This window comes from Carcharodon carcharias, chromosome 4, assembly GCF_017639515.1.
Source record: "Carcharodon carcharias isolate sCarCar2 chromosome 4, sCarCar2.pri, whole genome shotgun sequence".
Taxonomy (NCBI): domain Eukaryota; kingdom Metazoa; phylum Chordata; class Chondrichthyes; order Lamniformes; family Lamnidae; genus Carcharodon; species Carcharodon carcharias.
In genome coordinates, this window is record NC_054470.1 from 167,660,124 (window position 1) to 167,732,212 (window position 72,089).

The 72,089-nt window shown below is 44.9% G+C and overlaps 1 non-coding gene across 1 annotated transcript; it reads left to right on the forward strand.

Annotated features, from left to right (window-relative positions):
* Window positions 1-25,006: 25,006 nt before the first annotated feature.
* On the forward strand, window positions 25,007-25,256 carry LOC121277537. The gene has a single exon (XR_005942908.1). It is a non-coding gene; the product is annotated as a small nucleolar RNA SNORA53 (small nucleolar RNA).
* Window positions 25,257-72,089: the final 46,833 nt, after the last annotated feature.

Here is a 72,089-nt window from a genome sequence, read left to right on the forward strand (position 1 = left end):
TTGCTTGTGAACACATTTGCACACCTATCTAATGTTGGGTGAGTTGGCAAATAATACAATGCAGACGCAGAGACAATATAAGATGAAGCACATGCTGTTTATTTACACAAGCATCCGAGTACTAACACAATGTGTGCTTCTCCAACCAGACCCTATTCTAAACCGGTGATTAACATTGTAGCCCACGCCACATAGCAATTGGGTAATACAGTTACATGGTCAATCTGCTCACATTCTCTTAAAAGTGTATAGCACCTCAGATTACCACATCCCTCCCCCTTTACCCGAAAGTACAATTTACAACCTTTACAATATAACAACGATTTACATAAATAAGATACTTACAAATTCAGTCTCCCCGGAGGCTTCTTCAAAGGTATTGAACGTTGTAGTTCTACGACTTAGGATGGCTTGTTCAAGGCCTCCCTCTTAGGAGTCATCTGTCCACTAGGCTTTCCAGTAGGAAGCTGTAAGTTTGTCTCCTCAACTTTCTCAGGCTCAACGGATCCTACAGCTACTTGCAAACCAAGGAGAGTACTTCTACATGTGGGCTAGATTCCAATGGGAATGTTTTCAACAACAAAAACAGAAAATGCTGGAAAAACTCAGCAGGCCTAACAGCATCTGTGGAGATAAAAACAAAGTTAACGTTTCAACCCTTCTTCAGGAGACGAGCTGTACACATTTCTCCAGGTGTGGTCTCTCCAAGGCCCTGTACACTGCAGTAAAACTTCCCTACTTTTATATTAAAATTCCCTCGCAATAAACACAAACATTCCATTTGCCTTCCTAATCACTTACTGTACCTGTAAACTAAGTTTTTGTGTTTCATGTACCAGGACACCCAGATACCACCAAGTGTCATCGGCAAATTTAGTTCCCATATATTCGATCTCTTAATCCAAGTTGTTGGGCTGAATTCTCCCATCCGGACTAAGTCCCATGGTGGGGGTGGGGACGGAGACTGTGTCCCACTGCGGAAGCCGACGGGAAAACCTGGGGACTCTTGTGTCCCTGTAGTCATTAATTATGCAGTCAGTGACTTCCCTACATCTAGCACGGTGGGTGGGTTGGGTGGCATGCACCGCTGTCATATCCAGGCAGCATGTTTAAAAGGCACCCAGAATCCTTGTTGTCAACACTATTTTGAGATGTCAGGAAAGGAAGGTGAAGGCCCAGCACCCAAGTTCAGTGACGCTTCCTTGTGTGTCAAGGCCAGAAGGGGTGTACTCTATCCAGCTGATGGGAGGAGGAGGCCAAGCAGGGAAGCAAATCCTGCATGGGCCCAGGTGGCCAATGCTGTTAGTGCCCCGCTGTCCAGTGCAGGTCAGCCATTCAGTGCTGGAAAAGGATGAGCGACATCATCTGCTCTGCCAGGGTAAGTGAATCTTCAGCTGCTTGCGCTAACCACAATGAATGCAATGAATGCCAGATAGTGGCAACAGCATAGTCATGCCTCATAACCCCACTGCAGTGCATTCACTCTGTGGTGGACTGACCACTGTGCCTCCTTCACCCTTCTACATATACAGAGATCAATGCTGTATGGAAGTTCGGGGTGGGGGAGGTGGAGTGGAGCAATGGGCTCAAGCGCAGATGGCACCAGCAACCTTCGAAGTGCCTCTCTGAGCCGTATCCATGCATGTGGATTTGCTCAGTGCACTGGTGGGTGCTGGCCCACAACCCTTCTGGACAACTTGCAGAGCCTTAATGCCCTGCCATACAATCCAATGGGTTATCTCCAACAGTGGAAGTATGAGAAATGAACATAAAATTGCTATGTACAAATTCCTCTCAAAACCATTGTTAATCTTTCAGCAAGAGATGTTAAGGCACAACCAGCAAGAACGGGAAAAGACAGGAGAGGGGTACCCACATCTGAGGCCTTTCATGAAGCTTAAAGAGAGGGCAGCCCAGGTGGCAGGTGTGGAGCAGGACCAGGCAACTGGCGATGGGGTCCTTGGACTTGGGTCTCCAGCCACTAAGGATTCATGCATGGAATTTGGAGGCCAAGTGTACCTCCATGTTGGAGACAGCTAAGGTCGCTCTCCCCCCTCTCAATTGCAGGTGCCACCAGGAAGAGGCCAAGGCCCAAGGCAGAGGACTCCCTATCAGGCCTCGGCAGAAACCCTTGCCCAGAGAGGAGCTAGGAGAGAAGATCGGAGGAGAGATGCTGACCTGTAGGGGCATCACAGTAGACACATGCGCCCTCCAACAACCCAGAAACACACACCTTGGTGGGGATGAGCTCTTATGTAGGAAGGGTCTCACACTCTGGCAGTGACCGTACAGACACATGTCCACAGCAGGAGGAGGCAGGTTCAGCTGAGCTTACTGGCACTTGGAGGAATGCAGGGGAAGAGGCACCTGCGAGGTCTAAGTCCAATGCCAGCCCTCTGGAATCGGCCTTCCAACTCACGGAGGAGAGCCAGCAAGAGCCTGAGCAACATCAGGCAGAGGCATTGGGGGTCCTCAACAGAGTGGCACGTGAGTCAGAGGAGTCCGTCTGCCTGCTGGCTAATGAAGTGGCATCAACCTGTGCACCCATCGAGGTCTCCATGGGGAGGTTTGCAAACATCATGGAGATCCCAGTCCAGCACATCCTGCCGGAGTTGCGCACTCCACCACGGTAGCCATGGGGGAGCTCCTGCAGTGGCTATGTGAGAGGGGATGGGGCACCTCGACCTACCTCCAGGTGCCCCTTCCCCTCAAGGAGCCAGGCTGGGGCTCTCAGGCAACCTAAGGGAGGAGAAGCGGCAGCTGGGCACCCCTGCGACATCCACTCAGGAATCTTAGAGGTTGTCCAGCCCTTCCGAATCCCGTCTACCTTTGACCCTTTCAACCTTGTCCTCTGTCACCACAGATGAAGCAGCTGGGCCACAAGATGATAGCCAAAGGAAACTGGGACCCTCCAAGCCTCAGCTCCCCAGAGGATGGCCGCCAAAGTCATCCAAGGCAACAGGGCCACCTGGCCAGCAGGCTGTCTCCAGCCCTACTGTGGTTGCCGGGGAATCACATAGGAGAAGCAGGAACCAAGGAAAATCAAAAAATATTGATCACAACTGGTTGCATGGGTGAACAATTGATTGTCACAATTGAAAATTATGTAATTATGATCACTTTCACTTCAATAATGTCTACTATCTTCCTTCAGCATGACCTTTAATGCTTAACAAACACGCCACACCCCAAACTCTCCTGCAGACAGCCGATCCCCCGATTGAATCTGCAGGGATTCAGTAATGTGTGGCAAGGCCTTTGCAAGCCATGTGCAAGCACTCTCCTGTGCACATTCAGCCTTCATTTATCAAAGTCTCATGTCCCAGGTTCCTAGCATGGTCAATAATGCCTTCTGGGGTTCCCTTTCAGTTGTCCAGCTGAAATGACCTGCATCTCCACCCACCCACTGACCCAACTCCCATGCAGTATCTCGGCCCATCCAACATGAGGCTCTGCTTAGTTCTGACCAGACCAGCATGGTGGTTGTAGCATTCTTCTTGCGCTCCCTCCGCCAGTTACTTATGCCCTTCCTTTCATTATCATTGACCCCTCCTGGATTCGACCTCCCCATTGTTACCCTTCAAACCAAACCCTTTCCCTTTGACCATGTCCAGGTCAACATACACGTCCCCTTCTTCCCTGAGAATCCCACCCCAGCTGCCACTGATCTGCCTGCCCTCCTGCTGCTCACACCCTGAGTCCATGTATCTATGTGTCCCTAGCAATGTCTCTCGCCACCTCTTCACACAATGATGTCATACCCTCACCCTACCGGCTCCCTCTACCCCCTGTAACCCTCATCATTCCCAGACACCTGGACAGCCCCTGTGGCCCTTCACAGCTTTTTTTTAAATTCGTTCATGGGCATCATTGCATTTATTGCCCTCGCTCAAAGGGCATTTTTTTAAAGAGTTGACCACATTGCTGTGGGTCTGGAGTCACATGTAGGCCACACCAGGTAAGGACGGCATCATCAAACTTTTAACTCCAGATTTTTATTGAATTCAAATTTCACCATCTGCTCATGGTGGGATTCGAACCCAGGTCCCGGAGCATTATCCCGGGTCTCTGGAATACCAGTCCAGTGACAATACCACAACGCCACTGCCCCCCTACCCCATCTGGCAAACAACACGGCTTTCCCACCCACCCCCTCCATTCCCTCTGCCACCTTGCTACACTCCTGTAATACTCTTTCCAAATACCTCAACTGCCAATACACTGCTCTACATATTCACCCCACCACCACTACCTCAACAGTCCTCTCCTAACCTCCTTTAACACCAACACCCCACTCCACAGATCCTCACCACCCAACAGTACCTCCTGCTGCCTTCCACCTGCAGATCAAGGACCCAATCTCATTGTCAAGTCCCTGGAAGAAGGTTTGAAGGTTGAGCAAGGTTGCTGTGTGGAGAACTCCCACCTCCTGGAAGCAGCTTCGTAGAAGACCCACGTGGATGAAGCCCCACCCGCTCTGTGCTGCATGTGGTGCTCCAGGATCCAGGGATGGAGGCCTCCATCTTCTTCTCGAGTGTCCTCGAACTACCAAAGGCCTTGTTAAGGTAAGTCCTGACTTTTGCATGCCATGTTGGTCCTGACGTGTTCTGGGCTAGCGTGTTTTCCTGCTGGCGTCATGGAGAATCGGGCGTGGGGGCGAGATTCAGGTAAGGCCTTCATCTGCATCCCATTAGCGGGATGCAAATCGGTTTCATACTGGCCTCTAATGGGAATCTCGATCCATCATGGCGGGCAGTATCAGAAAATCCCACCGTTAGGAAACCGATTTTTTGGACCTCCCGTGGAATTCTCCCACCACCTGCCATTGAACCTGCCAATGGGACCATGGGAGAATTCCACCCATTGATGTTGATTGCAAATAACTGAGGCCCAGCACTGATTCCTATGGCACTCCTCTAGCTACAGCGCGAGTTCAATGAACAGAGCACAGCTGTAAATAACGAGAATTCAGTGAGCAGAGCGGGGCTATAAAGAGGGAGAGTTCACTGAGCAGAGCGGCGCTGTAAAGAGTGGTATTTCACTGAGCAGAGTGGGGTCATTCAAAAAGGAAATAGTGAGAGCCCAGGGCCAACATGTTCCCATAAAAGTGAAGGGTAGGACCAACAAGCCTGGGAATCCTGGATGTCTAGGGATATAGAGAATTGAATAAAGGCAAAAAAAGGAGGCTTATAGCAGATACAGAGGGCTGAAAACAGCAGAAACCCCAGAGAAGTGTAGAAAGAGTAGAGGGTACTTAAAAAAGTAATTAGGAGTGCAAAGAGGGGTCATGAAAAAACACTGGCGGGCAAGATAAAGGAAAATCCCAAGGCATTTTATAAATATATTAAGGGCAAGAGGATAACCAGGGAAAGAATAGGGTCCATTAGGGACCAAAGTGGTAATCTGTACGTGGAGTTGGAGGACGTGGGTGAGGTTTTGATTGATTACTTTTCATCTGTGTTCACGATATAGAATGAAGATGTAGGTGCAGAATTCAGGCAGGGGGACTGTGATATGTGTGAACAAATTAGCATTAAAAGGGAGGAGGTATTAACAGTTTTAGCAGGCTTAAAAGTGGATAAATCCCCAGGCCCAGATGAGATGTATCCCAGGCTGCTATGTGAGGCAAGGGAGGAGATTGTAGGGGCCCTGACAGTAGTTTAAAAATTCTCTCTGGCCACAGGAGAGGTGCCAGAGGACAGCGAATGTGGTACCATTATTCAAGAAGGGTTGTAGGGATAAATCAGGTCAGGCCAGTGAGTCTAACATCAGTGGTAGGGAACCTAGTGGAAAAAGTTCTGAGGGACAGGTTTAATCTCCACTTGAAGAGACAGGGATTAATCAGGGATTGTCGGCATAGTTTTTTTGTCAGAGGGAAATTATGTCTAAAGAATTTGGTTGAATTTTTCGAGGAGGTGACTAGTTGTGTGGATGGGGGTAGTGCAGTTGATGTAGTCTACGTGGACTGACTTCAGTAAGGCTTTTGACAAGGTCCTGCATGGGAGAATGGTCAAGAAGGTAAGAGCCCATGGGATCCAGGGCAATTTGGCAAATTGGATCCAAATTTGGCTTAGTGGCAAGAGGCAGAGGGTGATGGTTGAAGGCTGTTTTTGCGATTGGAAGCATGTGAGGAGTGGTGTACCACAGGGATCAGTGCTGGGACCTTTCCTGTTTGTAGTGTACATTAATGATTTAGATGTGAATGTAGGAGGTATGATCAGTAAGTTCGCAGATGACGTGAAAATTGGTGGTATCGTAAATAGTGAGGAGGAAAGCCTTAGATTACAGGACGATATAGATGGGCTGGTAAGATGGGCACAGCAGTGGCAAATGGAATTTAATCCTGAGAAGTGTGAAGTGATGCATTTTAACAAAGGAATACACAATGAATGGTAGGACCCGAGGAAGTGCAGAGGATCAGAGGGATCTTGGTGTACATGTCCATCGATCCCTGAAGGCAGCAGCAGAGGTAGATAAGGTGGTTAAGAAGGCATATGAGATACTTGCCTTTATTACCGAAGCATATAATATAAGAGCAGGGAAGTTATGTTGGAGCTGTATAAAACGCTTGTTAGGTCACAGCTGGAGTACTGTTCTCAGTTCTGGTCGCCACACTGTAGGAAGGATGTGATTACACTGGAGAGAGCGCAGAGGAGATTCACCAGGATGTTGCCCGGGCTGGAGCATTGCAGCTATGAAGAGAGACGGGATAGGCTAGGGTTGTTTTCCTTGGAGCAGAGAAGGCTGGGGGGGGCGGGGTTCTGATAAGCTATACAAAATTATGAGGGGCATAGAAAGGGTAGATAGGAAACAACTTTTCCCCTTAGCGGAAGTGTCAATAACCAGGAGGCATAGATTTAAGGTAAGGGGCAGGAGGCTTAGAGGGGACTTGAGGAAAAATGTTTTCACCCAGAAGGTAGTTGGAATCTGGAACATACTGCCTAACAGGTGGTAGAGGCAGGAACCCTCACAACATTTAAGATGTATTTAGATGAGCAGTTGAAATGCCGTAACATACAGGGCTACGGGACAAGTGCTAGAAAATGGGATTAGAATAGATAGGTGCTTGATGGCATGGTCACAATGAGCCAAAGGACTTGTTTTTGTGCTGTATAACTTTATGACTCTAACCTGAAAATGACTCATTGATACCAACTCTCTGCTTCCTGTTAGCTAACCAATTGTTTATCCATGCTGATAATACACTATGAGCTCTTATTTTGTGTAGTAACCTTTGATGTGGCACCACATCACACGCCTTTTGTAAATTCAAGTATATCATACCTACAGGTTCCCCTTCATCCACCTTACCTGTTACTTCCTAAAAGAGCTCTAATAACTTTGTTAATCACGATTTCCCTTTCGCAAAACCATGTTGACTCTGCCTGATTCCATTTGGATTCTCTAAGAACACTGCTATAACTTCCATAATAATGGATTCTAGTAATTTCCCTATGGCATATGTTAGGCCAACTAGCCTATTGTTCCCTGCTTTCTGTCTCCCTGCATTCTAGAATAAAGGTGTTACAAATGCTGTTTTCCAAGCTGCTGGGACCCTTCCAGAACCTGAGTTTCATGAACGGGTCAAAGGTCACTACGTTTGGACCTAAAAAGTGCCTGATCTACCTCAAATTACCCTGGAAAGGCCAAGTATTTCAAAACTTTGAACAGACTAAGCAAGCTGCTTCATGCTGCCACTAGGCAGTGGCTATGTGAGTGGTAATTTCCACTAATAGGATGCAGCCATCAGTCCAAAAAGATATTCTACCTATAACACAATTATTTAAAAATTCTTTCATGGGATGTGAGTGTCACTGGCAAGGCCAGCATTTGTTGCCCATCCCTAATTGCCCTTGAACTGAATGGCTTGTGAGACCATTTCAGAGGACAGTTAAGAGTCAACCACGTTGCTGTGGATCTGGAGTCACCTGTAGGCCAGACCAAGTAAGGATGGCAGATTTGCTTCCCTAAAGGATAGATTTTTTTTATGACAATCAATGATAATTTCATGGTCACCATGACTGAGATTAGCTTTCACTTTCAGATTTATTAACTGAATTCAAATTCCATCAGCTGCCATGGTGGGATTTGAACCCATACTCTCAGATATTAGTCTCGGTCTCTGGATTATTAGTCCAGCGACAATACCACTGTGCCACCATCTCCCTAATTGAGAAACATCATATATGCATTTCAGTGTCGATGCAATGCCAGGAGGTGATGGCGTAATGGTATTGTCACCAGACTAGTAATCCAGAGACCCAGGGTAATGCTCTAGGGATCCGCATTCAAACCACACCAAGGCAGCCGGTGGAATTAGAATTCAATAAAAACCTGGAATTAAAAGTCTAATGATGACCATGAAACCATTGTCGATTGTCATTGAACCATCTGGTTCACTAATGCCCCTTAGGGAAGGAAATCTACACCTGACTCCAGACCCACAGCAATGTGGTTGACTCTTGACTCTTAATTTCCCTCTGTAATGGTCTAGTTAAAAAGTCTAAAAGGAATGAAACTAGATGGACCACCTGGCATCAACCTAGGCACTGGAAATGGCAAACTCAGCCATGTCGGCCCTGCCAAGTCCTCCTTGTTAACATCTAGGGGCTTGTGCCAAAATTGGGAGATCTTTCTCACAGGCTAGTCAAACAACAGCCTGACATAGTCATACTCACGGAACCATACCTTACAGATAATGTCAAGAACACCACCATCACCGCCCATGTCCTGTCCTACCGGCAGGATAGACCCAGCAGAGGTGGCGGTACAGTGGTATACGGTTGGGAGTGAGTTGCCCTGGGAGTTCACAACATTGACTCTGAACCCCATTAAGTCTCATGGCATCAGGTCAAACATGGGTAAGGCAACCTCCTGCTGCTTATCACATACTGCCCTCCCTCAGTTGATGAATCAGTGCTCCTCCATGTTGAAACCATTTGGAGGAAGCACTGAGGGTGGCAAGGGTGCAGAACTTACTCTGGGTGGGGTCTTCAATGTCCATCACCAAGAGTGGCTCAGTAGCACTGGTAAAGACCGAGCTGGCCGAGTCCTAAAGGACATGGATACTAGACTGGGTTTGTGGCAGGTGGTGAGGCAACCAACAAGAGGGAAAAACATACTTGACCTCATTTTTAACCCTAACCTTCCTTTGAAAAAAACCTTTTTCAAAGTACTGAAATATTTATTTGGTGCCTTGCATGTCCTTAGATGCCCAAAGCAATTCACAGGCAATGAAGTACTTTTGAAGGGTAGTCACTGTGCAATGTAGAGAAACACAGTAGCCAATATGTGCACAGCAAGGTCCCATAAACAGCAATGAGATAGATGACCTGGCTGAAGAATAAATGTTGGCCAGGACATCAAAAAAAATCTCCTGCTCCCCTTTGAGCCATGCATTAATGTCTGTTACGTGTTTGCCTAAGAGAAGTGCGATGCTTTAGGTTAACGTCTCACCCAAAAGATGGCATCTGCAGCACTGTAGCACACCTGCTGTACTGCACTAAAATAGCAGCCTATATTATGTGCTGAAGTCTTGGCATGGAATATGAACCCATGAACTTCTGACTTGAGGGGAGAAAGCAACTGGGCTAATGCTTCCAGTTGATTCCTTTCAGTTTTTTTTCTTTAGACTGTGTTCATAAATAATGACAACTAGAAATGATAGTCTGAGAGAAGCTGTATCCATTAACATTTCAAGTATGCTGTCCCATCTCCTAATTCAATGATGGAATATGTCTGTCTATCATTTTGTCCTTAATAAACCTACTAGCCTACATTTGAAACCTGACTGCTAGGAATTATAAAAGCCAATGACAGAAAAGCATACTTTTATCACTGGCTCTTTGTTCCCTTTCTTCTCCTTCCAAATTATCTGCTTTTTGCTGCTATTTCTTAAATGAATATATCCTCCCTGCTAGCCTGCTGATTTACTTCTATGTCGTCGACTCATCGTCGCCTGTACCCCAATTCCAGGATGACATTTACTCAGGGGTGTGAGTTTCTGTCATGTGCTGAACTGGCCGATTCTCAAACCACAGATCTTTGGGCACGTGGAGCAGGACGTCCCACGAGGTAGTGGAATCCGGAGGGCAGAATTTGCTTCCTTTTTTTTTGAACCTTCTCTGCTGCCGTTCTGCCTCACCCTTAAGATGCTGTGACTCAAAAGGGCACATCTGTAGCTTGATGGAAAAATTATTGCCATTTTGAACAATTAGTAGAAAGTTCCTCCCAGTCATTAATATCAATACTGCTGCGCTTCAGGGAGAAATTCAGTGTGGCTTTAAAGTGTTTTCTTTGTCCTCGCCTGGGAAACTGGCCATCTGAGAGTTGAGAAAACGGAACGTGGCGGGGGAGACGCTTTTCAGCCATCCAGACAAAATATCCTGTCTATTGTCGTTGATTTTGCAGCAGTTTTGCATGAACGCATGTGGAGCTGGCTTCAAGGGCAGAGGCTTCGTTGATGGATTTCTCTAGTGCTCTTGTGTGCTGCTGATATATAGTCCAGGAGTCACTGTAGTACAGGAGTGTGGTGATGACAAATGTTCTGTGCAGTAATGTACCATCTATGTCAAAAAGCTCTTACAGATACATCTGTTTAATTTGCTCTCAATAAACGTGAATCATGACCGATTCTCAACCCACGGTCTTGCTACTTTTGAGTATATAAAAGCATTTTTCTAGTTCTCATATTTGTGTTAAGTATCTTAACTTCGCTACAAGACACCCACAGAAATGCCTCTTTTTGAAGCTAAAGAACCCTAGTGTATTGAAACATTAGTCACAAATCTTCCCTGAAACATCAGTATGAATGCTCCTGGATTCCCTTTAACTCTGTAAAATTTTGAATCTTTGTACAGGTTGACAACTACAGATTAAGTATTTGAATATAAATAGAGATCTTTTGTGTAATACTTGTCAAATTTTGCTGCAGCAGCACAGCATTTAGTTTGGTAAGTTTGTAATTTTTTCAAAAAATCAAATTTCTAACTTAGTTATATTAGGATGATGGTTTATTAATTAGAGAAGTATAATGAAAGACTTAAGCTGTAAGTATTAATGTTGACATCAACAGCATTTGTAACATATTTTTCCCTTTTCTCCATTGAATTCAGAAGGAGGAATTAAAGCAGGATTTAAGGAAGCCATTAATGAGCTGATTTCTAAGGTAAATTCACAGGCTTTCATCCTAAGTGGTCTCAGTGGCTCACTGTACATGTGGCCCAAAACCCATGCCAGCACACATCCTTCAGAACTACAAGAGGACTCTCACTGCAAAGCCATCTTAAAATATGTCACGTAAGTAGCAGAAAGGAATTTGTTAAATAACTCAACATCACATTGATGCTTATTTTAGGTGCCAGAACAGTTGCTACTAGGATTTCAATAAGGTTTGTCATGTAAATAATAAATTTCCATATGTACTTCATTTGAATATCTAATCTTTCAAGTATTGATTTTTTCTTCCAAATTGGTGTTGTGTCTGGAGAGACATTGAGCACAATAATATTCTAAGTGGTATAATAGTAAAATGATGTGCAGTTGGTTGCAGATATATTTACAGGTGGTGCTAGAGATAGGAGTAATTTAAGCTGATGAATTATAAGTATCACACAAAAAGGTGTCGCACAACATCACTTTTATTGACTTGTGGTTTTTCTTTTAAAATATTGTTACCAATATATCGCTAAATCACTAATTAGTTTGCAGACATTTTTGCTGTTTTGCCATCTTGACCATTAATGTCCTTTATTAAAAAGGGTATTTATTTAGGCTTTAATTGTTCATTTATATTGTTCATTTATAGTCAAAATAATCTGTACTTTGTGAATATGGTTTCACATTTTTCCCCCAGACATGAAAACAAATAACTTTTAGAAATCTGTTTGTATTGACATTTTGTGTATTCTTTTGAAAAGTGTTGCTTTTATAAGATTCAAGCCAGTTGTTTTTTGATATGCTTGTTTAAGGACATCTTTATGTGGAACTTCATTCATTTCAAGCATTGGACACTCTGACACAATTAAGGTGGCTGTCTGTGCCAATTTGTGTTTTTTATTCTTTCATGGGAAGAGGGCATTGCTGGCTAGGCCAGCATTTATTGCCCATCCCTAATTGCTTTTGAGAAGGTGGTGGTGAGCCACTTGCTTGAACTGTTGCAATCCATGTGATGTAGGTACACCCACAGTGCTGTTACGAAGGGAGTTCTAGGATTTTGACCCAGTGACAGTGAAGGAATGATGATATAGTTCCAAGTCAGAATAGTGTGTGGCTTGGAGGGGAACTTGTAGGTGGTGGTGATCCCATGTAGCTGCTCCCTTTGCCCCTCTCAGTGGTAGAGGTTGTGAGTTTGGAAGGTGTTGATGGAGGAGCCTTGGTGAATTACTGCTGAGCATCTTGTACATGGTACACACTGCCTCCACTGTGCATCGGTGGTGGAGGGAGTGAATGCTGAAGGTGGTAGATGGGGTGCCAATCAAGCTGTCTGCTTTGTCTGGATGGTGTCAAGCTTCTTGAGTGTTCTTGGAGCTGCATTCATCCAGGCAAGTGGAGAGTATTCCATCACGTTCCTGACTTGTTCTTTGTAGATAGTGGACAGCTTTAGGGAGTCAGGAGGTGAGTTAATCACTACAGAATTCCCAACCTTTGATCTGCCACCTGCTCTTGTAGCCACAGTATTTATCAGGCTGGTCCAGTTCAGTTTCTGGCCAATGGTAACCCCTAGGCTGTTTGGTGTCACCAAAATTCAACAAATGCATGTAGTAACATCAAAACACTTTCTCTCAGTTTAAAATAGAATTGCCACATTGCTGTTTTATTTTGTTTTCGTAAGTCAAAGCAGGTTTAGAAAATTGTTATCCGGGTGTTGCAATATGCATTAGAGCATATAGAAGCAAACAGTCACTGTGCTGCTGCTTTCAGTTGGCAGCAATTTGAAAAACTGGTGAGGCAGCCACCATGGCTGCTTAACAACCACAACTTGTGTTTATATTGTGCCTTAAATGTAGAAAAACACGCCATTGCATTTCATTAGGAACGTTGTCAAATAAAATTTGACAATAAGACACATAAGGACAGGTGACCAAAAACATACCATTGCACTTTATAGGAACATATGTCAAATAAAAGCTTGGTCAAACAGGTAGGTTGAGTGTCTTAGTGGAGGAGGGAGAAGTGGAGAGGAGAAGGGCTTTAGAGCGGAAAATTTTCAATGTCTTTTCAATCTATTCATAACCATTATCCACTGAATGAAGAAATTCCTTATTGATCCATAGTCTTCTTAGATTATCTCCTTCTTCATGCAGGGGATTTGACTTTGTATGTCACCAATCTGTTATACAGCTAATGTAGCTAGATAAAATATTCGACATTAAACATGAAAATTACAGGCTAATTAATCACACCACGGATGAGATCTTGTACCCTCCCCTGTGACAAGTTTGATGGCAGTGGAACATTTAATCAGCCAGAAGATGGGTGGGTGGGGATCCCACCACCTTCCCACCTCCATCCAATTAAGGATGGATGCCCTTCCCACCCAGCTAACAAGGATGTCACAGAGTGGCTGAAGGACATTCTTCTGGGGGAGTGTGAACAGCCAGAGGCCGTGGTCCACATTGGTACCAATGACTTAGGAAGAGGGATGTGGCCCTGCAATCAGAATTTAGGGAGCTAGGTAGAAAATTAGCAAGCAGATCTCAAATGTAGTAATCACCAGATTGCTCCTAGCCACTATGGCGTGCCAGTGAGTACATAAATAGGAGGATAAGGCATATGAATGCGTGGCTGGAAAGGTGGTGCAGGAGGGAGGGCTTTAAATTCCTGGGACTGGCTCTGGGGGAGATGGCACCTGTATAAGCCAGATGGGTTGCACCTGAACAGAGAAGGGACTGAGTTCCTTGCAGGCCATTTTGCTAGTGCTGTTGGGAGGGCTTTAAGCCAACCTAGCAGGGGTGTGGGAACCAAGAGAAAATATTAGAGAGGAATACCAGAGTGCACAAAATACTGGGAGGGACAGATAGCATGAGTATAGAGAATAATAAGTTAATAGGTGAAGTCAGGCTGAGGGAAAATATAACAAAATCTAATTCAGGGTTACTATGCATATATGTGAATGCACAGAGTACAGTAAATAAGATTGGGGAGTTACAGGCGCAGATTGCCATGTGGAAATGTGATGTTGTGGCGATAACAGAGACCTGGCTCAAAGAAGGGCAGAACTTCGCATTAAATATATCCCGGTTACAAGGTGTTCAGAAAAGATAGGAAATGAAGGGAAGGGGGAGAGGTGGTGGTATTGGTTAGGTAGAGCATTGCTGAAGAAAGAGGATGCCCCAAAGGGTTCAAGGACAGAATCAATTTGGCTAGAGCTAAGGAACAAAAAGGGTGCAATTATATTGCTCACTGTAGTCTATAGACTGCCAACCAGTGGGAGGGACATAGAAGAACAAATCTGCTAGGAAATTACAGAGAGTTGCAAGCATTATAGAGTAGTTAGAATGGATGACTTTAATTATCCGCACGTAGACTGGGAGAGTGGTAGTGTAAAGGGTGGAGAGGGGGAAAATGTTCCTAGATTGTGTTCAGGAAAATTTTCTACAACATATTTGTGCCCAATCCAACAAGAAAAGACAAACTTGGACCTGGTTCTTGAAAATGAGATGGGCCAAGTTGATCAAGTGTCAGTGGGGGAACATTTAAGAGACAGGGATCATTGTATTGTACATTTTAGGATGATGATAGAAAATGACGATAGGCAACTCAGATTAAGAATAATTAACTGGATGATAGCTGATTTTCATGGGGAAAGAATGGAGCTGAGCCAGATAGACTGGAATGAAAGATTCGTGGGAAAAATCGGTAACTGAACAATGGGCTACATTCAAAACAGAATTGGCTCAGGCACAGTCAAGGTATATTCTGTCAAAAGGGAAAGGTAAGGCAAACAAATCCAGAGTTCCCTGGATGAAAAAGGGGATAGAAATTAAGTTAGAAAGAAAATTTGTGTTTATGACAGGTGTCAGGTGGAAAATACAACTGAGAACCAAGAAGGATACAGAAGGACCCAAGGGGTGGTGAGAAAGCAAATTAGAGAAGTGAAGAGTGATTATGAGAAAAGACTGGCAGCCAGCATAAAGGGGAATCCCAAAGTCTTCTATAGGCATATAAATAATAAAAGGGTGGTAAACGGAGGAGTTGGGCCAATTTTGGACTTAAAAGGGAATTTACACATGGACGAAGGGGCCATGGCTGAAGTATTAAATGAATACTTTGCATCCATCTTTACTAAGGAGGTAGATGCTACCCAGGCCATGGTGACAGATGAGGAAACTCTGTCACTAGAAGGATTTAAAATTGATAAGGAGCAAGTGTTGAATAGACTCTGGGTACTTAAAGTTGACAAGGCACCAGGACTGGATGGGATGCATCCAAGGATATTGAAGGAAGTGAGAGTGGAAATTGCATGGGCACTGGCCATAATTTTTCAGTCTTTCCTAGACTCATGAGAGGTGCCAGAGGACTGGAGAATTGCAAACATTATGCCCTTGTTCAAAAGATGCTGTAAAGATAAGCCCAGCAATTACAGACCTGTCAGTTTAACTTCGGTGGTGGGCAAGATTCTACAAACAATTATTCGGGATAGAATTAATAGTCACCTGAATAAACATGGGTTGATAAGGAAGAGCCAGCAAGGATTTCTAAAGGGGAAACTGTGTTTACCTAACTTGCTGGACTTTTTTGAAAAAAAAGCAGATAAGATCGATGAGGGTAATGCTGTTGATGTGGTGTACATGGACTTTCAAAAGGCATTTGATACAGTGCCATGCAACAGACTTGTGAGAAAAGTTATTGCTCATGGAATAAAAGGGACAGTAGCAACGTGGATACAAAATTGGCTGAAAAATATGGAGCAGAGAGTAATGGTCAATGGATATTTTTCGGGCTGGAGGAAGGTTTGTAGTGGAGTTCCCCAGGGGTCACTTTTGGGACCCTTGCTTTTCCTGATATATATTCATGATCTAGATCTTGGTGTGCAGGGGACAATTTCAAAGTTTGCAGATGATACAAAGCTTGGGAGTGTTGTAAACTGCGAGGAGGACAGTGTAGAACTTCAAAAGGACATAGACAAATTGGTGGAGTGGGCAGATAGGTGGCAGGTGAAGTTCAATGTGGAGAAGTGTGAGGTGGTGCTGTTTGGTAGGAAGAACATGGACAGACAATATAAAATAAGGGGTGAAATTTTGAAGGGGGTGCAGGAGCACCTGGGTATATATGTGCATAAATCATTGAAGGTGGCAGTACAGGTGGAGAGAGCAGTTAATAAAGCATATAGTATCCTAGGCTTTATTAATAGGGGCAGAGAGTACAAGAGCAAGGAGGTGAATTTATATCAGACACTCGTTAGACCTCAGCTGGAGTATTATGTACAGTTCTGGGCTCCACACCATAGGAAGGATGTGGATACATTGGAGAGAGTGCAGAAGAGGTTTACAAGAATGGTTCCAGGGATGAGAAACTTCAGTTACGAAGATAGATTGGAGAGATTGGGACTGTACTCCTTGGAGAAAAGAAGACTAAGAGGAGATTTGATAGAGATGTTCAAAATCATGAGGAGGCTGTACAGAGAAGATAGGGAGAAGCTGTTCCCGCTTGTAAAAGGAACAAGAACGAGAGGGCACAGATATAAAATGATTTGCAAAAGAAGCAAATGTGACATGACAAAAAACTTTTTCACACAACAAGTGGTTCAGCTCTAGAATGCACTGCCTGGAAGTATGGTGGAGGCAGGTTCAATCGAGGCATTCAAGAGGACATTAGATGATTGTTTCTATTCAAATCGCATGAAGGGGTGTGGGGAAAAAGCAGGGCAATGGCACTAGGTCATAATGCTGGTTTGGATAGCCAGTGCAGACACAATGGGCCAAATGGCCTCCTTTTTGCCATCAAAATTCTGTGATTCTGTGAATTGAGGCCATTAAGTGGCCAATTAATGTCCACTGAAGAGTTTCATCCCATGGCCATTGGTATTAACACAGCAATGGGAAGGGGGCTCCCCATGCAGGGAGCACAACCCTGGCGTGTTTGCTTGCAGGCTCACAGGAGATGTCCATCATTCAAGGGCACTCAGTGCCTGTTTGAGGGACCTGGCATTGGGAAAGAGGTAGCTCGCTGAGAGCCAGCCCCTGCCCTTTCTGCCAACTCTCATTCCCCAACTTTCCCACAATCCCCTCGCAGCTTTCAGCATGTGGGACTTCCGACCCAGTGATCTTTGACCCCATTGTTAGGTCTGACGCTGACCTGTCAAGTGCCTGAATGGTACAAGATGCAATGGGGCTTCCCAAAAAGAGGCAACAGGGGGATCTCGCCAGTTTTCCAATCGGTGGCCAAGACCCCCACTGCCTCCACAAGATTTTGTCCCATAATCTAGAGGTGAAGAAACTGCACTATAGTCACCTCACCACTACCTAAATTCATTTCAAATTATTTGGTTGGCAATCATATCCTACTCCCCTCCCTGTCCCTCTCAAGAAACTCTGTAATCAGGCATTAGTCAAATGAATCATCAGAAGACTGTTAAGAATAGTAGGATTCTTAACAAAGAGTAAAATTAAATTGGAGTTAGGCTTTTTATTTGCTGGGTGGTGCAGCAGAGCAAAAATTGAACATTTCATTTCCCTCTTAAACCCCTAAGCAGTGCGTACAAATATATTTTTAAAAGTCCCCATTGTCACCATATCTCAAGGCATAGATTGTAGCCATGAGCTTTGGAGCGTTTTGATAACTATTTGTTATGACCTCCATTTTCTTCCTCTTCATGAAGGTTATGAGCATACATCAATCTGCTGGTGCTAAAAGATGCTATATAATGTTTCCACTTATGTAGCACCTTTCAGAACCTCAGGATGTCCCTCATTATTTTACAGCCAAGTGCTTTAAGTATAGTTGTGTAGTCACCATTGTAATGTAGGCAAGGAGACAAATATAAACCCAATTTCAACTTATCTTTGTCATGTTTGATGCCATACCTGAGCATGAAAGTTCTGACAAAGTATTGCACTTGCTTTGAACTTGTTTAATTATTGTAGAACTTGCTATATGACTTATGAATTCTGTCTCTTCATACAGTGTTAGACCATAAAGATAATGCAGTGGTATAGAGAAAATTGAATCTATGTCCATATAGCCTACATCCAAATCTAATGTCATAGTGGTGTATGTTGCACTAGTCTAGTGTGCATAATACATTTGTTCTGATGGAATGGATGAGAATGAAAGAAATCTGGATCTTCACATTTTTCTAGTCTTTTTTTACATGGATAGAAATGAAGAAATTCCATTAGTTTCTGAATCTATTTTCTTTAATTCATACATGCCAATATTGGTACCAGATACCAAGACATGAACAGCCAAGTTCTATCTGTGTGTTGTCTTATCACAGTGTACAATTTTTATTTCAGGTTTGAGGTCAGTGACTTACTTAAAAAAGCTTCCAAATTGAAAACGTTAAAGATCATACCTCTGGTAGGTATATACAGTATATTTATAATTTTTGATTTTAAGGATTTCTTGAATTTACTTGTACTTATTATGAGGCAACATCTCTAATGATGTTAAGGTGGCCAGCTACACTCCTCTAGTAGTAATACACAATAGGGGAAATTTGCCACATCTTCACTTATAATTGGGGACAATTCAAAGCCCTGAACATGGTTTGCAACACTAACTGCACAGACTGATGCAATTCACTGTCAATGTCATTTATTGATGAAAAGTGGGCCGACTGGAGGCTTTGCAAGCCTCATTACTTGTTTAAAATTGATCATATACTGATCTTATATGTTTCTTATGAATAGACAAGGTAATGTTTGGGTGCCCTTACGGTGGGGGAGGCTTCTTAAAAGTGACTATAACATTTTACTTTTATGTTAATTGTACCCCCTTTCCACTAACTCTATTGCTTTTTATATATTTTTTGTTGTTTCATTCATTTTTGTTGCTGTCTAAGTTTTGTTCTTGCCACTGCAAGGGTTACTTCTTAATACAATGTTAAACATTTCGTTTGCAGTATTGAAAATAGCCAGGATGGGAACTTCTTTGTGGGTTTCATAGATTCATAGAATCATTATAGCACAGAAGGCCATTTGGCCCATCATGTCTGTACTGGCTCTCCCAAAGAGCAATTCACATACCTCCACTCCCCCACCCTCTCCCCACATCCCTGCACATTTCTCCTTTTCAGATATTTAGAAAAATGTAGAAACATTTACAGCACAGGAGGTGACTCTGCCCATCATGTCTGCACCAGCCAAATATGAGACTCCCCTCAGCCTAATCCTATTTTCCAGCATTTGGTCCATAGCCCTGGAGATTATGGGACTTCAGGTGCATATCCAGCCACCTTTTAAATGAGCTGAGGGTTTCTGCCTCTACTACACTTTCAGGCAGTGAGTTCCAGACTCCTACCATGCCCTGGGTGAAAAGGTTTTTCCTCATCTCCCATCTAATTCTACCAATCACTTTAAATCTCTGCCCCTAGCCACTGATCATTCCTCCTAAGGGAAATAGGTCCTCCGTATCCACTCTATCCAGGCCCTCTCACAACCTCGTACACCTCAATCAAATGTCCCCTCAGCCTCCTCCATTCCAAGGTAAACAACCACTGCCTATCCAATCTTTCCTCATAGCTGCAATTTTCCAGTCTTGGCAACATCCTCATAAATCTCTTCTGTACCATCACGAGTGCATTTGCATCCATTCTGTAATGAGGTGACCAGAAATGCACACATTACTCAAATTATGGTCTAACTAGTGTTTTGTATAGCTCCAACAAAACCTCCTTGTTCTTATATTCTATGGACTTGGCTAATAAAGTAAAGTATTCCATGTGCCTTCTTTGGTTGTAGGGTGTTGGATACCATTCGGTAAGTCTTAATGAAGCCTTCGTAGTCTTAAGTAGGCTAACTATATTTAATAACTACAAGAACCATGTACTTATTTAGAGTAATGTGTTCAAGCTAGGAGGCGTCTTGATGCTTGCTTGTGCATACGGCTCTGTCCAACACTAGACTGACCCCTAGGTGAGGGTCATGTGTTCTCTTACATTACTGCATTACTGTGTGGATGATATTATACTCGGTCCTCCATTAACCCTACATGTGCCAGAACCTCCCCCTAATTTTTATCCAACATATTTCAAGTTATTCTTGTTTGCCCCATGTATTTACATCATTATTACTACCCACCTTCCCCCTTCAAGTCTCTGAATTCATAGGTTCAGGCAGTCTGGAGGCCTTACGTATCTCATTCACACTACTGTTGGAGGAGTGGTAGGCTCTGTCATAGCAGGTTAACTCTACTGATTTGGAATTTGTTCTGGCATCTGGGTTTCTTCCTCAATGTCTCTCCACTGTACTGTAGGAGCGGCAGTCTCTGGATGAGGAGACTCCTCTTGTTTCTCCTGACTGTACCCTCTGGGGCGCCAATCAGGTAGGGCCGACGTTGATCATCATCCTTCCTGATGATAGTACCCACTCTCTCAAGGTCCTTGCCATCCTTTCATAGTTGTAGCAAGTGTCAGGAAGATATAATAATTTCCATAATGTTATAGGAGTTTATTGTGAAATAGAGTAATAGTGGGATGTGTCTATGTGTGGGTCTGTGTATGTGTGAGACTTAATTGAATTAGAGGTCTGGGTGCTTTGATGTAAGAAGAGAAGTTAGGTTTGAAATGTTAATTAGCTAAACATTGGGAGTTTGAGAATGTGAAGTGTAAAGGGATCATTTGTATTTTTAAACAAACTAAAGTGGCTTGAAGTCAAAGGAGGGCATGTAGTGTATACATAGCCAGCAGAAGTAGTAAGAAATAGTGTGTTTATTTATTTTTCCCAAAGGTTACTAGTGGAATTGATACAATGGTAGGTTTTTTATTAGTAGAGAGGTAAAGTTCAAAAGACAGTGAAAAAATGGGAATTTGCATTCAAAGAGGAGCATATGTATAAAGGAGAGAGGACTGTAAGGGAGGCAGTTTAAGATACAACAACTACGAAGAGACGGCAGCCTGTATGTACCAAACTGTTGCCTCCAGGGACTAAAGTTAAGGGAATTCACTTTGAATTCGACTTGTTCAGGGTATCACATTTCTTTGCCTGGCCCTTTAAAATCTATGTGCCTTACTGTTGCCTTAATAGTCAGGATTTTCCCCTCGACGATTTGGGGGTGGGGCCCGCTCGCCAAGGGGAAAATGATGCGGGATGAAGTTGGGAGGAACCCACGACATCATCCCGGTCCCTTTAAATATTCACGAAGGCGGGCAGACAGTGAAATCAGCTGGCTGCCTGCCGATCTGTCAATGGCCAATTAAGGCCATTGACAGGCTAATCAACCTTATTAAACACCCTGCCTGGCCAACCTTAAGGCTAGCAGGCAGGCCACGAGCTCCAGCAGGCTGCAGATTATTAATGAAACTTTATCCACTGGCGGGATGAAGTTTCCTGTCCGATTTTTAAAAAATTAATAAATTTTATGTGTTTATTATTAACATGTCCAATCTCATGTGATGTTGTCACATGAGGGGGACATGTTAATAATTTTAATATTTATCTATTTTTAGACTTTACTTACCTCTCACGAATCTCGCTGAGACAGGAGGGAGCAGTGCGCAAAAGAGTGCACTTTGACAGATGGGGATTTCCTCCACTCCCCGCACAGGAAGCGGTGGGGCCCACCCGCCAGCCAAGGGCTGAATTCTGCCCAGTAACTGTGTAACTGAGAATTAGATTAACTAATGGATTTAAAAACTATTGTAGCAATAATTGGTAGACATATGTATGTGCTTACAATCTTTTCTTTTATTAATAAATGTTTAATTTAGTTTTATAAAAAACCTCTGAAGACTTGGTGGTCTTATCATTACTGAATTCAAAGCCCACATCTCGAAACTTAAACAAACAGCAAAACAAGTTGTGGCAGTTGTTTCAAGTTTCCCTTTGGGATTTGAACAACTCAGCATTTACCATCGGCTGTGCCATAACAAAAATTGGGGGCAATTTGAGGGATATATTTGAAATTCCTTGATTGGTTAGGAGTTGGTGAATCTTAAGGTTATGAGTACAAGAAGCATTTTGAATTCAGGAGTGGGTGTGAGATTCTTTTGGTAGTAGTGAGACTGCAACATGGCTTTGACAATTGTTAAATCTTGTCTAGGAGTTGAAGTTATGACTTTGGTTGATTTACAAAAAGTAAATAAAACTAAGTTAATGGAATTGGCAGCTAAATTACAATTAGGATTACCTGCCGGTCTGAGGAAATCAGACATAATTGAAGGTATAGCACAGCATTTGAAATTGGAAGGGATACCTGAGAGGCTGAGTTCTCCAAGGGGTGGCTCATTGGAATGGGCTCAAATTCAGCTGCAAATGAAAAAAATTGAACTAAAGGCAGCAGAAAAAGAAAAAGAAAAAGAAAAGGAGCATTTCAAAGGGAACAAGCAGAAAGGCAGGAGAGAGAAAGAAAACAAGAAAGGGAATTAGAAATGGTGAGGTTAGAAATGGAGGAAAAAGGAAAAGAGAGAGAGAGAAAGAATTCCAGCTTAAAATGCAGGCAATTAAAAAAGAGATGCCAGTAGGTGAGGAAGGCCTTATTTCCAGATCAGAACCCACTGGGTAGATGTTTAAAATTGTACAAGCTCTTCCAAAGTTTGAGGAAAGGGATGTTGAAGTATTCTTTATTTCATTTGAGAAGCTAGCTAAACAGATGAAATGGCCACAGTAAAACTGGACATTGCTGTTACAATCCAGGTTGGTGGGTAGAGCACATGAGGTTTATGCTTCTTTGACAGAAGAGGCAGTGCATATGAGTTGGTTCTTGAGGCATACAGGGAGAAATTTAGGAATATGAGAAAACAGTCTTGGCAAACTTATGTGAGTTTGAGAGAGTAAAACAAAGTAATTTTGACCGGTGGACACGGGCATTAAAGATAGAGATGACATATGCAGCTCTTAGGGAAGTAATTCTTTTGGAAGAATTTAAAGATTCAATTCCTTTGGTAGTGAGAACTCATGTGGAGGAACAGAGAGTTGAATCTGTAAGGCAAGCAGCAGAGATAGCTGATAGTTCATCGAGCCAAACCTTTTTTCCATCGCCCTTTCAAATTGGAAAATGATACAAAGTGGGAAGGTGAAAGGAAGATGGGGAGTCAGGAAAGAGAATGAGTAGATGGAAATTCACTGGAAGTTTTTTCTCAGAATAAAGAGGAGGATGCTGGGGGTAGAAGAAATGGAGAGACTGCTTTCAATTGCACATTAATAATGATAAATCCGATTTATATTTTATTATTTCCCAGCATCCCTCCTTCCCATTTCATAGAGTTAATCTTCCCCACCTGCATGGAGTTCCCAATGATTCCATTTTCTCTCTTCATCCTCACTTCTTTTTGGTAATGTTCTCCTTCTTCCTGTATTCTTCCTCCTGCCAGTTCATGGAGTGAGTCCTGGTGATTTGCCCCTCATCATTGCTCCTGATGCTACTATTCTGGGGTATATTTCTCCATGCTGTGGATGAGAGTTCCCAAATTGCACAACATTTTCCATTGAAAACATTGGCCTGAATTTCACGTTCCTAGGTTGGGCTTGTGCCTGACCCGAACGCATGTAAAATTGCGCAAGATGACATCGGGCATGTATCCTGATGTCATCACGCACGCATGTAATATTGAGGTCAGCAGGCATGCATGGGAGTCAGAGCTACGCCTGCTGACAGCTAAAGGGCCAATTAAGGCCATTAAAATCTCACTAACCGAGATTTTATGTTGCCTGTGTGATTTTGCACTCATGACATCGGCAAAACAAGCAAGTGGGCAGTACGTTTTTATCAAATTGTCATCCAAGGGCGGGATAAGAGACCCCTGGAGCACAAGCATTTTCATTTTCTTTGTGATTTTGCTGCTGTCATATTGAGTTTTGCCACATTTCCTTTTGATTGCCCTAGCTTTCTAAGCTGGCTCACCTATATATCTGTGCCAAAGTTCTAACAAAATTGTTTTATCTGTACAAACAATAGGGAACATTGTCGTTTACAAAAGAGATTGACCTCGAAAATCCATGGCCAAAACAATTGCCAGTGGCCAAATCCATGGCCAAAACAATTGCCAATTGGGGAGGGGGAGGGCGGTATTGAGCTGAAGGCAGGGAGCTCTCTGAATGTCAGACTCCCTATGACCCATGCCTTCATTATGACCCAGCATACAGATACTGCAGGCTTGACATTGGAGGTGTCTCAACTGACCCAGCAGTCGATGTGGAATATGACCATATCCCTGCATAATTAAAAATAGTTTCCCCTACAAAAGGGAACACCACAGTTCGTTTGCAGCCCTCAGCACTGCCTCCCTCAATTTGCTCCCCCCCCCCCCACCCCATGGCCATTAGCCCTAGCTGTGCCAATTCAGCCAGGCAGTCCAGAGCTGCTGCAATAGCAGGTAGAGCAGATGGCATGGGTGTCTACCACATTGGAGCATTCTGCTCTCTGGCATTCAGTTGGTTATGGGTTCAAGTCCCACTCCAGAGAGTTGGGATGTGGGCTTATAGTCCCATCACAGTCCTGAGAGAGTGCTGCCCTGTCTGTGGTGCCAGTGTTCAGGTGAGATGTTAATCTGAGACCACATCTACCCTCTCAGATGGATGTTAAAGATCCAACATTGCTGTCTATGGGAGCTTTCTGTGTGCAAATTAGCTGGCTGGCACATTCTCCACATGATAGCAGTGACCACCCCTCAAAAAGTGATGAGGTACATTGGGATGTCCTGAAATCATTTCATTCTTGAAATTCACTTTGGTAAAGAGCTAAACACCTTTACTGCTGTTTGTTTCACCACACCTTATCACTCTGATCAGCAAATACAAAATGTTTAAAGCTTCTTATAGATGTTAGCAATTGCACCTAAATTATTTGAGTTGGTAAATTTGAATGCTAGTAGTTGGATACTTGTTTGGGCAGTTTTTAAAGAAAACACATGCTCCTTAGATCCACCTTTGGGATGTATCTGTTCTGCTTTGCTGGTAGATATCTGCACCCTGGTGTTGAGTTCTCCAGTGGGCTGGCAGGTGACATTCATCAACTTGTGGTTGTACAGTCAAAGGTGCTTGAGTCATTGGCATGTTAAAGTAATATACCTGCACGGTAGCCCCTCAGTTCTGATGTGAACGACCTGTTACTCCAGGCTGTTGCTACCATCAGGACTTTGCTGCTATGTGGACAGGTTTATCAAAATCCATCTGGTTTAAATATTGCATTGAAGTCCTGGAGAAATGCTTATTCATTATTTTTTCTTTCTTAACTGATGTAAGTAGATGAAGGGAACCCTCTCCCCAACTCTTTCCCCACTTCCCCCACCCACAACTTCCTCACTGCTGCCATTGAGTTTAGTTGGATCAGTGGCAGATACTGAAAAGGACCTGTGGGTTTTCAAGGCCTGTCCCAGAGCTACCCTATACAAATACATTGAGTCAGTGAAGGTTTTAGTCAGGGATCAGTTCATTGCTGAAAAGCCGCAGTATTAACAACAAATTCATTTCCATATTGTAGGACCTATCTGTTTTTCCACTGGAAGTTTAATTGAAGTTACCAAAGTTGTGGGGGATACCAGTGGACCCGGTGCCAGACTTGTTTCACCCCCGCTTGCACTGTCTGGCCAACTGGATGGCGCATTTCACGCTGGGCGGGCTGTAATTGACCACCCAATTTTAAATCCCGTTGAGAACACAATCTCGTCCAGGAGCAGATTCTACATCCGCTTCCGGGCCCGTCAACTTCACGTGCACACCAAGCGTGAAAATCAAGCCATGAAGACTACAGTGTGGGTCTAACCCAAAGCCAGCAGACCTCAGAAGACCACACTACCAGCTGTTTTTCTTTTCAGAATTTCTCAAAGAATTATGTTCTGTGGGTGCTTTTCCAAGAATTTTACAACTGGTCCTGGAAACCCAGCTTAATTGGCCTCCTTTTATTTTTCCCCTTTCTTCTTTCTCAGTTGGCCCATTGTTCTATAATGGAGCCCCACAGGAGCCATGGCAACATTATGGAGTACCATTAAAGCAAGAGAGGCTGACCTTGTGTGACTTTTGGTGGATAGAATAATTCAGATTTATAAGAAAGGAAGGGCAAATAGATTTCAGCAAATACACCCTTTCAGCATCTGCTCAGATTAACATGAATATTGCTTTCTCGGGACACAACGGTAGAACTCTAATGGTATATTTTCTCTTACCTATTGTATGAAGCTAGTAGCCTTGCCACATTGGTAAAGGAGATCATTCTGGCAGTGGGAACACACATCAGCAACATTCTAAGCTCCAAATACTTATGTAAATTAAAGTCCTGGACTTCCATTTCAACCACCCCCGTGCTTCACTCGCTGCCTGCTGACCTGGTGTTCAATTACTCGTAAAATGTCCCAACCTTACAACCATTAACAACTGTAATAATCCTAGCTTAACTATTTTTAACTTTCAGAAAGTAATAAACCTGCAGATTCTGTTTGAAATGACAAGGCCTGATCTCATTAAAAGAGTAGCTGTTCAGCACAAAAACATGTCACGTATCCACTTCAAGTTGACTCTCCCTATCGATGTGGTAGTATTTGCACATCCAGAGGACCCATGGGGAAAGTATGTATTGTCTTAAGTATTAAATTATTTCTGAATTAATTTGTAATGTTAACAATGCAATAATGTAGCCTGTGATCAACAATGCTTTGCTGGTTAAACAAATCTTAACATGGTGCCTCCATGATATCTTCAACTAAATCTTTTCAAGTCTGCTGACCCAATTTGTTTGGTATTATTCTGAGACGCTTGTTGGAAATTTTGTGCCGATGGACTGTCTTGTCTGGAGGTACAAGATCTCCATTTATTTCACTGCTTTGGCATTAACCTTTTAAGAAGAGTTTTTCACCTGCATTATTGCTGTTGACTAGCTCCATAAAACAATGGGCAGAATCTTGCCCTTGGATGGCGTGCGGACCCCACCGGCTTGGCGGCGGGCGGGCAGCCAACCCCCGCCACTGAAACAGGGCCCGCCGCCATTTTAAGTGGGCTGGCCAATTAAGGCCCGCCCAGCAGCATCCCTGATGGGAAGCACTATGCACTTCCTGTGGATGGGGGGAGGGATTCCCCATCTGTCAAAGTGCGCTCTTTCGCACATGTGTGCAAAAGAGCACACTGCTCCCTGAGGCAAAGTCCTGTCTCAGGGAGATTAGTGACAGTGTCAACAACATTAAAAATAGAAACATTAAAAAATTATTAACACGTCCCCCTCACGTGACAATGTCACATGAGATGGGACATGTTAATAAAGACCACATAAACTTTATTAATTTTTTACAATATGAGCATGAAACTTCATCCCACCAGTGGTACTCCACTGGACACTGGCTGCCAGTCACTAAAGCAAATGCCCAAATGTACTATTTCACACTTTTCGGCATAAAACTTCATGTGCTGTATGTCTGGCCATTCCAGACATGGTCAGCCTGTCTCTGTATTTTTGATGCATACTTTTATCCTCCTCACAGTTCACAATATGTCCAGCTTTTTGTGCCATCAGCAAATTTGGAAATTGTGCTCTGCACAACCAAGTCCAGGGCATTAACATGTTAAGAAGTGCTGTGGTGCTAGCACCGACCCATGGGGCACACCACTGTATACCTTCCTACAGTTTTAAAAACAACCATTATCAACAATTGAAAAAAGACTCATGACCTAAAATGTTTCTCTCTCCACAGATGCTGTCAAATCTGCACAGCATTTCCATAATTTTCTGTTTTTATTCCATTATCCATTGCTCTCTGTTTACAGTCACTCAGCCAACTTCATATCCTTGCTGCCGCTCTCCTATTTATTCCATGGGCTTCAATTTTGTTGGCAAATCTATTATGTGGCATTTTATCAAACACCTTTTGAAGGCCATATACACCACATGAACCATATTACTCTCTTCACCTATCACCCATAAAAAATCTCAATCAAGTTAGTTAAACATGATTTGCCTTTAACAGATGGTTTTCCCCAATTAATCTGCCCTTGTCCGAATAACTGTTAATTTTGGCCTAGATTATCACCTGTAAAAGCTTTCCCATCACTGAGGTTAAACTGACTGGCCTGTCATTGCTGGGTTTATCCTTATATCTTTTTTGAACAATGATGTAATATTTGCAATTCCAGTCCCTTGGCACTACCCCATAACTAATGCTGATCGGAAAATTATGGCCAGTGTCTCTGCAGTTTCTTCCCTTACTTCCCTCAGCATCCTCAGATACATTCCAACTGGTCTGGTGACTTATCAGCTTTAAGTACATCCAACATTTCTAATAGCTCTTCGTTATCAATTTTTATCCCAATAAGTGTCCCAACCACCTCTTTCACTATCGTTTTGGCAGCACCTTCTTCCTTGGTACAAACAGATACAAAGTACTCATTGAGTACCTTAGCCACAGCTTCTGCCTCCAAGTGTAAATGCCCTTTGTTGTCCCTAAACAGCCCTAGCCTTTAACTCTTTATAGGCTCTCAGAAGAATTTGGATTCCCTTTTATGTTACCTACCAATGTCTGTTCAAATCCCATCTTTGCCTCTCTGTTTTCCAGGTGAGGTGTCAGGTGAGCCACCTGCCCTTGCCCCAACTGAGGCCCTTAAGGGGTGAATTAATGGCCACATAAGGGCCTCCTTCTCTAAAAACCAGCAGCCTTATTGTGGGCAGAGGCCCCTCCTGTTCAAGCTCCATATGCCCAACGAAGGCTCCCTTCACATAAGACCCCAGTCTGAGTGTTCCCCTTAACCTGCCCTCCCAAACTCAGTCTTCTACCCCTTGTCAGGGTTTGCCAGACTGGCCTCAGCAAAACTCCTGAGTTACCTTCTCTTCCAGCCTCATGGCGTCTTTGGAGACTGCCTACAGTCCCAACAGTGGCCACTGCTCCAGGTGGCACTCCTGGGACTAGAGAGCTTTTACCCACTTGATTGGTCACCGGTTCTTGGTGGTGTGACATCCTCCGCAATAAGGACGCAATTCCTACCTATTAAATTAGCTTGGCCTTCCCAAGTCAATGGAGACGGGATCACCCCAACCTCTATGCTGGGGGTCAGGGTCACTGCCTTAATGTAAAATTCAGCACATAGAGTCATAGGCCCAGATTTTCGGTACATGTACGCAGAGTCAGGAAATTTTCTATCTTGCCACACCCACTTTGGGAAAAAGTACTCTGAATAATGGGATCTTAATTTTGGTGTGGGGGGAGGCTGTGAGTAAATGCTAAAGTCGAACCCACCACCCCCAGAAACATTTCAGAGGCAGCCATAGGATTGCCGAGTGCCAAAGTGGGTTGGTTAAGAGGCCTGCCTCGGTGCTCTGGGATTTCGTGCCAGTGTGTGGTTGAACCTTCTAGCCCTTACCCCTCATTCTTCCACTCCCTGCCCCCATCCACACCTAATGACCCTTCATATCGTCCAAGCCAATCTATTCCACTCTACTCACCCCCCATGCAACTTCTTAGCCTCCACGCCAACCTATGTCCCCTTATAGCTGCTATGCCAATTTGGTGCCAGCTCATGTCAATACAATGCACCTCACCTACCACCCTTTGCCCTTACGTCCTCGAACTCACCCAGTATCCACCATAGGCAGACCTCAGGAGCCATACTGAGATGAAATAAAATAAAGTATCTTTTACAGACTTCACTAGGGTCAGAATTTTATCTTCAGCGTGCAGGCGCATGTCCGACATGCCCGAACATAATATGATGCGCGATGACCACATGAGTGGGCATGCACCCCAACGTCATTGTGCACTCACACGATATTTGTTCGGCGGGCACATGCCGGAGTTGGTTGCGTGCCTGCCGATAATTGAAAGGCCTATTAAGGCCATTAAGAAGGTAATTAACATGAAATTTAGACTGCCCGTCCAACTAATGGTTGGCGGGCAGGCGAAAAGGCCAAGCAGCCTTTACATTTTTTAAGAAACCTCTCCACGAGCAGGATGAAGCTTCCTAAAGCTAATACAAGTTACGTAAGAACTTTACTTTGAATTTAAAAACATGTTCCAACTCACGTGACACAGTCACATTATTAATTTTTTTAAAAAGCGCTTCAATCTGACTGAGGCAGCTCTGTGCCTCAGGGAGATTGAAGCGATCTTTTGCGCACATGTACGAACTGCGCACCAAGCCCGCTCTCCCTCCACCCCCCAACCTGCACAGGCAGTGCTCAACGCTGCTGCTCATTATCCATGCAGGGCGGGCCTTAATTGACCCACCCGCTCCTGCCAAGCCCGCCCAACGAGGGAAAAATTCTGGCCTATATAAAAAACACCCTCATTGATAAAAGCCCATAAAATACAATTAAATCCACTGAAGTACTTAATCCCTCATAAAAACAAACATTTGTGTTCATAGGCCTACCTCTTAGAGCTGTCAACCAAACTGTGAAGTTACAGCACCCCACTGTGATAATGATAGGTTGTGGAAGCAGTCAATTATAGCCCTTAGAGTTATGTTAACAAACAGCTTTGAAACTTCAAGCATCATTTTTCTCACAACTCATTTGACAATTCCACAGACCTTATCCGTCTTTTATGAACATTCTGCGTATTCGTAAAAATCGTAAGTCACTTACTGCAGGACATGAACCTCACTCCAGTGAAAATTGGATCTGTTTGAACTCATCATTGAGCACAAATGGTGCTCTTGTTTCCCCAATGTGTGAGTCATGTCCTGCCCCCTTTCCCCTACTGGCTGAAATAGGATCTGTTGGAAATGGGGGTGGGATTTCCAAATCAGGAGTACTGGTGCCATTTTGCATAAGGTGTTCAGTCTCCACAAAAATCCAGCTCATAGAATCATTATGAAACAAAAGTGGGCTATTCAGCCAGTCAAGTTTGTGATGGCTCCAATCCATAGGCGCTCTTTCTATGTTATTAGTATCGATATATACCATAACTCACTTTCTCCTACAGGATATTCTGCATCCTTTCCGAGGTGTCTTTTAACCTGGCACCAAAGAGGCAAGGCATCATACGAGATTCACAACGACAGTTGTAGAAACAATGCAATCTTCTATAGGAGCTGCATTTCTACTGTGCTATTCCTGCCTGTGCAGTCCCTTACCCATTGGTGCCACTGGTCTAGACTGTATTCCTTCATTGTGTTGACACTCCTAGCAGACTCCAAAGCTGTGTACCGATTTGAGAGTAACACTTATCTCACAGACTCGTATCTCTGCCTCTTCATTCACCTCCTATCCTGCGTGTGGGCTGGCCACCTCCTAGAACAATAGATCCAGAAAAGTCTAATCCTCCCTGATGCTTTGCAGTGACTCCAGCTGCCCCTCAAGCTTGGAAATCCTGAGATCAACCTCAGGATGGAGATACTTCCTACACAGGTGGTTCCCCCAAGTCACACCAAATGTCTTGAAGTTCCCACTTGGCTCAGGAATTGCACCAGTGGTTTCATGTGAAAATAATGAAACCAAACCGCTATGATTTCTTAACTGTAACCAAATAGACTTAGATTCAGTCCTTCACCCCTCAAGGCATTGGGCGGAATCATCCCAGATTTGCATGATGTGCGGTAGCGGGCAGCCGTGATGATGGGTTTTCAAGCCGTATTGCCCAAACCCACCTCGTTATTTATGCATTCCCGGCAAACACACCGTTTCCATGGCAGGTGGGCTCTCATTCACCCGCCAACTATCACCCTGTCGCTGTATCAGGCCAGCTACCATGTTTAAAGTCCAGTCAACAGCACAACGCTCATTGCTTCCAGCTCACCACTGCTGCACAGAAGACATGCCAGCAAAGGAAAAAAGACCACAACCCCCAATTCAATGACAGGTCCCTCGAGCAACAGCTAGATGCCGTGGAGGCCCATGGGGATGTCCTGTACCCCAGCTCTGGCCACAGGATGGGCAACAATGTGACCAATCCAACTTGGGAGGCAGTGGCAGCGGTGGTCAGTGCCAACACCTTCAGAAGAGGACAGCCATCCAGTGCCGCTAGAGGATGAATGATCTCCTCCGTTCCACCAGTGTAAGTCACTCTACTCATCATTCTCAACTCACACACTCACAAACCCATCACACACACACAAGGCCCTCACTCACTGCCAGTTCAAGGGACAACACCATTCACTCTCTCACATTCACCGTCATTGTCCTTAGCACATTCGTGGGACCTCTCAATCCCCACACAGGCCAAATAATACTTGTCATCTGGGCTGGCAGGCATCCTGCTTACACATTCTCCATGTCTATCTGTGCAGGACCAGCTGGCACGCAAAAAGAGGGAGAAGTCGCAGACCAGTGGCACAATGCCCGAAATCAAGGTCCTCACGGAGTTTGAAAACAGAGCCATCCAGCTGGCCAGCCATGATCTGTACGGGTCCTGTGCTGACGGTGAGGTCGGTGCTGCTCTACCATACAAGGATCCAGCAGTGCAACATTCATCAGACAACCATGCCATGAGCGACGTGTCCTGTTTCACAGGCCACTGTCAAACTAATTATCTCCCCTTGCGTTCTCATGCACAACTGTCAAACAGCCGACAGAGTCCATGACCCAGGGCCTTCAGGCAAGCCCCAAAGAAACCTCCGGAGAGGAAACTGGAGGCACCCTCCCTGAAGTCCCGTCACAGCGCGCTCACCCACACCCTCCATAGCGCAGAGACGCACACCTTAGCAGGACCTAGCTTTAGAGTAGCCCTGGGATCACAATCTGGTGAGCACATCGCACAGCAGGCAGCAGCAGGGACTTCACAGGTGTCCAGCACTCGGAGGACTGCTGGAGGCCAGAATATTGCTGAGCCCAAGTCAGATGATGAGCCTCTGGAGTCAGTCATATCACAGTTGCTAGAGCTGCAAAGGCAAGCTCGGGAACATCGGGAAGGCATGTCCGTTGCACTCCTCAGATTGCAAGGCACGATGGAGGAGTCCGTCCACCTTCAGGCTGTGGTGATAGCGCAGGCATGCCAATGCACTGAGGTCAACACTGGTAGGATGGCAGCCGCCATGGAGACCTTGGTCCAGGACTTAATTCCTGCACTGCTGTGCGGGCTCAGCTCCATCACTGATGCCATAGTTGCCCTCCAACAGTGTGTACGAGAGAGGGGTGCCAGGCAGCTCGATCTCACTCCAGCTATCCCTGCTTCTCAAGGAGTCAGCCTGGGGCCCGCAGGCATCCATAGGGAAGAGGATCAGCAGGTGCACACTCCAGGCCCATCTATCCAGGTGAGTGTCTGGCCAATCTGCCTCTCCTCTTCCAGCTCCAGCTGGAGCAGCTCCAGCTTCACAGCTTGAGAAGGGTGCCACTGCCACACAGCATGACCCTAAAAGAAGGCCAAGGCCCTCAATGTCTTGGCCCTCCAGAGGACGTCTGCCAAAGTGATTACAGATAGGGCATCGCAGTCAGCAGACTGCCTCCACTCCACTGTGGATGTCCGGGGAGCAACAAGACATAGCGGCAGAGTTAGGAAAGTTAAGGAGAATTACTTGCACAACCTGGGCATGGGTATCAATCACTTGTACATACTGTTCACTATTGTCAATAAACTCTCAAGAATACCTCCCCACCTATAGCTCCTGGTTCTGATGAGCAGTGTTCTTGTCACTCAGATGTGAAAGCTTTTTGCACAAAATAAAGGCAAGTGTCTCAGCCCATGGCTTCTTCCTTGTGCTCTATGCAGCCTTCAGTCCAAAGCGATGGTCCGGCCTCAAACTCCCTGGACACATTACTGATGCCTGCACCTCGATGGTGCTGGTCATTGTTGCCAGAATGCCATGGGCAGGTGTCGCAGAGTTGTCTCATACTGTCGATGTGCTCTCAGCTCCCATCTCTTCAGCATCTGTGACCAGTGATGCTGTGTTCCAGCTCCTGGAGAGCTCGGGTGGTGAAGGCAGACAAAGCATCAGAACTTCTAAAGTTTCATGGCTGCGTCTCTATGATATGACCCTGATCACGGAGCGCAAGCAAGCTGCCCTCAGCCAGACAGAAGTCAGACATTCTCAGGAGAGGCTATGTGAAGATTTATTGAGCTTCCTCACTGCATGTCGTCATCATCCTGAGCGACTATTAGGGCTTCCACTGCATTTCCAAGACAGGAGCATTCTCACAGAGGGTATTCGCCCTGCCATAAGCCAGACTGGAGTCATATGTTCCCAAATGCAATGTGAGGATCTATCGGTCACCTCACTGTGTGTCTTCATCATCATGCACAAATCAAGCAGCTATGAGGGTCTCCCAAGCGCGCCTGCCTCATCCAGCCAGTGCAAGGGCCTCATTTCTGTCATCATCGCCTCCAAGGACCTCCTCTGCCTCATCCCTCTCAGCATCCTCCTCTTTGGAGGAGACATGCAGCTCCTCTATCTCTTCCTTAGCCAGCTCATCTCCCCATTGCAGCGCCAAGTTGTAAAGGGCGCAGCAGACGATGATGCGTGACATCCTCTGCAGACTGTATCCAGGGCTCCACCAGACCAGTCCAGGCACTGGAACCTCATCTTCAGCATCCCGATGATCTGCTCCACCAAGTTGCATACTGCAGCATGAGCCTCATTATAGTGTCACTCTGCTGCAGTCTGAGGCCACTGCACGGGTGTCATCAGCCACGGCCTCTGCGGGTAGCCCTTGTCTCCGAGGAGCCAACCCTGCAGCTTCTGTGGACCCTGGAAGACTCCAAGGATCTGTAACCGACTGAGGATGTAGGCGTCGTGTGCATTCCCTGGAAACAATGCGCACACCTGCAGGATGCATTTCTGGTGGTTGCATACCAGCTGCACATTCAGTGAGTAGAATCCCTTGCAGTTGATGTAGTCCATTGTGTGTAGTGGTGGAGACCAGAGCGCCATGAGTGTAGTCAATCACACCCTGTACCTGTGGGAATCCCAAGATCCAGGCGAATCCAATGGCCCTTGCATCCTGGCTGTCCTGGTCCCGGGCAAAATGCACAAAGTTGTGTGTCATGGAGAAGATGGCATCAGTGACCTCATGGATGCATTTGTGGGTGGAGGCTTGTGATATCCCACAGAGGTCACCTGTGGAGTCCCGAAAGGAGCCACTGGTATAGAAATTAAGCGCCACAGTCTCTTTCACAGCCACTAGCCATGGATGCCCTCCATGTCCCTTGGCATCAAGTCCTGCAGTAAATGGCAGATGTGAGCCATCAGCTCCCTTGACATGGGCAGTCATCGGCAACACTGGCTGTCGGTCATCTGCAGGAATAACAGGCGGCTTCTATAGACCCTGGGTGTCGCTAGGCCCCGACCAGCCACAGCTCACTGTCGCTCCTGGGCAGCATATGCAGGAGCCCCTGCAGCTCCTTCTTCCTGAGGTTGCTGCTCCTGCCTTTGCATGGCCTCAACCGTTCTCTCTTCCACCTTTTCCATTCTCTGTAGGCCATCGGGCATACAGCTAGGTCACTGGGCTCCATGCTCCTGATGTGGTCCACTTGCGGCGTGAAAGAGAGAGAGAGACGTAGTTAGCATGGCTGTACCTAGCACCTTTCTTGGCCCTGTGTGACAGCCCCTTATGGCTTCCTGGTTGCCCTGTTAGCCTGCGACATGGGGGAGACTGCACCTAACTGGGATACTGAGATTGCAAGAGGCTGTGAGCACCTCCAGCAATGACTGCTACATGGCCAGTGTTGGCGAGGAGATTGTACAAAGTGTGCATGCTCCGCGGTCATGTAAAGTGGTCGCGGTCTCGCTGTCTGTGCCGGGGTGGGGTGGGGGAGGGGGGCGGGGGTGTTGGGGGGGTTGGTGCATTGGGGTAGTGGTAAAGCCTGGAGCACTTGGTGGCACTTTGGTTCCTCCGCATTGCTGGCGTGGGTGGGCAGGCGAGGAGCCTGACCCCAATACTATCGCTGGGGCTGCGCCTGAACTGTCTCAGTTGCAGAGCGATGATCAGTTTACACAGGTGTCCCTACTGCGTGGCCACTTCCCTCGCCTACCCTGCCCCCGCCTTGATTTCTTGCTGTGGGATCCAACACCAGGGTAGCAGTTGCCCCCCCCCCATGACAACAGCCGCCTCCAAGGCTGGGCAGCAGTTGCTACCGGACACCATCCCCGACAACAGTCACCTCCGTGGCAGGGCGGCATTTCATCTCAGCCCCCCAGCGCCCCTGAAGCCTGCAAAGCAACAGGCGACTCTGGCAAGCTCTGCAGAACGATACTGTTCACTCACCTCCAGAACCCCCAAAGTGAAGGCTGCCAAGTGCACATCGCCTGTGAGCTGTTCTGAAGCATGTCGACGTGCTTTCCTGCTGATGCGGATGGACGATCTTGCCGGGGTCCAAGAGCCTGGTGAGCTGGCCTTTTAATGATATGCTGATGTATTACAATGAGCTCCCCAGTGAACATTGGTGGGAAACACAGCCCACCTTTGGCAGGCTGAGCGGACAATCGCAACCTGCCTTCCCACCGTTATGAAATCGATTGCATTATACTGTCTGTGCATGCCACCTATCAAGACTGCTGCCAGCAGGCATGAAAAATACTGCCATTGTCTCTCTCTCTAGCAGTTTTACAGTGAACCCTTCTCCTTTCCTTCCTTCCCTATCTTTCCTGAACACCTTGGACTGGATTTTCCCATCCCAACCCAGGGCCGACCAATATTAAAAATGGTGGACGTGACCTGATTCTGGGAAAGCCTCCCCATTCCCTTTGGCAGCAGTTTTGAATAGTGCAGGATAAGGGCGCGGGTTACAAATCATATGCAGCTATCCCATTTTTGGCACTCCATTGCGGAGGTGAGCATTTCAAGCTCTTCATCATTTTGATAGAACTTTTGGAGGCACGTGTTTATCACCGACTCAGAGGTGTCTTGAAACATGGGGGACCCTGCATTTGACAGTTCAAAAGGTTTTAACAACTTCACATTTCATAATGAAATGCTGTATAAGTGTGAGAATGGATTCTTTTTATATTTTGGGGAATATTATGTTATTCTGTAAAGAAAGGTGGGTGTCTGGGTTTGCATGATTTAATTAAGCTGGGCAGGAGTTTGATAGGAGTCAGGTTGTCTGGGGGTTTGGAAACATGAAAAGGATAGAGGTGTTAACTTTGAGGAACAAGTAAATAGGTTAGATCTAACATTTGCATTTCTAGATAAGTTGAAAGTTCATTTGAATATCAAAGGGGAGTCAGAGGTAAAAAGGAAAATGTTTGCATCTTGCAGAAGTTCATAGGTAAACAGTATGGATATGATATTTTATTGAGCCAAAGCAAAGACAAGATGGAAACATGAACGATCTTATATTTGGAAGGGTTTGAGTTTCAAAGGGGTATGAAATCAATGAGACTGAGATGAATGGAGGAGAAAAAGTATATTAGAGTTACTGTGGATAGCTGCTGAGCTGAAGAGAGAGCTAGAGATGGCTGGAGATAGCTGGAACTGTTTCAGCTGTTGAGATAGCTAGAACTGTTTGAGCTGTTGAGATAGCTGGAACTGTTTGAGCTGTTGAGATAGCTGGAACTGTTTGAGCTGTTGAGATAGCTGGAGCACGTAGGTGGATGAGGATGTAATTTGAATCACCCATCCAGTCAAGCCAGAAAAGTTTTGGGCTACAGCAAGCAGTTTTATTCTGAAGTGAATTTGACCGCAGAGTGGATAAGGGTAAAGGCCATGTGGTACACCTTCAGTGAAGCTGAGGCAGTTTGTCTTGTGTAATGTTACTGGATTTCATAATTAACATCTATAAGCAAGTGTTAGGAAATAGAGATAGTTTAAGTAAGTTATACTGGTACTTGTAGGTGTTAGGAATGAGTTTTAGCTTTAAAGTTAAAAGTTTGATTTGTATTTATGTGTGTTAAGAAAGGTCAAATGGAGTTTTAGTTTCACTTTAAAAAGGTGCTTGCATTTCTAAAGAGAGTTTATGACTTAAGAAGTTAAATAAACAAGGGTAGAAGAAATTGGACTGTTGCCTAGCAATAGGAGCCCAGAGGGGCAGGTCCCTCCCACAGACACACAGAAGAAGAAAGACAACAGTTTGTTTTGGAAGCTGTTGGAGTTTGATTGGATTGAAGACAGCTGTGACACAGAAGTAACCTGGAAGTGGACAGATAGCCAGTGCCAAGCTAAAGAAAAAATCCAAAAATCCAGGGGAGTGGAGAGAAGACAGTTCAAAGTAAAACTTCCAATCAAAGGAAGGACAGGAACCTGGAAAAGTTCCTGTTAAGTGAAGTTAAGACTGAGGGGCAGGAAGAAAGGCTCTAACCTCCAAATTTAAACTTTCAAGCTGCAGAAAGCAGATTTAAAGTGAGAATAGGTTGCAAGAGGCAAGGAAGTCCAAAGAGATAGCTGAAGGTCTGTAACTCTTGGCTATAGGCATGTGTGTACTGTCGACAGCTAAATCAGTGAGAGAGAAAGAGAGAGTGTGGAAGACAGCTTGAATGCACGTGGTGACACAGGGAAGAGGAATCTCAGAAGGAGAGTTCGAAACCCTGGAGAAAAACCCTTGCAGAAGGCATCTGAGAGAAAGCATTGGTTTGGGAGAAAACCCCAAGGCAAATTCTTGGAGAGTGGAGATTGAAAACCCTCATGTGAAAGATTGAGTTCAGTGAGAGTGGTTGGCTCACAGTGTAACAGGTGGGGGGAGTTGATGAGAGATCCATAGCACCTGGTTATGGTGGCATCTGTCAATTGGTTTCAGAGTGTGCTGTGTCTGACCATAGAGTGCCTATTATTTTACATGGACTGTGAACTTACTGTGAACGTTATAGTATAAGAAAGCTTTTGTAATTTGTGTTATTCTTTCAAATCTGTATATATCTGTAAACGTTGTGGGTGAAGGAGTATTGTAATATAGCTCATCGTTTCTTGTTGATTAAATGTTTTATTCTTTTGTTAAAGTTCATCAGCGGACTCCTGTGACTCTATTCAGTAGCTACTCTCCATGTATTTAAACAAACAAATAAAAGCTAGGATCTGTCAAGCTAGGTTCCACTCTGGGATCAGGCTTGTCCAGAGGTAACCTCAGCTGGGATCATAAAAAAGTGTTGCCTGGAAGATGTTTACTTTGGGGGAATGTTTTGTAAGACTAACCTTAATTGTGTAATTGTAATGTTGTGTTCTTAAGTTTTCTTTTTTTTGTTCATAAAACTTTAACATTTGTTATGACCGATGCAGTTGGTAAAGCAGAGTTATTTAAAAATCCCAGAGGGAAACTTTAAACAACTGTCATAACCTATAATTTTAAGTGTTATGTTTGAGATGTGACTCTAAATTCAGGAATCAGACCACCAGTTCTCGAGGTTTTACATTAACTGAGTGAAGCATTTTATCAATTTACACAGTTTAAAAATTTATATGTACATGGCTACAAATTACTATTATCATAACTTTTAACAAATTCCCAAACAAACCTCCATTAAGGCTACAGTAACCCATAGACTTAACTAAACACCAGGCAAAGCATTTTCACCTTGTAAATTCAAAATGAGGTTCTTTCATTTGGTTCCTGTGGAGCCAGTTGGAGGCTTGCAGCTGCCTTTTGATCTCACACTACCTCCGCTCTGCACACCCGAAAACTACTGAAGTTATACCTACCAGCCCCATTGAATGTTAATTCTCATTGTATCAACAACCTCTGAACTAAACCTCTATAACAATAAAACCCCTTTCATAGTACCAATTTTATTAATTATATAAACATACTGCTTGGTAGCTGCCAGAAAGGCATCAGTTTCCATCTCACTTCTTGAATGCTATATTCAAAAAAATGCAAATGCACGCTATCACTCTTATATATCAAAACTAGTACACATCAAAGCACCCAGGCTAGCTGGCTTTAATCCAGTTAAGACATGCCTGCCAACTAAATCTCTATTTTAAAAGAAAAATATTTTCCAAAATATTATATACATTAATAACTTCATGACACTTTCAATTTTTAAAATCCCAAAAGTTTTACTCTACCCCTGACTGCTAAGATCGGTACATCTTCTTCTCAGTTTCAGAATAAAAAAGTTGCGTCCCATACGCCAACTTTCCCTCTAGGATTTGGTTTGCACACCTATTAACACTGGCTGTGGTCATAACAATAAGTTATATAAGTTTTTAATACAGTAATTGATGATAGGGCTTTGTTTTGAAAAGGTAACTGACCGTAAACTGACTAACATTGTTAAAGTGGAAAAGTTTTCAGATGCATTAAAGCATATTATCCACTGACTAAAAGTTCTGTATGGAACAATATTGAAATTCAATTTGATTGTGTCAATAATCCCTTTTGATTTAATCTTTTCATTGAATTTCAGGACAGACATCTGTCTCCCTGCATGTTTGAAGCCAATGGGCAGGGGTTGGGTAGGGTGGGGTGGGGGTGGGGGTGGGGGGGGGCGGTGGTGTGGGGGATGACGGTGGGGAAGGGGGTGCAGTGTAGCTGTAAAATTACCTGGCACCTTTCTGCCACCATTCTGTGGGCCCGACCTGCCCACAATTTTGACCTGCTCTCCCACAACTCAGTTGAGGCCCTTAAGTGTCCATTTAATGAAAATATATCATGACCTCCATGTTTATTGAGTGTAAAGGTCTTTAATTTAACTTATTCTGCCATTGTTTGGGGAGAAAGTAGCAGCTGGTAGGGAAGCTAAGTTACTCCACTACACAATTTTGTGTCTGTTAAAAAATAAATTTCTTGTCCAATTATGCTATATATCAAATTATGCTGTTTAGAATATGAATTTAATGGTAACTAAAAATGATGTTTTTGACAGGCTACAGGATCAGTTTGTGGAAGCAGTTACTGAACAGCTTTCTGCAATGGACAAATGCATTCAGCAATATACAAAAGGAAAATCTGTCCCAAAGCCGCAAGCATACCACTTTGAATTGCCAGAGAAAACTACTCTTACTACAGTAATATACCCTGCTGGGATCAATGATGAGACTCTGGAACCGCAACGAAAAGTATGGTTGGAGTCCAAGTCACTTTTTCTTGTCTGTCCATGAATTACTAAATATGTAAAGCACCAATTTCTTTTGTCAATTTTGGGTTGATGCTCAATTTTTTTAAATGGCACAACGTGTCTTTTCACAGTGTTTTTGTTGGTTGCTGATAAACAACGTGATTTGGCATGATGGTGTCTCCCAAAAAAAAATCCAAGGGACCCAAAATAACTAAGCATAATGTGATATCTGCCCAATATTCAATAACATTCTTGGAAGCAGTGAAAATGCTCATTTCTGAGTGACCATAAAACACTTCCAAAATTACTTCTTTCTAATCTTGCCTCTCTTACACTTCACATATCGTGGATCGGTCACCTATCCAAATAAGAATCCACAAGACATTTTGAGGAAGAATCACTGCACTCACTGTTCTTGCATTAGATATCAATCTCCCAACATCTATCCTCCGTTTGTCTGCCCTGCTATCAACTGTAAGTAACTGTCTTGCTTGGAGGGAAGAGGAGAATATGTTGATTGCAAGAGGGAATGACTGGTGATTAAGGTTTGGAACGTCTGTGGCAGACTCATTGTAGTTACACTAAAGCCAGGGAGGTCCACAGTACTGTTGACAATTCACTGGTTTTACTTACTGAATCTTCCCAGGGTTTATAAGGTTAGGTTAAAAGTGTAGGTTCCATAAACTTGGTGTATTTCCTTAAGTTTAGAAGATTGGGGGCAAACTGAACGAGGCTTTTAACTTTTGAAAAGGCTTTGATACGATAGGAGATAGAGGGCATAGCTGAGGTATTAAATTAATACTTTGCATCTGTCTTTGCCAAGGAAGAAAATGCTACCCAGGGCATGTGAAAGAGGAGCTAATTAAGATACTAGATGGCTTTAAAATCGATAAGGAGAAGGTATGAGATAGGCTATCTATATTTAAAGTTGATAAGGCATCAGGACCAGATGTGATGCATCCAAGGATACTGAGGAAAGTGAGCATGGAAATTGCAGAGGTACTGGCCTTCATTTTTCAGACTTCCTTAGACTCAACGGTGGTGCCAGAGAACTGGAGAGTTACAAACATTACACCTTTGTTCAAAAAAGGATGTAACGATAAGCCTAGCAACAACAAGCCCGTCAGTTTAACTTCAGTGGTTAGTAAGCTGTTAGAAACCAAAATTTGGGACAAAATTAATAGTCACATGGACAAATGCAGGTTAATTTTCCTAAGGAAAAATCATGTTGAACTAACTTGTGGAATTTTTTGAAGAAGTAACAGAAAGGGTTGGTGAGGATAATGCTGTTGATGTGGTGTACATGGACTTCCAAAAGGCATTTGATGCAGTGCTGCACAATACACTTGTGAGCAAAGTTATAGCTCATGGAATGAAAGGGACAATTGCAATATGCATGTAGCATTCATAACAAAACAAATTAGTTGATAGCGCACTTTGAAGTAAATAAATATGATCCGATAGCCATTACAGAGACCTGGCTTCAAGATGACAAGTATTGGGTCCTGAATATTGAGGGGTATATGACCTTCAAGAAGAATAGGAAGCTAAGTAAAGGTAGAAAGGTTGCACTGTTAATCAAGGATGGCATTGGTTCAGGAGATCAGGATGTAGAATCAGTTTGGGTGGAGATGAGGAATAATAGGGGAAAGAAGTCACCAGCGGGAATAGTCTACAGGCCCCCTAACAGTAACCGCAATGTAGGACAAAGTATACAAGAAGAAATATTGGGTGTTTGTGATAAAGAGATCGCAATAATCATGGGTGACTTTAACCTACATACAAACTGGAAAAATCAGATTGGCAGTGGTAAGCTGGATGAGGAGTTCAGAGGCTGCTTTCAAGATAGTTTCTTTGAGCAGCATGTTCTGGAACCAGCCAGAAAGCAGGTTATATTAGACTTGGTATTGCGTAATGTACAGGATTAATTAATGACCTCAGAGTAAAGGCACCCCAAAGTAGCAGCGACACAATATGATTAAATTTTACATCCAGTTTGAAAGGGAGAAGAATGGGTCTAAGACTAGTATTTTAAATTTAAATAAGGGCAACTACCTGGGCATGAAAGCTGAGCTAGCTGAGATGAACTGGGATACTAGGCTAAGGGATAGATCAATAGAGGAGCAATGGCGGACATTTAAGGGGATACTTCAGAATACTCAGAATAAGCCTATTCCTACTATGAAGAAAACTTCTAAGGGGAGGACCAACCATCTATGGTTAACTAAAGAAGTTAGGGAAAGCATAAAACTTAAGGATAAAGCATATAAAATTCCCCTCCAATCCATGCACCATCCTGACTTGGAAATATATCGCCGTTCCTTCACTGTTGCTGGGTCAAAATCAAGGAACACTTCCTAACAGCACTGTGGGTGGGCAATAAATGCTGGCCTAGCCAGTGATGCCCACATCCAGTAAATTAATAAAAAAATATAGGGCACAGATTTAAATAATTGGCAAAAGAAGCAAAACGGATATGAGAAAAATCTTTTTCACGCAGTGAGTGGTTGGAGTCTGGGATGCACTGCCTGAGTGTGTTGTGGGTGGGCAAGTTCAACTGAGGCATTCAAAAGGGAATTAGACTTCTTTGAAAAGGAAGAATGTACAGGAAGGTGAGAAGTCAGTGAAATGGTACTTTGTGAAATGCTCATTCGGAGAGACGGTGCAATTACAATGAGCTAAATGGCCTCCTTCTGCGTGAAAATTCCATGATCTTGTGAGGATAGATGCAGAGAAATTATTTCCTCTGGTGACAGAACCATGAACAAGGGATCTGAGTAACCTTATATGTGAATCACAGAAAGTTAACCTGCATGTACAGCGAGCAATTAGGAAAGTAATTGAGGTGATAGTCTGTTGCAAAGTGATTGGAGAAAGAGCAAAGAAATCTCTGCAATTATATAGGGCCTTACTGAGACCACATCTGGTATATTGTGTGTAGTTTTGGTCTCCCTTTCCAAGGAAGGAAGCTGTTCATTATTCTGTCATTAATACTCACTCTGGACCAATGCTTTGTTTATTTACTACAACCATTCCCACTCCCTTTGCCTCTTGTTCCATAACATCTTTGTTATTTAATCTCTCCCACCCTCTAACCTATCCCAGAGCTTCTGTTTTGTTCTCTCTCCTCCCCTTCACTTTCAACAGCAACAAATCCATCACATCCCTACATCCCTTCAATTTCAAAGAGCCCTGTTCGATTCGAAATGCTAACTCTGTTTCTCTCTCGATAGATGCTGCCGGGGCATTTACAGGATGGTGACCTATAACTAGTAGAGTGCCACAGGGATCAGTGCTCGGGCCACAATTATTTACAATACATATTAATGACTTGGATGAGGGAAGTGAATGTACTATCGCCAAGTTTGTGGATGACACGAAGAGTCTACAGGGGGATGTAGATGGGTTAAGTGAATGAGCAAAAACTTGACAGGTGGCATATAATGTGGGAAGATGTGAGGTTATGCACTTTGGCAGGAAGAATAGAGGAACTGAGTATTATTTAAATGGAGAAAGGCTGCTGAAAGCTGTAGCACAGAGGGATTTGGAAGTCCTCGTGCATGAATCACAAAAAAGCTAGCATACAAGTTCAGCAGGTAATAGGGAAGGCAAATTGAATGTTGGCCTTTATTTCAAAGGGAATGGAGAATACAAATAGGGAAGTCTTGCTAAAACATACAAGGCGCTAGTTAGACCACACCTCGAATTCTGTGAACAATTTTGGTCCCCTTATCTAAGGAAAGATATATTGGGATTGGAGGCAGTCCAGAGAAGGTTCACTAGGTTGATCCCGGGTATGGAGGGATTTTCTTATGAGGAGAGGTTGAGTAAGTTGGGCCTATACTCATTGGAGTTTAGAAGAATGAGAGGCAACCCTATTGAAACATATGGGGCAGAATTTTGCCCTTGTCGGGTGGGCTCGGCAGTGACGGTCGGGAAGCCGACCCCCGCCCACGATTGGGGCCAATTAAGGCCCACCTAGCGTGACTGCCGGCTGGACAGCCTCCGAGAAGGGGTGGACAGGGACCTGTTGTCCGTCAGGTCCAATGGCGACCCGGCGGCCAGTTTCAACACGGTGCCGGCAGCCCCAGGGAGGCTGCCCATGTCGGAGTTGCAGCAGTGACATGGCTGCAGACGAGGATGCAGAGGCCAGGTGGGAGGGGAGGTCAGCTGCCACCCCCCCTCCCCCATTTTCCAACGAGTGCCTCGTCGCCCTCCTGGAGGAGGTGGCTGCCAGAAGGGACACGTTTGTCCCTTTAGAGATGGGAGGAGGAGGCCACCACACCTCACCAAGAGGGCATGGGAGGAGATGGCAGCCAGGTGAGCAGCCATGATGTGGCGTGGCGCACATGGATGCAGTACAGGAAGTGCTTCCTCTGCTGCGCTCAGGAAAGCTGAGTACTGTGTTGACATGGGTCAATGTGTTGAATTGTTTTGGGCTGGCCATCCCCCAGTGGAGCTCAGGGGTGTAAGAGTCTGAGTGCCAACTGTCAATCACGCCAGAGGTGGCCAAGGGGCTGAGTGAGCTCAGGCTGCTTTGACTGAGTGCCTTGCGGCTCGAGGGCCACCACTCGGATCTGCCCTGTAAGGTGCTCCTCAGCTGGAGTTGGCCAGGCTGCAATGGACCTGCAGGTAGAGAGTGGACTAATCAATGCTCCTCTGCCCTTTCAGGAAGACGTCCCATAACAATATTGTAAGGTCACAGACTGGCGGAGGACCCCCACACCAGGGGGTCCTGGGTGCTATGTCTAGGTTCTCCGCCCTCACTGGCACCGGCATTGGAGACAACCTGCTGACTCTGCTGTCCTGTTGGCCTTGATGACCTTGGCATTTGTTCTATGGCCAGGGTGTCTCACCAGGGTGCCTGATAGTGTCATGTCTTAAAAATAATGAAATGACTTTCTTCTCCCTTAGATGTGCCACCAAGCAGCGAAACACATTACCTCCACGAGCTACCCCTTACCCCTGAGGACCATCATGCTCCCCAAGCACCTGTGTCACACCCACTCTCTGAACCAGGCACTAGCGCAGATACCAGCACCTTAGTGAGCATTAGTTCGGTGTCTAGTATCTTGGTGCACATTGGTAAGGGCACCACATTCTCTTGAATGCAGAGGCAAAGAGTGCCCAGGGCGCCAGCAGTTGGAGGACTGCTGGAGACCAGGATGATGTTCATTTGAAAGCATGTGATGAGTCTCTGGAGTCGTCCATTAAGCATGCAGATGCTGGATGTCCAGTGAGATGTGCAGGAGAATCTAAGGGGGTATATGTGCCACGGTCGCCATTGTGAAGGAATCCCTGTGGACCGTGAGCAATGCGTTGATCCTCCTGGCCGAGCACAATGCCTTCTCCATGGAGAGAGTAGCGACTCTCATGGAGACGCTGCTCCAGGAACAGAATCAGGGATTCCTGGGGAGGCACTCGGACCTACAAGCCCTCACACAGCCAATGACCTCAGCTGGTCAGTGTCTGTGTGTGAGAAGGATGGGGCACCCAGTATCCCAGCTAGGTGCCCATCCATCAATGGAGAGCAGGGAGGTCCACAGCAGCCCCATGTTGGCGCACAAGCTGCTTTTCATCTCTGCAGGCTTCTCTCAGGGTGCTTTGTATGATGGCAGCAGCTTCTCTGCCCCTCCATAAGTGACCGTCGCATCTGATGAAGCCGCAGCAACTGGGGAGATGCCAGCTGTGGCACTGGCTGCTCCCTCCCAGGCAGGGCCAGCATGGGCTCCACTGGCTAGAGGGTGAATGCCAAGGTTATCAAGGCCAAGAGGACATCAGGGTCAGCAGGTTGTCTCCAATGCCGGTGCCAGCGAGGGCGGAGCACCTAAACGTAGCACCCGTAACCATAAATTTAAAGAACCTTAAACACAAGAGGGACTGGTCACAGGTGATCTTTTGTTCTCTCATTTTGTTCTTCTTTTCTTAATGGTGTGACCACCAACACCGGATATTGTTCCGTTCAGTACTACATGAGTTCCAACATTAAATTACATTTGCTTTTGTGTTATTGGCCTGAGCATGCTTCATTTATTTTGTAGGTGCCAGGTAGGCCAGTATGTAATGCTGGATGTGGGTGCCTTGAAACTTTATTGCACAGGCACTAAGTCTATTTTGGAGGCCGAGGAAAGGGTCATTTCTGCAATCCAGGATGGAGGCAGCAGCCCTGGCATGAGGTGGTAGTTCTTATTTGGTAGTCTAGCTGAAGGACTCTTGGATCAAAGCCTCCCTGACGATCCTGTCTTCCTGGAGGTTACCAAGGTCTGGCTCCAGGCCCTCAGTGTTCTCCTCATCGTGCTCCTCTTCTGACTCACTGCTGGACTCCTCATCTGGGGCCTATGCTGCTGCGTCAGCATCCTCTTCCTCCAGTGGGTCCCCCCTTGCCTGTGCCAGATTGTGAAGAATGCAGCATGCAACCACTATCAGTGACACCTGCTCTGGGGGGTATTGCAGTGTGCCCCCTGAACGGTCCAAACATCAGAAGTGCACCTTGAAGCCACCGCATGACTTGTGAAGGCATGACTCCTGTTGTACCGCTGCTCGGCCTCTGTCCTTGGATGGCGGAGATGTGTCATGAGCCAGCTTTTCAAGGGATAGCCCTTGTCATGAAGCACCCATCCATCCAGTTGGGCTGGAGCACTGAAGAGACTCGGCACCTGGGAGGGTCTCAGGATGCACGCGTCATGGGAACTGCCAGGGTACCTTGCACAGATTTCCAGAGTCTGCATCTTGTGGTCACACACTATCTGCACGTTCATCAAGTGGAATCCCTTCCTGCTGACCCGCTGGCGCCTTGATGGCCACATGTGTGCAGTCGATGGCACCCTGGACGCAGGGGAACCCAGCAATCGCTGCAACGCCTTTGACTCACTCAACCTGGCTGGCCTCATCCGTACGGAAATGAATGAAAAATCAATACCCGCCTGAACAGAGCTTCTGTCACAAGCTTGACGCAACTGGGAGCCGATTGGGAGACTCTACGCAGATCCCTCACTGAGCCATGGAAAGAGCCAGAGACATAGAAGTTGAGGGCCACTGTGACCTTCAGGGCCACTGGCATGTGACGTCACCCACACAGTCGGAACTGATCTCAGGCCCAATCACCTGACAAATGGAGGTCATGTTCTCCCTGAAGAGATAGAGCCTCCTTTGGCATTGCATGTCAGACATATTGAAGTAGCTGCATCGCTGCCTGTAAACCCTGTCAGCAGGATAGTGGCATCTTCTGTGGCTCCTTCTGCCTTGGACTACCTGCTGGCTCTGCACCTCTTGTTCCTGCACCTCTCCTCCCACAGGTCCCTCCCCTGGAAGCTGCATTGGGACACATGGCCTCCTCTCCCTTCTGCCCCTCTTCTCCTCAGAGGAGGAGGTGCCTGCAGCAGTGACCACAATCCTCAGTTCCAGGGTAAAGGAAGGCTGTCTGATACCTGGAAGGGTCCATGTGCTCAAAATCCTCAGGGGGCATGGAAGACACTAATTAATCCTGAAATGAAGCCTGGAAATGCTAAGAATGAAGCCCCGATCAGAGATTAAGCTGACAAGTACCAATAAGCCACCCGCAACAAGTTATCTCAAAATTCCCCATTACTCACACTGGCAATGCTGCTGGCCCTTCTTATCCCACCCATGGATGAGGTTTTGCAAATTGTGGACTGCCTGCCTGCCCACTTTGACCGTGTGATGAGCGACAAATTGCCATCAGTTAGGTTGTCAAGGGCCTTAACTGGCCTCTTAATTAATGGCGGGTGCAGCTCTGACTCCTGCACACGCCCACAGAGTGAAATATTGCGCTAGTGCGTGATGACGTTGGGATGCTCGCCCGATGTCATCGGACATCATTTTATGTTCGCTCGGGTCGGGTGCACGCCCACCCAACAAGAGGAAAGTTCTGCCCATAAGTTTCTTAGGGGGCTTGACAGGGTAGATGCTGAGAGGTTGTTTCTCCTTGTGGGAAAGTCTAGGACCAGAGGGCACAATCTCAGAGTAAGGGGTAACCCATTTAAGACAGAGATGAGGACGTATTTCTTTTCTCAGAGAGTAGTGAATCTACGGAATTCTTTACCACAGAGGGCTGTAGAAGCTGGGTTGTTAAGCGTATTCAAGGCTGATAGACAGATTTTTAATCAATAAGGGAACCGAAGGTTATGGGGAAAGGGCAGGAAAGTGAAATTGTGGATTATCAGATCAACCATGATCTCACTGAATGGTGGAGCAGACTCGATGGGCCGAATGTTCTACTTCTGCCCCTACGTCTTTTGATCTTATAAACCTGAGTTTTTCCAGCACTTTCTGTTTTTCCTTCCAGATTTCCAACATTATTTTGCTTTTATTTATGGATATACTTGCCCTGGAAAGAACTCAAAAGGGTCGCTAGACTGATCCCTGGGATGAGGACATTGTCTTTGAGGAGAGATTGAGTAGACTGGGATATAACCCCTTGAATTTAAAAGAATGAAAGAGGATATCTTTGAAACACATATCAAATTCTTAAAGAGCTTAAAAGGGTCGATGCTGGAAGCATATGTCACCTGGCTGGGGATTCTAGAACTGGGATCACAGTCTCAGCACAAGACATCAGCCATTTAGGCTGAAATGAAGTAAAACTTTTCAGTCAGGAGTTTGTCGATCTTTGTAGTTCTCTACCCAATAGAGCTGTGGATGATCAATTATTGAACATAATCAAGAGAAAGATCAATAGATTTTAGGATTCTTAGCAAATTGGACAATCTGGGTATGGTGTGGGAAGACAGAAATGAGGTAAGTCAGCTGTGATCACATGGTGTGGTTAAGTAAGCTCAAAAGGATAAATGGCCAAACCCTGTTTCTATTTATGTTCTTATATCCTATATAATATTTTAAAATTATAGTTAAGTCATTCAGGAATGAGATTAGGAAGCACTTTTTCGTACAAAGGGTAGCAGAAATCTGGAACTCTTCCTCCCAGAGAGCAGTGGATTCTGGGGCAATCACGTTTTCAAGACAGGCGCATACATTTCTGATTAGTAAACATTTCAAGGCACATGAGCAAAGGCTGAAGAAAGTGGCATTGGGGTATACATTAACTATTATCTAATTGAATAGTGAAGCAGGTTTGAGGCACTAAATGGTCCACTTCTGTTCCTAAAGGAGTGCGAGTGTTCTATCTTGGCTTCAAATACCCTGCATGTAAAGCAATGCCCAATGAACAGGGCAACCCTTACTAGGAAAGTCTTCTATACTGATACTGCATAGATTGAACTCCAGTCAAACCATTAAATTACTTGATAGGCTCCCAAATCCTGGCAGTATCCAACCTGTCTTTAGTGAATGTGAGTTGCTCTACCTGTATGGAAACCTCTTCTGCTAAATTTAATGGAAATCTCTTTACTCCAAAGCAAAACAATGCAATATCAAAGCCTTGGATGTTGGATCATTGCAATTTCTAGTAACTTTTTTGTGACTTCAGCCCATTACAAAGGGCCATGCCCATCTACCATTTAAACTGCATCCTGTGCTTTATGCTTTTCTGATTGCTGTCCATTAGGGCAAAGGGCATCCTAATGTAGGATCAAGATAGAGTGGAACTGCAGACTATATATTTTCTGCAGGATTTTGTTGTGCAGTTCCACTTCTGGAATTGGAAGCTGTTGTGAACTATAGAGCAGCAGCTCTAGTAATTGCCAGATATATGGCAATTAGGTTATTAGGTAGTTATTAGGTAGTTACGGTGAGAAGATATTGCAGAAATGGATCCTTATGGATTTTTGGTTGTGGTTTTAGGCAAGAAACACTGGGATGGTCTGTAAAATAATATTCTTCAAATGATAACCCAAGGATCCAGTGAATTCATAAGATTAAAAGTAATGTATTTTTTGATGTGTCCAGGAGCTGCATACTGAACTTGGTCTAGGTAATAAACCCTTCTTCCGCCGTCCCATGGCTTATCGTTTTCCAAGTGATGAGATGGCAATCGAGTACTTGAGAAACGTACATAAGTATATTCCTGCCCCCAACCCTGATGAGTTCAAGGTGTGTATGTAACTTTACAAAACTATATACTGTTTAATAAAGCATAATAACCACAATAATGATTATGTGTCATTATAAGCATTTTTATGTTGCATAAGTAGGCTGCAGGTTGGGCAAAAATTATATTTTGAATCAATATATTCACTTTTGAGCTTACAAATATTATGTTTTATTTATTTTGTAACAGGTTTCTCTTGTGCATGGTTCCTATACCTTTTATCATTGCATGCAGGACAGTGCAAGTGACAGTGGATGGGGTGCTCCATACCGTTGTTTGCAAGTCATCATTTCCTGGTTCAACTTTCAGGGATACATTGACAAACCTGTACCTACAATTGCAGAGGTGCAGAATGGCTTAGTTCTGGGAATTCTTGAAAAATATAATTTTCATTTTTTTTAAGTCTGTTTTTAGTTGTCCTATATCATAGCATAGTGACAAATTCACTTTATGAAAAAAATAGTTGTTGCATGTTCACATAATTGAAGCCCCAGAGTATCAGATTAAATCAACTCAAAGCCTTGATTTGTTTGATATTTTAATAAAATTTGATAGGAGACGTTTCAGCAAGTATAGGGATTGCCTGGTGTAATGCCACATGGTGACAGAGCCAATAAGGGTTTGGCCATGACACCTCCAGTTACTTTAAGTACCCAAACACAGCATTGGAGGCTTTCAACACATCAGCACCTGCTATGCTTCCGTTTTGTTATAAATGGAGGTGAAATTATGTTGGGATGAGGAAACAAACTACGACTCAGGTGGGAAAAAAAAGTTGGAAGGTTGGATGGAGGAGTGTTGCTCATGTGTCTGAGAGTTTGGGAATGCAGGGGCAGTCAGGAAACAGGGGTACAGGGTGTGAAGAGAGGGAGAAGGTAACAGGACTAATGGTTAGGGAGACTGTGACAGTGGACTAGGGGTTGAAGTAGGGGGCCCAAGAGAGAATGAGAATCTAGAGAAATGCAGATCAGGAAAATTAACTTCTGGAGGGGGAGTGGAGTGAAAAAGGGGCAGGGATCAGGAGATTGGGGCTTGGGCAGTTGTGGGAGAGGAATGGGGTGGGGCGAATATGGGGCTACCATCTCCTGCAGACCCAGAAGCAGTAGCCGGAATGTGGTGAATATAGGAGTGGAGTTGTGAGGGCAGCCAGCAGTAAAGGGTTAAACAAAACCTGAACTGTTACTGTGAGTAAACAGTGAAAGATTATTTTCACCCATGGGCAAATGGGAGACAAAGTAATGGAGACTGAGAGTTATCAGTGTGTCCAGTGAACTTTACAAGCTCCAATATGTGGTGGAGATACATGAGAGCCAAGTACGCCCAGTAGTACGTTATCAATTATAAAAATTTCAAATCTAATGAATTTAACAAAAAAGGCTGGACTCCCAGCACCTTTATCGCCTGAAACCAGAGATAACACAGGGTGATAGAGGAATTCAGAAGAAGAGCTAAATTTTCATAGCTTAATGATATAAAAACCATGTAAAAGTGATCTGTGTGTGTATTTTGTCCCAGCAGTTCCATTATGCTTTACATTGTCTGATTATTGGTGTTTGAATTCAAATTATAGTTGTTCTCCATACTTCACAGCAAATACGTACATGCTTTAAATGAATTGCAGAGCTCCTTCACTTATACATTACACATTCTGTACCATAAGTCACAAACAAATTCTCCCACCCCATTTCAGTGGCTGCTCATTCATTATCCATTCTGAAGTATGCTATAGAAAATGCAAGAATGCAAACAAATACTGTTAACCACAGTAAAAATTGAATTGTAACGGGGGCAAGGCAGTAAGGAGACTAAAAGGTCAAAAAATGAAAATTTACAGATTTGAAATATGCCTAAGGAATAAAACATTTCTTCCCTTTCACCTGTGCCCCTATCATGACCTGTAGCACAGCAGGGAAACAAATTTGGCTTTTTAATTAACCCTATCCTGCAATGCTAAATGTTTTCTCCTTTATGAATTACATTTTGTATGTTTTTCCAATATATTGTCCTGTAGAGGTAGTGAAATTGTGAAAGTTTAGCACTATATTTAACCCATTGGTTGCTGATAGCTGCATGGAAATGAAACATTTTCTCTCCAACCAGTTTTAACTTTTCAATTCAAGCTGTGAAATTGAAACAATATTAATATTACAGTAATAATGCAGCTTTGACATGAGGAATTGTCTGTATTGCAGTGTTAATATATACATGACTAGATCACACAGTTTCTATAGATTAAGTTTAACAAAATGTCTAAACTTAACATTTGCTGCCTTTCAGTTGTCTTCCTCATTTATCCCTTCTACTCTCCTATTTTAGCTTAATTTTCTGACTGTACAAGAACTATGGATTTAAAGTTTTTGGCAAGAGATTAGTGGGAATTTGAGGAACAGCTTTATATGTAGCAACTGGTAATGAATAGAACCCACTGCCTACCAGGTTGATGAAAACAGAGATGATCAATGATTTCAAAAGGAAATTGGATGAACGCTTGAGGGAAATGAACTTGCAGGGTATGAGGATAGAATAGGGGAATGGGACTCATTGGATTGCTTTTCAGAGAGCTGGTATGGACTTGATGGGCTGAATAGCCTCCTGTGCCACAATGACTCTTGATTCTAGTGCTGGAGCTTGGAGGAACACCCACCTTCCACTGCCCTCAGAAAGGGATGTCATGGAAATTTTTTCCGTCAATCCTTCAGTGACCTCCAGTAGAAACAATTTACAACATGAAAAATTTGCAAGGTGTACACCCCACCTAGTTTCTCATGCACTTTGCAAAAGTATTTTAAAATATTTGCATATTTAAATTGATCCAAATGCTGATTTCAGGTTGCCTAGAGGCAGCAAAGAGTACTATAGTGGCAGCAATACTGGTTGTCTAGATTAGGTGTAGGATTTCATGGTCTGAAATTGGCAAAAAATTGCACCAGTTTTATGCACAAAAGAAGGGAAAATCCAGTGTGCCATTGTTTTTCTGAATGCGACTCTTGCCAAGCATCAGGATGATCAGTCAGACCCACCATGAAAATTTAAATTGACTCTCCTGATCTTTAAATTGAAAATATCAGATCAGTGTTTTGATTGTATCTTTAACACTCTAGTTTATAAATACTTTCTTAAGGAATGAATAAAGTTCTAACCATGAACACATGATGCATGTTTTCTGCCAATTTTTATTATGTCACTTTCAAGAATTGCTACTTTATAAGCTGTTTTCCTTTTGCATTTTCAGTTCTTGATACAAATTAATGAAGAATTTGTCAATGATGTGGTAGTAAAAGAATGGCTGGAAGCTAATGACATGAAAGAACTATTAAATTTTTGTAATGTTTCATCTATCACCTCAGATATCTGGTAAGAAAAACATACAAGTAGCATGATCAATATAAATTATGTTTTGGTCTATCTTTCCCTACAAGCCAGAGTGTAAATGGCTAGAAACAGTTGAAGCTTTGTTGCGCATAGTTATATGGTATGAATGCATATCTATTGTAAACTATAGAACTAGGGGTCACTGTTTAAAATAAGGGGTTGCTCATTTAAGACAGAGATGAGGAGAATTTTTCTCCCTCAGACGGTTGAGAGCCTTTGGAATTCTCTTCCTCGAAAGGCAGTGGAAGCAGAGTTTTTGAATATTTTTAAGGCAGAGCTAGATAGATTCTTTATTAGCAAGAGGGTGAAAGGTTATCAGAATGTGGAGTTGAGGTTACATTCAGATCAACCATGATCTAATTGAATGGCAGAGCAGGCTCGAGATGCCGAGTGGCTTACTCCTGCTCCTAGTTCGTACAGAAAAAAGATTTGTGCTCCATTTTAAGTGTCCTTTCATTTTAGCTTGGTTTTTGACAAAATCATTGAAATTTCAGCACAAAAGAAGCCAATCTGAATATTTGTGCCAGTGCCAGCTCTTCATCTAGAGCTGCCTTCTTTAGTCCCATTTTCATGCCTTTTTTCATATTGTTGATTATATTCTCCCTTTGTAAATATTTCTCTATTTACAGTCTCAGGTTGTAATGTCACTTGTAGGGAAGCATTCCATGTTCTAATATTCCTCTATATTAAAAAAACACCGAACCTCCCTTTTGATCTTACAGAGATAATCCACCAATCCTGCCACCTTTTACTAATTTAATAAATTTTGGAAACCACCTTTTTTACTTACCCTCTTAAAACCTTTTAGACTTTTAAAAAGCTCTCATTAGGCTCCACCCCCTTAACATTCTCTTTTTCTTTGCTATCGGGATGTGGGTGTCACTGGTAAGGTCAGCATTTAATGCCCATCACTTGTTGCCCTTGAGAAGGTGGTGCTGAGCCATGATCACATGGTGAAGGTGTTTCCACTGGGCTGTCAGAAATTAAGGGATGAATTATACCCTGAGGATGGGCTCCACAATCTTCCAGCGCAAGCCCACCTCCACTTGGCCTTTAATTGTTACAAGGTTGAAATACCACCCCTCTCCAGGAGGAAGTCCTGCTTCATAAATCTGCAGGTGAGTGGGAGGCTGACAGCTCTGCAATACCAGCCACACAACCTGGAGCAAAGAGCGCTGCTGATACTGCAGGAAGACCAGGGGGAAGAGCAAGAGCCCTAAGTCAGGGATCTCATCAGATCCGAAATGGGCTTCTGTTGGTTATCAATAGAAAATGTGGTTTGGAATGACACTGTCTCTCAGAATAAATGTTATAGTGGTACCCACAGTGTTATGATCCCCGGGTGAGGCTTACCACTGGACAAGTCTGATACCCAGAGTGGAACCCGGCTTGACGGATCCTAACTTTTAATTGTTTGTTTAGATACGTGGAGAGGGGCCACTGAACAGAGACACCAGAGTCAGTCACGGGTGTCGGAGCCGTGCCTGCCATCAATTAAAAGGCCACTTAATGTCATTAAAAACACAACTGATCCTGATTTTACGTTGCCCGTGTGATTTTGTGCTCGTTTCACAAGCAAAACGGGCAGCCCATTTTTGCAAAACCTCATCCAAATGCAGGATAAAAAGGGTCAGTAGCATTGCCATTGTGAACAGTGAGGTGTGTAGGAGATAGTTTGCTGTTGGTTGCTTATTTGAACTTGACAGCTTCATCTCAGTTCTGAGCTTCATTCTTAGCATTTCTAGGCTTTATTTAAGGACTATTGGTGTCTCCAAGACCCCAGGGGGATTTTGACTCTTTCGAGCTTTCCGGGTATCAGACAGCCTTCTGTAACCCTGGTAACGGGGACTGTGGTCTCCGCTGGAGGCACCTCCTGAGGAGGATGAGAGGGGCAGAATGGAGAGGAGGCCAGATGTCCCAATGCAGCTTCCAGGGGAGCGTCCTGTGGGAGGAGAGACGCAGGCACTAGGGCGCAGGGCCAGCAGGTAGTCCAAGGCAGAAGGGGCTGCAGGAGACACCACTATCCCGCTGCCAGGGTTTACAGGCAGCGATGCAGCTACCCTAATATGTCCGAGGTGCAATGCCGAAGGAGGCTAAGCTTCTCAAGGGAGACAGTGACCTTCATCTGTCAGATGATTGGGCCTGAGATCAGCTCCAACTGTGTGGGTGGAAACCCCATGCCAGTGGCTCTGAAGGTCACAGTGGCCCTCAACTTCTATGCCTCCAGCTCTTTCCAGGGGTCAGTGGGGGATCTTTGTGGAGTCTCCCAATCAACTGTCCACAGTTATGTCAAGCCTGCGTTGGCCCCAACTGGGAGAGAGCAGCCAGTGCCACAGCTGGTATCCCCCCAATCATTGCAGCCTCATCAGATACCATGGTCACTGGGAGAGGGGCGGAGGAGCTGCTGCCATCATCCAGAGCGCCCTGAGAGAAGCCCGCAGAGACGACAAAGCAGCTTCTCCGCCAACGTGTGGTGACTCTGGAACTCTCTGCTCGCCATTGATGGACGGACACCAAACTGGGATTCTGGGTGCCTCATCCATCTCCCACACTGGCACTGACCACCTGATGTCATTGCCTATGTGAGGGTTTGCAGGTCCAAGCGCAACCTCTGGAATGTCTGTTTCTGTCCCTGAGGCTGCCTCTCCATGAGAGTCACCCCTCTGTCAATGGAGGAGGCATTGTGCTGGGATTTGACGGTCAATACAGTGCTCATGCTCCATATGAACTCCTCCACAACAGAGATGATGGCATGCATACCCTCATGGATCTCCACCAGATACTCCTGCACATCCCACTGGACATCCAGCATCTGCTGCCTAATGGACGACCCCATCTGCCTTTCGACTCAACATCTTGGTCTCCAGCAGTCCTCCAACTGTCAGCATCCTGGGCACTTTCTGCCTCCGGCTGCTCCACAAGCGAGTGTGAAGTGCCCTCACCGCCATGCTCCAACATTTTAGCCGAGGATATAATGCCCATCGAGGTGCTTTATTTGCGCTGGTCCCTGGCTCAGAGAGCAGATGTGCTGCAGGTGCAGCTGAAGCCTGGCAGTCCTCTGGTATCAGGCGTGGCTCTCCAGGGCCCTGGTTACAAGTGCCTGCTGGCAGATCTAAGGGAGAACAATGACATGTCATTCATTTAAGTCATCACACTGTCACTGTGCATGCCAGGCACCCTGGTGAGACAATGGAGATCTGCATCATGGTGTCATCATCTTTCAGTGATCAATAGGGACTTCAGTTTTGAGGCTCCCATCAATGAAGAGACTACACAAGAATGTTTGCATCATCTAAAACTTTCACCTCTGCGCACTGCACTCTTACCTTTGTCTGACACCCAAGTCTCTCCACGATCGGCTGACCAAGGTGTGTGTCTCCTCTCCAGCTCCAAGGCTTCCTGTTCAAATCTGGATAGGATTAGGAGGTTTTGGTGGCCTCCGCCTGTCCGCGACCCCTCAATGTTGTCATGGCTTGTCTTCTCTTGAAAGGACAGAGGAATATTGATTAGTCCACTGTCTACCTGCAGCACCATTGTAGCCTGGCCAACCCCACCTAAGGAACACCTTGCAGGGTACATCCAATTCGTGGCCCTCGAGCTGCAAGACACTCAGTCCAAGCAACCAAGGATCACCCCCTTGGCCAGCTCCGGTATCATTGACAGTTAGAACTCAGACTCTAACATCCCTGAGCTCCATGCATGGATGGCCAGCCCTTATAACACTTCCCCACACTGATCCATGCCAACATGGTACTCACACTTCCTGAGCACCGCAGGTGGTTGAGCCTTTTGTGGCACTGCACCCATGTGCGCCGCACAATGTCATGGCTGTTGACCTCAGCTGACCTTCTCCCAAGCTTTTTACATCAAGTGCAGTGACCTCCTCCTTCCATCTCTGGGGTCGAGGGTGTCCCTCCTGGCAGCCACCTCCTCCAATAGCAATGCGAGGCTGTCGTCCAAAAACTAGGGACCCGAGTGCCCACCCGACCTGGCGTTTCCAGCCACTGTTGAGGCCATAGCTACGGTCTCCAGACGGCGGAAGATATGTTCTTCCTGGCAGCCTTCAAGGAGCTGCCTGTGCTGTTTTTAAACTGCCCACTGGGTTGCCACTGGACCCGGCGCCTGACAGGCTCCCGTCCCCGCCCAACCCATCCCAACCACTGGGAGGACACATTTCATGCTGGATAGACCTTAATTGGCCAGCCAGCATGAAATCGTGGTTGTGGGCTGATTGCAGGCGGGACCCTATTTCCCGACTGATCCCGGGCCCACAGATCATGTGTGCCCACCAAGGGTAAAATTCGGGCCCAAGTGACAAATGCTATGGATCTCTCCTCAACTTCCCCCAGTTACACTGTTACACTGTGAGCCAACCAGTCTCACTGAACTCCATCTTTCACAAGAGGGTTTCCAATCTCCACTTTCCAAGAATTCACCTTGGAATCTTCTCCCAAACTGACACTTTCTCTCAGATGGCTTCCACAAGGGTTCACCTCTAGGGTTTCAAACTCTCCTTCTGATGTTTCTCTCCCCTAGGTCACCACATGCATTCAGGCTGTCTTCCACACACTCTCTCTCTCACCGACTCAGCTGTCAGCAGTACACCACTGCTTCACATGCCCATGGCAAAGAGTTACAGACATTCAGTTATCTCTTTGGACCTTCTTGCCTCTTGAAAACTGTTTCTATCTTTAAATCTGCTTTCTACAGCTTTTGGCTCTTTAAATCTGAAGCTTGGAACCTTTCTCTCTGCCCCTCTTAACTTCACTTAACAGGACCTTTTCCAGATTCCTGCCCTTCCCTTTGACAAGAAGGTCTTCTTGGACTTTCTTTAGCTCGGGACTGGCTATCTGTCCCTTTTGCTCCAGTCTCTCCTGGCAGCTACGTTCAACCAACTGAACTCAAACAGCTTCCAAATAAAACTGTTGTTTCTAGTTTCCTGTGTGTGTCTGTGAAGGAGAGACCTGCCTCTCTGAACTCATCTTGCTAGGCAACAGCCCAGTTTCTCTACTCTTGTTTGTTTAACTTAGCTGCAACAGTTGTAAAACTTTCATTATAAATGCAAGCACCCTGTAAAGTGAAGCTAAAACTCAATTTGATCTTTCTTAACACACAGATACAGAAATACAAATCAAACTTAAACATTAAACTAACATCCACAAATACATATATAACTCACTTAAACTATCTCTATTTCCTAACAATAGTAACTAAGCATATTGTGATATATGCCCAAATTTGATGAAATTCTTGGAAGCAGTGAAAATGTTTGTTTCTGTGTGACCAAAAAGACTTCCCAAATTACTTCCTTCTAATCTCGCCTCTCTTACACTTCACATATCGTGGATCAGTCACCTGTCTAAATAAGAACCCATAAGATATTTTGAGGAAGAACCATTGCATTTCCTGTTCTTGCATTAGACGTCAATCCCCTAACAGCTATCCTGAATTTTTCTGCCCTGCCTTCAACTGTGAGTAATTGCCCTGCTTGGAGGGAAGAAGAGAGTATGTTGACTGCAAGAGGAAATGATTGGCGATTGAGATTTGGAATGAAGCTAATCCTCTGGGGCAGACTTATTATAGCTACATTAAAGCCAGGGAGGTCCACAGTACTGTTGATGATTGACCAGTTTTACTTATTGAATCTTCCCAGGTTTATAAGGTTAGATTATAAGTGCAGGTTGCATGAACTTGGTGTATGTCCTTGAGCTTAGAAGTTTGAGGGGTAATCTGAATGAAGATTTAAAATTGTGAAAATGTTTTGATACCATAGGAGCCAGAGGGCATAGCTGAGGTATTAAATGAATACTTTGCATCTATCTTTGTTCGCTGAAGTGGGATGTTCGTTGGTGATTGCACAATGTTCAGCACCATTCGTAACTCCTCAGATACTGAAGCAGTCTGTGCCCTTATGCAGCAAGACCTGGACAACATTCAGGCTTGGGCTGATAAATGGCAAATAACATTCGTGCCACACAAGTGCCAGGAAATGACCATCTCCAACAAAAGATCATCCAACCATCTACACTTGACACTCAATGGCATTACCTTGCCGAATCCCCCCCACCACTGTCAACATCGTGGGGGCTACCATTGACCAGAAACTGAACTGGACTAGCCATATAAGTAGCCATACTAATACTGTGGCTACAAGAGCAGGTCAGAGGCTGGGAATTCTGCAGAGAGTAACTCACCTCCTGACTTTCCAAAGCCTGTCCATCATCTACAAGGCACAAGTCAGGAGCATGTTGGAATACTTCCCATTTGCCTGGATGAGTGCAGCTCCCATAACACTCAAGAAGCTTGATACCATCCAGGACAAAGCAGCCAGCTTTATTGGCACCCCATCCACCACCTTCAACATCCACTCCCTCCACCATTCACGCACAGTGGCAGCAGTGCATACCATCTACAAGATACACTGCAGCAATCACCAAGGCTCCTTCGACAGCAGTAAGGACCTCTACCACCTAGAAGGAGAAGGGCAGCCAATGCAATGGAACACCACCACCTGCAAGTTTTCCTCCAAGCCATACACCATCCTGACTTGGAACTATATTACCATTCCTTCACTGATGCTGGGTCAAAACCCTGGAACTATACCACCCGTGCCGCCCCCCCACCCCCCACCACCCCAACCCACCCCCAGCGGGAGCACTGTGGGTTTTCCTGCACCACATGGACTGAAGCAGTTCAAGGCAGCCGCTCACCACCACCTTCTCAGGGGCAATTAGAGATGGGCAATAAATGCTGGTCTAGCCAGCGACACCCACATCCTGTGAAAGAATAAAAAAGGCTGTAAAGATAAGACCATAGCAACCACAAGGCAGCCAATTTAAATTCAATGGTGGAGGAGATTCTTGAAACAACAATTTGGGACAAAATTAATGGTCACTTTGGCAAATGCAGTTTAATTAAGGAATGCCAGCATGAATTTGTTAAGAGAAAAATTTTGTTTTATTAACTTGCTGGAGTTTTTTTTAAAAAGTAACAGAGACGGTTGATGAGAGTGATGCTGTTAATGTGGTGTACATGGACTGTCAAAAGGCTTTGATACAGTGCCACAAAACAGACTTGTGAACAAGGTTATAGCTCACGGAATAAAAGGGACAGTAGCAACATGGATATGAAATTTGCTGAGTGATAGGAAACAGATAGTTGGTTAATGGATATTTTTCGGACTGGAGGAAGACTTTTAGTGGGCTTCCCGGGGTGTCAGTTTTCGGACCTTTGCTTTTCCTGATATATATTAATGACATTGGGTACAATTTCAACATTTGCAGATGATACAAAATTCGGAAACATTGTGAACAATGCAGAGGATAGGTATAATTTCAAAATGACATAGATTCAAAATAGACAGGAAAGAAAAAGATCCTGTGACACATGAGAATGGTTTACCAGTCCCAGAGGCTAAACAGATGGATGGTGTAGAGCGAATGCTTATCCCCATAGCTGGTGATGGCAGTCGCTTCTGATCTCAGTCTATGCTGAGATAACTAAAGTGTTAGCAAGCTCTTCCCCCGGTCTTCCTCCATTTGAAGAAGGCTAAATGCTTCCTTCTCTGTTTATATACCTTTGGCGGAATTTAATGCCCTCACCCATGGTGAGTTTGGAGGTGGGGGGCATTTAATCAGGCAGGAGGGTGATTGTACTTGCCCCGATTAAGTCCAGGGTGGGAGGCTCGTGAACAGGATTGCTTGAGGGCTCCCTGATCGAGGGACACGGCATCATCCTGTGCAAGTATCCCACTGTCATTAAGATATTGAAATAGGCTCCCACAGTCCAACAATTGATGGCCAGGTTTGGCAGGGCTCATGAAATTCAACAGTAGAAGGGAGATTGGAGCCACTGGCTCAAGAAGGTAGAGCACTTTTGGACTAGTAGGAACAGAAGAGCCATTAGTCTCTCCTCTGCCGATCATGGCATCTCTCTCTTGCCACAACTGATGACCTTAACTCCCCAAACTCTGATCTCACACTCTGTCCCTCCCAGTAGGCATTCTCTCCCTGCTCCCAGGCCCACATCTGTCACTTCCTCCCTCCTGAGTGCTGCTCTCGTTCCCAAAAATAACAAAGATTATAGAAAGCAAATTCAATACTTTGATTTTTACAGGACAAACATTGAGAAAGCAGTGAATCTTAGTGCTCACTTTGAAGAACAAGGAACTCCAGTTGTGATCTGTAAGTTTGTGATTTCAGTATTTCTTCTTCCTTGACTTCTGAACTTTTTTTTTAAATTCTGCATGAAAATGTTCTTGATAAATTGTGTAATTTGAGACAGTTCTTTGATGATGTGCTTATATAAATTGAATAAATTTTAAATGAATCTTTACATAAAAATAACTAGCAGTTACTCTAGAGAAGCAATGAATTTGGACACTTTTCTACACAGTGGTGTTCAGCCACCTCAAAAATAGGAACCAAAATTTTATTTAGCATTCTTGATTTTAAAAAATTAAAAGACAGGTGTTTTGAAGAAAATTCAAAGTACTAGTCTTGTCACTAATTATAGTATTTATTTTAAAAGTTAAATTTATTACCAAAATGCAGAAAGCATATTGAACCTCATGAAAATGTGATGAAATCTGTGTTGATTCCTTAACTACTGATATTCTTATTTTTTGTGATGTTGTCATCGTATAAACTAGTTTCTGAATCTAAGGCATGCATATTGCTAGGGATAGCAGTGAATGAAGACTCAAGCACTACAAAAGTCCTCATCTTAGATACAATGTACACAGGAAGTGATGACTTGGCCAGTGTAACTGAAAAGGTATGCACAGGAAAAGGAACAGCACAAATTATTTTTCTAATTATATATGAATTTGTAGAAGGCTTTCCCGCTGAAATCATATTTTGTTCATTGGTGGGATGTGAGCATCGCTGGCAAGGCCAGTATTTATTGCCCATCCATAATTGTCCTTGAGGAGGTGATGCTGAGACACCCTTCTTGAACTGCAACTTTTCTGTATCAGTTTGTTATAACTGAGCAGCTTGCCAGGCCAGTTCAGAGGGCATTTAAGAGCCAACCATATTGCTGTGTCCTATGTCACACACCGGCCAGTTCAGGCCAGGCCTGAAACTTATTAGTGAACCAGGTCAGTTTTTACAACAACCTGGTAGTTTTATCATCATTATTGCTGAGACTAGCTTCTTACTCTAGAATTATTAATTAATTGAATTTAAATCCCTCCAGCTGCTGTGGAAGGTTTTGAACTTGCTTCCCTGGAGCATTACTCCTGATTTCTGATTATTAGTCCAGTGACATCACCACTATGCTATATTATTTGATGTTATTAATTAATTTGTAATAGTGAATTGGTTTATCAACTTATGTTTTTAAAAATCATTTTGGCTGTCTTAAATGAGACTCTATCTGAGGATCAAGCACAATTTCAATTCATTTATGTGATCTATTTTAGTTTTGTGTTGTGCCATTACTACTAGAATCCATTTCCCTATTACTGTGTTAGTTCAAGTCACATGTTCTTATTTGAGCAGAAAGTTTGATTCTAAGAAGTTTACCCTAACTTTAACATTCCATTATTTTTTGGGATGGTGTATGGTAGAAGAGTAGTTATGTTACTGGACTAGTAAGAGACCTGGACTAATGAACTGGACTCATGAGTTCAAATCCCACCATGGCAACTGGGGAACTTAAATTCAGTTAAGTAATACCTGGAATGAAAAGTTCATATCCTAACAAAACTAACCAATCTAACTAACTCCTTTGTTCTTTCAGGAGAGTAACCTGCCATCCTTGCTTTATCCGTCCCAGATGTGACTCCAGACCCACACTGATGTAACTGATTCTTAATTGCCTTCTGAATTGGCCCAGCAAGCCATCAAATTGTATTCAAGATTATGGTGCTGAAGGGAAATTAGGGATGGGTAATAAGTTCATGCCTTACCAGTACTAACCACATCCCAGGAATGAATTTTTAAAAAAATATTAAAAAGGAAAGTGGGCATAAACTACTCATAAACTAATCTTTGTCAACCAGGAAGCAATCTCCACTTTTCCTGCAAATATGCCCGCTCCCACCCCCACACACATCTCCTTCTTAGCTCCAGATTTGGTTAAAGGTTGTTCATCTGGAATATAAACAGCACGATTCTACTACCGAAATTCACATTTGTTCTAAGTAACCATTTTATATTGTGCATTTCAGGCTGTAGAGTGGAAAGGTCAAGGATTCTGGGATGAAATGGAGGCTTATGGCTTATGCCTGCCTCAGAGACCAGTGGGTGTTTAAAGCTGCCATTACCAGAGTTCATGCGCTTTATAGAGCCGTGGCTGGAAAAGGAACAGAATTTTCAGATGCTCAGGACTCTCACATTGTTTTTTTTACTTCAAACCCAGCAAGATCTTGAGTTTTGAGTACATACTACAATAAAAACAGCAGTTAAATATATCTTCATTACTTCATTGTTTCATATGCAGGATAGTCAAAACGTAAAGGTCACAGATGCTCATTGGAAAGCAGCTGATTGACTTTCACTGTGGTTTATTTAATCATTCCTGGAAGTGTTTATCAATTAAACTGTGGAAATTTAAGAAAGCTCACCCACTTTAAAGATGGATGCAGGAATTAATGTTGACACTTCTGGATTTAGATATTATAGAAGCACCTACAGCAGACTTTATGCAAACTTACACAAGTGTATCTCTAAGATGATAAATATCTAGATGCTGAGCAAAAACTATGGACTGCATGTTTGCTAGTCTGACCTGCCGGGAGATGGGATGGCAGGTTCAGGAATGTGCAAGGAGTCCAGAAGTTGGGATTCCTCCACACACTGACATCACCGATTGATTCCCCATCTGGCATTAACAGGCTTGGCTTCCAGTCAGGTGGGGGGATGGTTGGTGAAGGCTGCAGGATGGTCCGTTGGGGGGGGGGGGGGGGGAAATGGGGCAATTATGGAAAGGATTAGGATGAGGGGGGGAGGGGATGTGGAAATTATGGAATGGGTTAGGAAGCGGGGGGGAGGGGGGGGCGGGGTGGATTCCAATGGTGCAGGGTAGGGAGGGCTCAACCGAATAGGCTGCCTGTCCCTGCTCACAGGCTGTGGGGGGAAGTCTGGGGCTTTGGGGGGCAGGAGGGTAGTTGAGGGGAGAAATTAGAGGGTTTGAGGTGGGGAGGTGATGGGGGGGGTTGGGGGTGGGGGTTGGGGGTGGGGTGGGGGTGATGTGAGGGGTGTGGTGTGGATGGGGTTGGTTGTGGGTTGGGGGGGGTTAGTGTGGAAGGGGTGGAGTAGGGTGGAGGTCATTCACGCCACGTCTGAGGAGAGATGTGGGCTTAGTAATAGGGGGCAGGGCTCCGCGGCCTGGGCCTCGTATGGGGAATGGTGACTGAAGTGGTGGTTGAGGGGGTGGGGGGATGGGTGGGGTGTTGAAGGAGAAGGGTGTCAGAGAGCTGGTTGGATTGGAGGCCAGGACTGGATGGTGAGTTCAGAAGGGTGCGCCAGTGTCTGATTGCTGGGAATTCCTTGGCAGACATGCTGGGGTTGAACTTAGGCATCGGGGATGGATGGAGGGAGGTCTCGCCTGCTGGCTGGAGAGCTGCAAGAGACCCATGTTGCCTCTTTAGGGAAGACTTCTGTCCTGCCCTGGAGTCGCTATAAGTGGTCACCGTCAGGCCTTCCCTGGGATCAAGGGCACCATGGGTGGTAATCCCGCCACCGGGAGTTGCCAGCCAATGAGACACCATCAGCTCTATTGCTCATCAGGCAGGCAGTGGCTGCTGTGGCAACAACACCTGCAAGAGGGTCCAGAATCAAGCAACAACCCATGACACAGGTAAATCATAACAGGAGGGGTTTCATGGGTGTGCGCTGTGAGGGATGGGGTCGCTGACAAGGGCAGGAGTTGAATCTCAACCAGCCAACCTTTCCCAGTGCCACCCAACACCCCCCCCCCAAACCCCAGATGACAGGCACCCCACAAAGGTTTTCTTGCCGTCCTCCCCACTTGGTGATCCCCTGCCCACTGTTGAATTAATACCAGTGGTGGTGCGAATCAGACCCTAAAGTGGTCATTAATTGCCCACTTAAGGGGCTTAGTTGTCACCAGGGCAGAAGTTCAACAATAGGCCTTCCCGCCTCAGACTTAATTTTGGCAAAGGCAGGAAAGCAGTGGGGTGCTTACACAGCACGCTCCTGCCTGATTAAATGCCTTTTCTGCCTCCAATCACACCAAAAGACAGGGCATAAAATTCTTCCTGCTGTATGCAGGATGTAGGTGTAAAGGCTCTCAGCTCCCAGATCTGTCACCTGCTCCCCTGGATGTAGCTCCTGGTTTCTCTGATGCTCGGGAAACTAGGCTGACTAGATCTTAAGGTTAAAAAGCTGAATGAAAATAAGGTCATAGGCATTCTGCCTGTTAGGAAATAGAAATAGTTTAAGTAAGTTAAATCTGTAGTTATGGGTGTTAGGTTTGAGTTTTAGCTTTGAAGTTTAAGTTTGATTTGTATTTCTGTATCTGTGTTAAGAAAGGTCAAATGGAGTTTTAGTTTCACTTTAAAAGGCTGCTTGCATTTCTAATGAGAAGTTTACGACCCCTATAAAGTAAAGGTAAACACAAAAGAGTAGAAAGAATAGTGCTGTTGCATAGCAACAGGGGGGCCAGATAGGTAGGTTCCTCTCACAGATACACACACAGAACTGAAGAAACAGCAGTTTAAAGTTCAGTTGAAGCCAGGACCCCAGAGAAACTGCCCGCTGGGAGACGGAACTGCAGATTTCCCAAAAAAAGCAGTCCCAAGCGAAGAAAAACCCCAAAAATCCAGGGGAGTGGGAGAGGGGAAAGTCCAAAGGAGACCTTGTTGCAAAGGATGGACAGGAACCTGGGAAAAAGTCCCGTTAACTGAAGCTACGAGTGAGGGGCAGAGAGAAAGGCACCAAGCTTCAGATTTAAAGAGTCAAAAGCTGCATAAAGCAGATTTAAAGTGAAAATAGCTTGCAAGAGGCAAGAAGGTCCAAGGAGACAACTGAAGGTCCATAGCTGTTTGCTATGGGCGTCTGAAGCAGTGGCGTACTGATGATGGCTGAGTCAGAGAGACAGGGTGTGTGGAAGGAAACTTGAAAGCATGTGGCAACCCAGCGAAGAGGAACACCAGAAGGAGATTTAAAACCCTGGAGGTGAACCCTTGCAGAAGGCGTCTGTGAGAAAGCGTTGATTTGGAAGAAGATTCCAAAGTGAGGTGTTTGGATAGTGGAGATTGGAAACTCTCATGTGAAGGACAGAATTCAGTAAGACTGGTTGGCTCATGGTGTGACAAGCATCTGGGGGGTAGTTGAGGAGAGATCCATAGCATCTGGTTGAGGTGACATATGTTACTTGGTTTCAGAGTGTAGTGTGTCTGACCACAGAGTGCCATTGGTGTACGTGGACTATATATTTACTCTGAACATTAAAGGATAAGACAGCTTTTGTAATTTGTGTTATCCTTACAAATCTGTACATATCTGTAAAGATATAGTTGTGGGTGAAAGAGTATTGTATTATAGGGCAGAATTTTTCGTTTGACGTGCGAGGGGCAGGTCCCACACGTCTGCGCATATAATGATGTGCAGTGACATTGGGCAAGGGTCCTGACATCACCACGTGCCATCGCAATATTTCACTGGGCAAGCACGCAGTGAAGTCCGACGCGCACCCGCCATTAATTAACAGGCCATTTAAGGCCCTTTAGTCTTCAATTGACGCTGATTTTTCAGCACTTGTACAGTCTTCGGGTCGGCGCATGGATGCAACAGGCAGGCAGGTAGGAGACATTTCTATTAAGCTCATCCATGGGCGGGATAAGAGGACTCAGTGGGGTCGCGAATCTGCTCTGTGAAGTATTTATTGGAGAAAGTGTTTTAAACTTGCCTGTATCTGCAGTACTTCAGAACGCATCCCAGCAGCTTTTTCTGGACTCTTAACCTTCAGTGAGGAATCTTTTCTGGGCCTGTAGGTTTCAGGAAGCCTTCCCTTAGCCTGGGTATGGGATCTGATCTGTCCAGTGGAGGCAGCTCCTCTGAGGAGGAGGGGAGGGCTAGAAAGAGGAGGAGGACAGGAGTGCACATTCAGCCTCCAGGAGAGCACCTTTGGGAGTACAGGCACAGGCACAAGGGGTTCAGGGCCAAGAGGTAGTCCAAGGCGGAAAGGGCCGCAGAAGACACCACTATCCTGCACCAGGGTGTACAGGCGGTGAAGCAGTTACCTCAATATGTCTGAGCTGCAGCGCCGAAGGAGGCTCCGACTCTCAAGGGAGACAGTGAACTATATCTGTCAGGTGATTGAGCCTGAGATCTCCACTAACTGTGTGGGTAGACACCCCATGCCAGTGGCTCTGAAGGTCACAGCTGCCCTCAACTTCTATGCCTCTGGCTCCTTCCAGGGTTCTGTGGTTGATTTTTACGATGTCTCCCAATCAGCTGTATACACTTTTGTCAAGCAGGTTACAGACGCTCTGTTCAGATGGGTATTGACCTTCATCCACTTCTGTTAGGACCAGGCAAGCCAGACACAGCGAGCCAGAGGCTTCGTGGCCATTGCTCTCTTCCCCCGCGTCCAGGGTGCAACAGACTGTACACATGTGGCTATCAAGGCACCAGCAGGTGAGCCCGGTGCCTTCATCAACAGGAAGGGCTTCCACTCCATGAACGTTCAGATAGTGTGTGACCACAGGATGCAGATTCTACGAGTCTGTGCAAGGTACCCAGGCAGCTCCCACAACTCCTACATCCTCAGATACACCCAGGTGCCGGGGCTCTTCAGCGCTCCGGCTCGGCTGGATGGATGACAAGGGTGACAAGGGCTATCCCCTCAGAAGGTGGCTCATGACGCCTCTCCGCCATCCAAGAACAGAAGCTGAGCAGCGCTACAGTAGAAGCATGTCTCCACAAGGGCTATGGTGAAGAGATAAAAACAAAAAACTGCGGATGCTGGAAATCCAAAACAAAAACAGAATTACCTGGAAAAACTCAGCAGGTCTGGCAGCATCGGCGGAGAAGAAAAGAGTTGACGTTTTGAGTCCTCATGACCCTTCAACAGAACTGATTAATATTAGGAGAGGAGTGAAATATAAGCTGGTTTAAGGTGGGGGGTGGGGAGAGAAGTGGGGGGGGTGGCGGGGTGGGTGGTGTGGTTGTAGAGACAAGCAAGCAGTGATAGGAGCAGATAATCAAAAGATGTCACAGACAAAAGAACACAGAGGTGTTGAAGGTGGTGATATTATCTAAACGAATGTGCTAATTAAGAATGGATGGTAGAGCACTTAAGGTATAGCTCTAGTGCGGGTGGGGTGGAAAAGCTAGCAGGGCATAAAGGATTTAAAAATAATGGAAATAGGTGGGAAAAGAAAAATCTATATAAATTATTGGAAAAGTACAAAAGGAAAGGGGAAGAAACAGAAAGGGGGTGGGGATGGAGGAGGGAGTTCAAGATCTAAAGTTGTTGAATTCAATATTCAGTCCGGAAGGCTGTAAAGTGCCTAGTCAGAAGATGAGGTGTTGTTCCTCCAGTTTGTGTTGGGCTTCACTGGAACAATGCAGCAAGCCAAGGACAGACATGTGGGCAAGAGAGCAGGGTGGAGTGTTAAAATGGCAAGCGACAGGGAGGTTTGGGTCTTTCATGCGGACAGACTGCAGGTGTTCTGCAAAGCGGTCGCCCAGTTTACGTTTGGTGTCTCCAATGTAGAGGAGACCATATTGGGAGCAACAAATGCAGTAGACTAAGTTGGGGGAAATGTAAGTGAAATGCTGCTTCACTTGAAAGGAGTGTTTGGGCCCTTGGACGGTGAGGAGAGAGGAAGTGAAGGGGCAGGTGTTACATCTTTTGCGTGGACATGGGGAGGTGCCATAGGTGGGGGTTGAGGGGTAGGGGGTGATGGAGGAGTGGACCAGGGTGTTCCGGAGGGAACGATGCCTACGAAATACCGCCAGGGGTGGTGAAGGGTTTGGTGGTGGCATCATGCTGGAGTTGGCTGAAATGGCGGAGGATGATCCTTTGAATGGGGAGGCTGGTGGGGTGATAAGTGAGGACAAGCGGGACCCTATCATGTTTCTGGGAGGGAGGAGAAGGCGTGAGGGCGGATGCGCGGGAGATGGGCCGGACACGGTTGAGGGTCCTGTCAATGACCGTGGGTGGAAAACCTCGGTTAAGGAAGAAGGAGGACATGTCAGAGGAACTGTTTTTGAAGGTAGCATCATCGGAACAGATGCGACGGAGGCGAAGGAACTGAGAGAACGAGATGGAGTCCTTACAGGAAGCGGGGTGTGAGGAGCTGTAGTCGAGGTTGCTGTGGGAGTCGGTAGGCTTGTAATGGATATTGGTGGACAGTCTATCCCCAGAGATTGAGACAGAGAGGTCAAGGAAGGGAAGCGAAGTGTCAGAGATGGACCATGTGAAAATGATGGAGGGGTGGAGATTGGAAGCAAAATTAATAAATTTTTCCAAGTCCCAATGAGAGCATGAAGCAGCACCTAAATTATATGTCCCAAATTATATTGATGAGGTAGAAGTCGACATGGGCTGAAGAAAACTTGATTAGTACAACCCTGGATATATTCAGGTGTTTTTATTTATTCATGGGATGTGGGCACCGCTGACTAAGCCAGCAATTATTTCCCATCCTTAATTGCCCTTGAGAAGGTGGTGGTGAGCAGCCATCTTGAATCACTGCAATTGATGTGGTGTAGGTACACCCACAGTGCTATTAAGGAGGGAGTTCCAGGATTTTGACCCAGCATGAATGGCTGGCAAGTTGAGTATTTGTCACCTTTCGCAGTTGTCTTTGAGAAAATGGTAGGAGCCCCCTTTTTCATTGCTACAATTCATGTTATATAGGTACACCAACAGTACTTTAGGGAGTTCCAAGCGTTTGACCCAATGTTTGTAAAGGTACGATGATATAATTCCACATCAGTGTGTGGATGAGATGCCAATCAGGCAGGCTGCTTTGTGTTGGGTACAGCTGAGCTTCTTGAGTGTTGTTGGAGCTGCACTCATCCAAGTAAATGGAGAGTATTCCATCACACTGCTGATTTGTACCTTGAGATGGTGGATAGGTGTGGGGGAGTCAGTTATTCACCACAGAATTCTGAGTCTCCGACAGTATTCATATGGCTGGTCCAGTTCTGTTTCTGTTTCTGTTCAAAGGTAACCTGCAGGAAGTTGATATTGGGGGATTCAACAATGGTAATGTGATTGAATGTCAAGGGAAGATGGTTAGATTCTCTCTTGATGGAGATGGTCATTGCCTGGCATTTGTGTGGCATGAATGTTGCTTGACATTTACCAGTGCAAGCCTGAATATCCTCCAGGTCTTGCTGCATCTAGACATGGACTGCTTCAGTATCTGAGGAGTCACAAATGGTACTGAACACTGTGCAATCACCAGCAAACAATACTGACCTTATGATGAAGGAAAAGTCATTGATGTAGCAGGTGAAGATGGTTGGGCCAGGACACTACCCTGAGGAACTCCTGGAGCAATGTCCTGGGACTGAGATAATTGACCTCCAACAACCACAATCATCCTACTTTATGCTAGGTATGACTCCAACCAATGCAGAGTTTTCCTCGATTCCCATTGTCTTCAGTGTTGCTAGGGCTCCTCGATGCTGAACTTGGTTACAAACATGTGAACAAGGAGCAGGAGTAGGTCATTTGGCCCTTCGAGCCTGCTCCGCCATTTAATAAGATCATGGCTGATCTGATAGTAACCTCAAATCTGCTTCCTGCCTACTCCCAATAACCTATCACCTCCTTGCTTACCAAGA